This window comes from Cannabis sativa, chromosome 9 (genome assembly GCF_029168945.1).
Source record: "Cannabis sativa cultivar Pink pepper isolate KNU-18-1 chromosome 9, ASM2916894v1, whole genome shotgun sequence".
Classification (NCBI taxonomy): Eukaryota; Viridiplantae; Streptophyta; class Magnoliopsida; order Rosales; family Cannabaceae; genus Cannabis; species Cannabis sativa.
In genome coordinates, this window is record NC_083609.1 from 2968936 (window position 1) to 3037781 (window position 68846).

Consider the following 68846-nt stretch of genomic DNA (forward strand, 5'->3'; position numbering starts at 1 on the left):
ATGAATAACACTAAAGGAAGGTTTTACTCTATTATAATCCAAGTGATAAAATAAATAGAAATTGGATTTAATAGATTAGTGTTCTGAATTTTTTGCTTACAAAATACAAAACCTCTCCTCTCCACTTTTCTTGTGATCCAAAAATAGTGTTTGATTTCCCACCTTAATAGGAAAAGACTACTCAAAATCACATGCATCTTGCTCTTATTGTTGGTTTGGTCCATTTAAAATCCTAATAATAGCTTCATCCCTTAAACACACAAACACTAATTTAATGCATTGCATAAATAAAAACAATAAATTAACCTAAAACCATGTGAGCACATTAAACCAAATTTTTTTGGGCCAAACTTTACTTGTGATTCCTTTCTCCCAACACCATGAAAACCATAAAGACTTGTTTTTTCTGATTTTGAATTTCTTAATCTCAATGCAAAATTTTGCTTTCTTCAAGTTCAACCCTATTTTTTAGTTGACATAATTAGTAATATTATATAATTTTTTTTTTACCAAAAATAATTTTTTATATTAAAAAAAATGATTCTTGTGAGAAGCTCATCAACCCCAATAGAAACTCTTCTCTTCTTATCTTGCTCATCAGAGAGCCCAAATAATAGAGACTTGGATTCCATTCATAATAATTATAATAATAATAACAATAATAATATTAATATTAATAAGAAGAACAAACCCATTATTAAAAATGCAAACTTTATAACCTTCATCCATGGCGGTCATCCCCACAAGTTGAAATCTTTTTCATGTAATTCATCTCCAATCCACAATTCCTCATCTGGGTTCGGACCCTCCGATCGGGAATCGAACGTTTCCGGTCAAAGTTCCTACATTCGTCGAGCTCAGTCCGAGGGGAATTTGGAGAGACTATTGTCGCGACACGAACTCATTGATCAGATTTCGAACGAAATTCGAAGCTCAGAAAAGGAAACGAAATTTGGGTTTCAAAATTTCTGGTCAATGCTTCGTACGGAACCCTCGTTTTCGATTTTCAACGATGAATTTCAGGATTTGGAGGATGTGGGTTCGGATAAAGAAGCGTTGCAGTTGCAGAGGACTGTGACTATTGGAGAAACCATTGAAGATGGAGATTTCAGTTTTGGGAAAACTAAAATGGGTTTGATTAAGGAGGAAGAAGGGGAAGAAGAACCAGAGGTTTTAGGAGAAGAAGAAGAAGTTAATACCAGTCCTTTGTTTATTGCTTCGGGATTGGGTATTAATGGTGAGGGTCTTGGTCTATCATCAATGGTGGATTTTGATGAAACAAGTGATAAAGAAGATTACTACAAGAGAATGGTTGAGCAGTGTCCATTTCACCCTCTTTTTCTTAGGAATTATGCTCAGTTTTTGCAGGTGAGTTTTTTGTTTTTTAATCATCAAAATGGGCTCTCTTTTTCGATTTTCTTTTTTTTGTTTGTGTGATTTGATTAGATCGGTTTCTTTTTTTCATTTTATTTTTTAAAAATTTATTAGCAAAATAACCGTATTTACTCCCTGCTACTGTAAAAATTTTACAATTTTAAGTTGTTAGTTTGGCTAATTTTCACACCAAGCTTAAGCTAAAGTTCCATTAAAGAATGTTTCAACTCTTATTTCTAAGTTTGTTTTATAAAATCCAAGAAAGAATTAACCAAATTTTCGTAGAGGCAATCAAAAAAGCCACCTAAGTGAATATATAACCTATTAGATTTATTTGAATTTATTCCGTTTAGAAAGTTTGTCTCTTTTTTCTATAATATTATTATTGACTCAAACTCAATAAGCTGTGAAGGTTTTAATCCAATTATTCTAACTCTTGACTGAAGCATTTAGTCGTTTCATCTTTATTCATATGTTCTAAGTTTTGGTTTCAAATGCAAATTTCTATTATCAAAGCTGTTCTTTACTGAATAGTTTGTTGTAGATGATACTAAACAATTGGGAATTGTATTAAGTTTCTTTGAAGAACAACAAATATCTTATGAGATTATTAGTTGTTTCGAATACGAATTCCATGAACATGGATTTTTCTTTGTACCATCAAATATATGATGTGTGGTTTTCTTTTGTGATGACAGTCTAAAGGGGATCTTTATGGAGCAGAAGATTACTATTCTCGGGCTTCGGTTGCAGATCCCGAAGATGGTGAAATATGGATGCAGTATGCTAAACTGGTTTGGGATGTTTATCATGACCAAGAAAGAGCCTCTAATTACTTTAAACTTGCAACAAAAGCTGCTCCTCAAGATAGGTTTGTAGTAATTTTCACTATTATCCGAATCTAATAGGAAATGCAGAAATTAATTCAAGTCTCGAAACATAGAAAATGTTTAACTGGGTTTTGATGGGGTTTTTTCTTTTTTGGTTTCAGTAATGTTCTTGCAGCATATGCTAGTTTTCTATGGGGAATAGAGGATGACGGGGAAGAAGATGGAGCGTTCGATAATCAAATTCAGGTACTAATTTTCCTGTTGAAAGAACCATGAATGATGAGAATGCTTCAACTTATGGAGTCATTCTAACTCTTTAATCATCAATGCAGGTTGAACAGAAGGAAGATTCCACCCCGCGCTTGAACACTGCAGTTGACCCTTGTCACACTGGAAATCCAGATGTTTATTATAGGAAGATGATCGAAGAGAATCCCGATAATGCTTTGTTCCTAAGAAATTATGCAATGTTTTTGTATGAGGTGAGTCATGTGTTCTAACTCATCGCTCGATTTTCTACTCAGAAAACCATTCATAGAGAAATGGAGTGAATAATAGATCTCTGTAGTCCTTCCTGATTGTAGATTATCATGTTTATCATTCTGTGAATTAAGTTGGTTTGATTCGCTTGATACAGACTCAAGGAAATCTTCAAGCCGCTGAGGAGTACTACTCGCGAGCCATACTAGCTGACCCCAGTGACGGGGAAATTATGGCACAATATGCTAGGCTGGTGTGGGAACTTCATCATGATGGTCGAAAGACCGAATCTTACTTTGAGCGAGCAGTTCAAGCTTGTCCCGACAATAGGTACAAACAAAATTACTGGTTATGTTGAAACCATCATGAGAAGTTTCCTTTAACTTCCAAAGATTAGTGATTCTATTCTACTGGTTAAGTCATTTTCTAGATATTTAAGTAGTAAAAAGCTAGATTAGAGGAAATAGGTCTGATACATTTTACTAATCTATTTTGCTTCACTCTCTTTGCTTTCAGCTCTATTCTTGCAGCTTACGCGAGTTTCCTTTGGGAAAACGAAGATGAAGAAGAAGAAGAAGAAGAAGAAAAACAAGCTTCGGCGCCTATTTTTCATGGAATGGCGATGACTGCTGCAAGTGTCTGAACTATATATCATCAACAAAACTAATCCACACTCCATAGAATAAGTAGGCAAAAAAAAAGGACTAATGGGGCATGCTTTTGCATGAGGCTAAAAGCTAAATTGATACTATATTGTAGAAACAGGATTTGGAATGTTCTTACACAAGAGAAGTAGAATTTGTGTTAGGGTTTTGGGGCATGGTTATCGATCTAGTTTCGAACTTCGACTGATAAGCAAGCCACTGTCAACATCTAATGTTCTACATTCAAAGTTCAACATCTAATCCATGCATATTTAATAATTTATTTATTCCACTGGATAAACAAGTGGTAACTATATTTAAGTGTCAAGAAAATGAATAAATAAGAATACAACTCAATAAATATCCTGAGCTCAAAATTGCAAGCATATCATTCTTTAATTAAGAATATATGTATGTGAAAAAGCTTAACTTTTTGAAGAGCAAAAAGAATACAAACTAGTTACCCAATATATCTAATAAGTTAAATCGACTGTAGGGAATAATAAATCAGATGCTACTTACTAAGAGGTGTTCTTCTGAGTTGAAATGACTGGAGCAAAAATTTATGTAGTAAAATAATCTTAACTTGTAAAATCTGTCCCATTCCTTGTTGGTTGGTAACCTGAGTTTGCCCTGTAGAAACCATTTCCTCTTGGTCTATTGTTGTAGTCACGGTCGCCTCCGTCATGATTGCCTTCCCGTCCAAAACTGCGGGAAACATATCGACCCCGAGGAGCATCTACTTGGTAGCTTCCCCTTCCTCTACCCCTTCCTAATCACACCAATTCAGTAATTTAAGTTCAATAAATAGAATGTACAACTTTGTAACGGTTAATTTTATTCTCGATAAAAACTAAAGAGGAAATTTTTCGTGTTTTTATTATCGGCATTCATAGATATGTTGAGATTAACCAAAAGGATTAGAATAACATATACATACTTGCTAATCGAGATGGGATGCTGTTTGGTCTGCGTTCTTCAATGTATACTTGTCGTCCAGCAATCTGAACAGTTGCAGCCTACAGTTATGAAGAACAAGCTTAATTAATTGACATTCAGTCAGAAGCAAGCCAGTTCAAAGTTTGAGTTCATCCAAAATGTCAAACATCAAGTAGATAGAAACTGGCTTCATTAAGGTGGTAAAAAGGTACTACAAGATTGTATTAAGCATTTAAGCTCGATAACGAAACAAATAGTATTGAAAAGAAGAAAAACCTGGACTGCATTTTGAACACCGGTAATGTCTTCAAACTCGACAAATGCATAACAAATACCAACATCCTGCACGAACCAAATATGAATCTCTCAGCTTATAAACATGCGCTACGGTATTGTGGAAACGTGAACGGACTCCCAAGCCTAAAAAATGTCTTAAATGTTAAAGGTCAAGGATATAGACCTTGCGACTCCTAATGACCACGCCCTCAGGTTGCTTTAGTTTACCGAAATTCTTAAATTCCTCTTCAATTTCGAAAGGAGACACAGTAGGTGGCAAGTTTCTCACATACACAGATTTGATTTCACCTGGAAAAAAGATATATAAAGAAAATAAGAACCTATGTTGTATATACGTATTCAATCAATAGTTATTAATTCATAATGCATATCAAATGGCATAGAAATTAGCATATAAACTTAATTGATAGTACTACTATACGCGTCAAATTGATTTAAATCTTAAAACAAAATAAAATGATTTTGATAAACCTTCATCTTCCAGTGAGGTAACTTCATATGTGGTCTCTACAACTGATCTTTCAACTGTATTTGATGATCCAATGGGTTGCTGAGCAGTGGATGGTGGAGACTGATCCCATTCTGAAGCCGGTGGAGCATTCTTGTTAACTGAATTCTGAGAAGCTACAGAAGGTGTAGGCTGTCCTTTAGCAACGCGTAACTTCCAGCAAGAATATAGCGGAGAAAATCAGTATGTGTAAATGAAGATTACAAAAGTGAGTCTATATCATTAGGTAATTTGTAGAGGTTTAGAACATACTATAGAAGCATAAGTGTGCTTATGGGTCTCCCCAACTGGTTCCTCAACAGATGAAGGCAGTTGGTCTTGTAAAGAATTCACTGCATTCTGAACCGTACCATTCGAGTGATCTACAGAGTTGTCCTCCATTATGGGTTCAGACTCAACAACTTGCTGTAATTGCTGCTCTGCAAAGCCATAATTGTCGACTGGACCATTTTCATTGATATCAGGAGCCACAAACTCTCTTGTGTGTATTTCTCCACCCAGCATATCATAGGATACTGAAAAATATACATAGAAACCATGGTTTTCTTTTAGGATTGAAGCAGGAACAATAACTATGCTGATACGCAAACTAGGAAGTTAATTTCTCAGTCGAAAAAGAAATTATAAAAGAAAATTCTCTTACCAGACCATAATAAGACATAAAAGTGAAAAAGCATACAATTTGACTGAGGTTGAAATAGAATGAGCTAAACCCAGATTTAAAATTTTCCATTAAATCCTATTCTCATAATCATTCACCTAAAACAATAATATTACCCAATAGTAAAATCACATTTTCTGCTGAATATCAAACTTAGCAAGGTCTGGCAACAAAAGAAATCTTAAAATCTATAATTGGTATAAACCCTATTACCTGGCTCAGGGGCTGTTGTTGAAACAGTTCGGTTGGAATCGAGATTAGCCTGGGCTAACATGACTGTGGGATGATGATTATGATGATGGATTGGTTCTTCATCAATGAACTGAAAAATATCATTAAGTACAAAGTAGCCCTTTTCCTGGGGCGCAAGGAAAAAAGATTGCATAAATTTCCTCCTACTGCTGAAATCCTTTAATTGCACAGAGCCCGAAACCATTACAAGAACTCCAGCATTCCAAGATTCCAGGGCATGTGCTGTCCTAATCTCAATTCCCGTGTAATTAAGGGACATAATAAGAGAATGGATTTGCTGTTTAGCAAAGAACTCAGAATCAAAAACATAATTTAAAGAAAAACAAAAGAAAATATAAAGTGGGAGACATAACATTCCAAAATTAGCATATTCATCTCCAACAATATTGAAAAACTAAATTTAATCACATCAAACAAAGCATTTATCCAATTACTGAAACTCTATCATGTGGCTAAGGCTTTTAATAAATATTAAGTGTAATATAAATCCCAGAAATCACTCACACATGAACAATGTGGGGCAAAACACACAATTTAGCAATTAACAAAAACCACACAATTTCACTTCCAAACAATCAATCAACAAAAAAAGGGACAGAAAGAGAGTTGAAAAATTCATTAATCCTTCACCATTTTTGTTCATATCCCATCATTTTACTAAAGTTCCAAAAAAGAAAAAAATCAATAACTGAGTTTTTAGCACAGACAGTACTTCATTATGGGTCACAAACCTATAAAGTTCCACTTTCGAAAAAAAAAATCATCAAAATGAATACCAAATTAGACATTTACAGAATTAAAAGCTAAAATTTACCAGCATTGCAGAGGCGGTCTCTACAGTAGTACCATCAACACGACGCATGGTACTGGCATCGGAGTAAAACTGGTGAACATACTCCGGTTGTTGCTGAAGCACTTGGTAGTATTGCCCGACAAAGTACGTTCCAACCTGAAACCCATAACCACCATTAGAGACCCAAAAACATATTAACAAAGATACACAGAGAGAGAGAGAGAGGAAGAAGAAGAAGAACCTGAGCAGCGGTGACCGGAATAGGAAACGAAGTAGCCATGGTGGGAATTGGTAAAAAGAAAAACCCTACTAAAACCCTTATACAGAAATTAGAACCCTAGATCTGCCAATGAAATGAGGAAGGAGATAAGATGAAATTATCAAGAAAGAGAAGAAATGGGGTTAGCTCAAACACAGTACGGTGCAGATATAGAGATACAGCTATATATACACATACACAATTAGAGAACACGCGCGCGTGCGTGTGTGTATGTATATACAGAGATCTGGGTAATGGTGAGGAAAGAAGATAAGTGTTTGAGACAACCTTTGAGAATCCCTATATATATATGTGTGTATATATATATATAGATATAGATATGGTGGAGGCTGCTCAACCCAAGTTCAACCTCTTCTTCACTGTTTTTTTTTTTTTTTGGGCAAAAAGAATGGGCTTTTTTGCAATTCAGAATCTTTGATTGTACTTTTTGGTAATTAAAATGGAAAAAGATATCTTTTTCGAAATTGTCTATGTAAAATGAATTAAAAATTGTAAATTACACCATTTCTTAAACCCTTTTCTTTACAAGATGATTATACATTAAGACATTTCTAAGACCTCTGTTAACTTTTTTTTTTTAATTTACTTGTTAAAATATTATTTAATTTGTTGTGAATATTTAGGGTGTGTTTGGAAAGCCACAATGGAATTGGATTTGTGTGTAATTAGAGGTAATTACACAATTTGTCATGTTTGTCTGATCATGTAATTACACTGTAACTGTGTAATTAGAAGTAATTGAGAGGTTTCAATTACACTCTCCAATTCTCATGGCCCCAATAAGAATTGGATGTAATTACTAAAAACTTTCCATATTAAACATTAGCTACTAAAAAATATTATTTTCCCATGTAATTATTAACTATTTTCCCAAACAAGATATTAAGAATTCATAAGTAATTACCACCTCATATCTAAACACACCTTGCATTTTAAAATATAGTGTAATTACTAAACTATGTAATTACCACTCTAATAATTACTCTACCTAGTAATTACACAGTTACTTCCAAATACATGAATTAAATATTTTCTTTTGAGTGAAATTTCGTTTATATGGCTTATTTTTTATTTAGGATTCTTTTTGTGAAAAGTTTAATTAAATTTCCTTTTGCAAGTTGTGTTTTTTTTTTGTTTTTTTTTTTAATTTTGCTATGAATATAGCAGATTGTATAATCTTTATGGTAGGTATTAAAGTCTAAATTGTAATTTTTGACTTATTTGGAAAGTTAAGCCACTAAGGCTAGCTTAGTGGTGAGGGAGGGATGAGAAAAAAGGAGAGGTTATGGGTTCGAACCAAAACCTTTAAGCTATTAAGTTAATATATGATTGTAAAATACCATTATGTTACACTAAAAAAAGACTTATTTGGAAAATTTTCCTATTTGTCACTGCAAAATGTGGTTTAAATCAGTTCTTATTGTGAAAACGTGTTGTGGCTGGTTCTCACATGATGTATTTTTTTAGATATATTATTATTTCTCAGCATTTTTTTTAACCAACTAAACATTTATCATTTTCCTTACAAATGTTTCTTAATACTCTTGTCTTGTACGTAATTAATATTAATAATGAACATTAATTTTAAAATATATAAGAGAATAAAAGATACTCAATTTGATTTATTAATATGCTTCATGAAAAATTGATATTGACATTGTAGACTTTTACACATTCTCACCAGGAAAAAACATATATATATATAATAATAATTAACATGGTAACAATTAGTTAATTCTAAAAATTTAAATTAATTATTGGAAGGAAAAAAAAAAGGCCTGCTGCTGTAATAAAATTAAATTTCTACTGTTAATGATCAACAATATATATTAAATAGAAGATAATATAAGACTATGCAGAATTAGTTGAAAAATGATGATGATGATGAGTTATACACAACAAGAAATAATATGATGAGAAAAAGGCAATCCAATCCAATCCAAGTAAGTAGTTGTTCAATTCTCTCAAGTGATCTATCTAGATGACTATGCATTGCATTCATCCCCATTTTTGTTTTTCTTTCTCCTTTTCTGATTTTTCTCATGAACGTTTTCCTTCGGCTAAGCTCACCCTCATCGACCTTCCTTCTAGTTCCTGAAAACATATCATAAAAGTTATGTACTTAATTAAGAGAATTGCTAAATAGTATTGTTGGTGCCTATTACTTAGTATATTTTTTGGTGTCATATCGCTATTAGTGTAATTATATATCGGTCTCATATAACTTAAAAAAATAGCTCTTAGAAGATATGACTAACTAATAGTAGAACACCACCTACAAAAGGTGTTGGACACTACTAATAACTAATAACAATGCTGGTTAATTAATTACATCTACACAACAATTAATCAATATAATCAACATATGTACTTAATTATTAATTTATTAGAGATATATTAAAAGGTACTAGTAGTATTTAGTATTCTCTTATGTGTTAATATCGATATTGCTGTAATTAAGTATCGGGTTCTATATAGTTTAATGTAATAATTTTTAGAAAGTATTGCTAATCAATCGCAACGAGACACATCTAAAATGTGTTAGACACCACTATTATCCAATAGCAATACTCATATTAATAATTAAAATTTAATGGTAGATACAATAATATCATCCTGAAATTATATAATATATTATTATTGATATAATTTAATATTAAACTCTACATATATTAATTTAAATCACTTAAAAAACGTTGTATTATAATATAGTTGCAACAAAATAATTTTATTAGATTTATTTTATTTCATGATTCCATTTAAAAATTTGTTGATTCCATTATAAAATTGAAGTAAAGCGCGAGAATTTACTGAAAATTAACTATAGAGTCTTTAAGTACTTACCATTCCATTGAGAGATTCTAAGGCAGTGTCCATCTCAGCTTTGGTGGCAAAGCAGACGAAGCCATAACCTCGAGACTTTCCGGTGTCACCGTCGTACAAAACTCGAGCTCCGACCACATTTCCATACTCTTGAAATGCATTAGTCAAGCTCTCTGATGTCACTGACCATGAAAGGTTCCCTACAAAAAGCTTGTACTCTGTTTCGGGATATAAAGGCTCTTTCGGTTTCGGTTTGTCTGAAAAGTTCACTCTCAGCATCCTTCCCATGTATTGCTGCATGTTATATTTAATTTAAATTTTATTACAAATTAAGTAAGATTAGAATTTGTTTTAAATAATTAATAGTGCATTGAATTTTAATTATTAATTAATCAGTTAAAAGGGAAATGAGAGATAGATTAGCTAATGATGCTTGCTTACACTTCCATCAAGATTTTGGATAACTGCATTACAATCTTCAATTGTGCTCATTGTTACAAATGCAAAGCCTCTGCTTCTCCCTGTGTCTCTATCATACAAAACCTACAACACCATTTTTCTAATTTATTATTATAATATATAACAATATTATTAATTTAATAATATTGATGTTTCTTTTCAAAAAAAAAAAATCAAAATTATTAATTATTAAATATTAATTTATGAGTATTGTTATTGAACACCAACAGTAGTACCTTTTAATTAGTTAGTGATTTTCTCTAAAATTAATATTACATTAAATTATATGACACTCAAAGTTAAAAACAAGAATAAATGAAGAAATATTTCTCAGCTCAATTTCTATGAGGCTGAGTATCAAGTATATATAGATATGCATGTTTGTTACAGCAGAGAGGATGAGCAACGGCTCAATTACAGGTGGCACCCAATACCATTCCCTAGAAAGATTACACAGTACAGAATATTCTAACAGAATTGCCTAGGGATCGAATCCAATGATTAGGACCACAGTGACACTTGTCAAACTAGAAAAGGAGAGGATTTGGTGCAGACTGATGCAGGGTAGAACTCTGTATACCAGCAGTAGCAGATGAGGAGAAACTCATTTCTCAACACCTCCCCTCAAACGAAAGGGGGAAGTTCTAACCCCGAGTTTGTCCACAAGAAATGAGAACCTTGAGTTAGACAATCCTTTTGTAAAAAGATCAGCAATCTGATCATGTGATGGAATGTACCTAACTTCCAATTTCTTCTGCAGAACCTTGTCACGAACGTAATGAACATCAATTTCTATGTGTTTAGTTCTAGCGTGAAAAACAGGATTGGAAGCTAAAGCACTGGCACTGATATTGTCACACCAAGTAATTGAAGGCATGAGCAGAGGAAAATTCAGTTCTTTAAGAAGGGATTCAATCCAGGAAATTTCAGCCGAGACATGAGCTAATGATCTGTACTCGGACTCAGTGCTTGATCTAGAGACAACAGCTTGCTTTTTGGATGACCAAGACACAAGTGTTTCTCCTAAGTACACGCAATAACCAGCAACAGAACGTCTGTCATCAGGGCAGCAAGCCCAGTCTGCATCCGAGAAGCCAGTGATGCTTAACTTGTTGCTGCAGCTGATGTGAAGGCCCAAAGTCTTGGTTCCTTTTAAGTATCTAAGGACTCGTTTTACAGCACTCCAGTGAACATTTGTAGGCTTTTGGAGGAATTGACTCAATTTATTTACGGAGTAGGCAATGTCGGGTCTGGTGTGGCATAAGTACTGCAGTGAGCCAATGACACTCCTGTAGGCAGATGGGTTTTTCATTGGTTCTCCATCTTGGATGGAAAGAGGTTTGCCTGCTGAGATTGGGGTAGGACATGGCTTAATATTTTCCATGTTGACTCTTTTTAAAATGTCTTCAACATATCGTGTCTGTGTGAGATACAAACCAGTAGGATCCCTGAAAACTTCGATTCCCAGGAAGAAATGCAGGGGACCGAGGTCTTTCAAGGCAAAGGACCCGTTGAGTTTAGAAATGAATCCTTTGACACTCTCCGGATTGTTTCAAATACTATGATATCGTCAACATAGATCAGCACCAAGATAACAATCTTTTCTGTTTTGTAGAAGAACAAGGAAGTGTCAGTTCTCGAGTTTTTGAATTTCCAAGTGATGAGAGTGTTCTTGAGTCTATCGAACCAAGCTCTAGGAGCTTGTTTCAATCCGTAGAGAGATTTATTGAGTTTGCAAACCCAATTTTCTTTTCCTTTCTCTTCAAAACCTTGAGGTTGAGCCATAAACACCTCCTCTTCTAGAATGCCATTTAGAAAGGCATTATTGATGTCCAATTGCCTTATTTCCCATCCATTTGACACTGCTATAGTGAGGATAATTCTTACAGTTGAAGCTTTTATAACAGGACTAAAGGTCTCACCATAGTCTATCCCCGGTCTTTGATGGAACCCTTTTGCAACGAGTCTTGCCTTTAGTCTTTCAACCGTGCCATCTGCTCTAAGCTTGATTCTGAAAACCCACTTATTGCCCACCAGATTTTGGTCAGTTGTAGGTGGTACCAGCATCCAAGTACCATTCCTTTTTAAAGCTATAACTTCAGTGTCCATGGCACCTTTCCATCCTGGATGTCGAAGAGCTTCATCAACACTTGTTGGTTCAGAGAATGTGTGTATGGATTTGGATGAGCTGAGGTAAGTTTTTGGCTTAAAAATCCCTGCTTTAGCTCTAGTTATCATCTGGTGTGTTGGTCGTAATGCAAAGGGCTAAGGTTGGCGAGGTGAGTCGTTTGCGCAGAGTTCAAGAATATCAACAGTGTCAGATGTTGGTTCAAGGTCAGGGCCAACTGAAAACTGATCAAAACGATCAGCAAAATCATCATTAAAACCAGTATAAAACGGACTATGGATATCCTCCCCTGCTGAACTTGAACCAGACCTGAGGTTGTTTGGTGAGAGAGGCTCATGTTGCTGAGGTGATACTTCAGAGTGTACTGCAGAAGAATTGTTAACAGAACTTGGGATGGACTGGTCTGAGATATCTGGGGCAGAAAATGGTAATTGAGACCATGAAGAGCTGTGTATGATGACAGGTTGAGGAACATGGTAATTATTGAGAAATCCTTGCTTAAAGGGAAACTCAAGTTCATTGAATACAACATTCCTAGAAATGTAGACTCGACCTGTAGGAGTTAGGCACTTATATCCTTTATGGGATAGACTATATCCTAGATTGACACATTTTAGGGAGTGATACTGAAATTTGTGAGATTGGTAGGGTCTTATGCAAGGAAAACAAGCAGTGCCAAAGGTTTTGAGATATGTGTAATCAGGCTTTCGATGATAGAGAACTTCATATGGTGATTTGTTATCAAGAATGGGTGTTGGTAGCCTATTTATGAGGAACACAGCCGTGTGGAAAGCATCAACCCAGTATTTCAGAGGCATTTGAGCTTGAGCAAGCAAGGTAAGGCCCATTTCAACAATGTGCCTGTGCTTGCGCTCAGCTCTGCCATTTTGGGCAGAGGTGTGAGGACAAGAGTGAATAAATTCAATGCCATGAGTTTGAACCAAGGCTGTGAAGGGGTGATATTCACCACCCCAATCGGTTTTGAGGCATTTAATTTTCTTGTCAAATTGGTTTTCAACCAAATTCTTGAACTGTATGAAAGCATCAAGTGCTTCTGATTTGAACTTCAGTGGGTACAGCCATGTGTACCTACTGTAGTCGTCAATGAAGTGTATATAGTATCTATGATTCGAGTTAGAAGCAATGGGAGCAGCCCCCCACAAGTCAGTATGGATCAATTCTAACACAGATTTGGCTCGGTTAGGTGAAAGTTTAAATGGAAGAGCATGAGACTTCCCATATTGACAAGCATCACAAAACGATTGCATTTCATGTTTAGATTTTCTTACATTAGCAGTATTTAAAACAAGATTTAAAACTTTGGATGATGGATGGCCCAAACGCCTATGCCAAACATCCATTCTTGACACAGAATTGACACTAACTTGGGACTGGTTTGCACTAGACTCGACAGAAAAACAAACTGGAAAACATGAAGATTCTGACTGGTTTTTGTTGATGACCTGGGAGTGATTTTGTGTTGTGGATGATAGGTTCTGTGATGGAGTTTCAAGTCTGTACAATCCTTCTTTAAGTACTCCTCGAAGCACCACCTTCCGAGTTGCCTTGTCCTTCACCAAACAAACATCAGAATGAAATTCAATTAGCACATTATTGTCATTAGTGAGTTTTGACACACTAATTAAACTTTTGGCAATTTGAGGGACATGCAACATCTCTTTTAAAAGCAAACGATTTCCACAGTTATCTTTTAAGTAACCACTACCTATGTGTGATATGTTGAGTTTGGTTCCATCACCCACTGTAACTTTTTCCTTACCATTGTAAGTCGTTTTTGGTTTAGAGCCGAGGCATTCGAGGTGATGTGGTTGCCGGCTCCACCGTCGCCAAAACCACACATCACTTTCAAGAATCTCGTGGCTAGCAATGAAGGCATTGTGGCCGGTATGTTGTTGTTTGTTCCTCCAAAGGTGGGATTGTTAGTGGTCCGTACCCATGAAATTCTCATCGAATCGATTATAACATACAAGAAGATAGAATGACCATACTTGCCACGTACTCTGGCAAGTAGTTCAGTTGTGTTGCCACGGCCCCTTCCACGAAAACGTCCATCGCTTCCACGACTTCCAGAAACCTTCCTCCACTTCCGGAAGTAGTGATTCATGTTGTGAGTTCCACGACCACGACCAAGTGTGATTTCCTCCGGGATTGTTTTTAGAAGCAAGATTGGCTTGCGGGGCAGTAGGAGTAGTGGTTTTGCTGCTTATGCTCAGGGTCTGCAACCTTTCAATTTTGCTATCAAAACTCAATAATAAGTCTTGCAATTCTTGCCAAGTAGTGGTAGATCTTGCTTCGATCTGCACAACAATAGATAAATACTCAGCATCTAAACCAGATAAAACATTGGCAACAAGATGTGCCTCGGGGTACGGATCTCCAGCAAGTGCAAGGATGTCTGCCCAGTTTTTCTTTTGACGAAGGTACTCTGTCATGGGAGTTGAGCCTTTTCGAACTGTCTGTATAAGGGTTCTCGTATCATCCATTTTGGATTTGGAGTAGGCTCCATAGAGACTCTCCGCAGCACGCCAGCAGACCAAGAAGCGGTGCTTGAACCCATCACTTCCGTTGCTATTCCTTCACCATCGAGCCGCAGAGCCATCCCATGAGTAGCTGATCGTTGATGATCCACGGTTCGTACTCCGGATTTGTAGTCAGTTCTCCTTCATATTTGGCTTCGCAAAGGATGTGGAATAAACTCTGGTGGACACGTTTTTGTTCCGTTGAGATAACTGTGAAGTCTGTGACCACGGACAATGGTGGAAACCATTGTTTTCCACAGTGTGAAATTGTTTCTATCAAGCTTTAAAGAAAAGGGTTGATTTAGAGTAGTTGGGTGATGAAAAGTGTTTGGGAGCTGAGGTTGAGATGAGGAACCACCATCTCGATTACTGCTGTCAACAAAGCAGTAATTGCTCAGGCCACCCTCTGTTTGAGCTTGATCTTGGGGAGTCGCCATTGACGGGGGTCAAGGTGCTCTGATACCAAGTTAAAAACAAGAATAAATGAAGAAATATTTCTCAGCTCAATTTCTATGAGGCTGAGTATCAAGTATATATAGATATGCATGTTTGTTACAGCAGAGAGGATGAGCAACGGCTCAATTACAGGTGGCACCCAATACCATTCCCTAGAAAGATTACACAGTACAGAATATTCTAACAGAATTGCCTAGGGATCGAATCCAATGATTAGGACCACAGTGACACTTGTCAAACTAGAAAAGGAGAGGATTTGGTGCAGACTGATGCAGGGTAGAACTCTGTATACCAGCAGTAGCAGATGAGGAGAAACTCATTTCTCAACACTCAATACATAATTACACTAATCATATTATACTAGCATTAGGTTTTAGCATTTCTCTTAATTTATAAAGGTTACATTGTAATAAAAGTGTTAGTGTTTTTTTAAAAACGTAAGATACAAGAGCATGGTGTATTGTTTATATTTTAGCTCATTTAAAATAAAAATGAAGCTTTAATGATAGTGTAAAAGGTTTACTAAATTTAGTACATATTATTAAATTTGGTACAAAAGTCAGATTTATTCTACATATTAAATAGTTAATAATTTATGTTAATTAAAACCTTTTTAATATTTTATTTATTCATTTAAATAATTATTTTATGTAGTTTTAATAAAAAAATTGAAGACAATAATGACTTTGGAATAGGGATGCACACAGGGTGGGGAATTAGCGGCGAGTGCTCTTCCCGTCCCCGTCCCCGTCCCCGTCCCCGTTAAGGATTTTAATCCCCATCCCCGCTTATTCTCCATCGGGGACGGGGCGGGGAATCCCCTAATGGGGCGGGGACGGGGCGGGGAATCCTCTATTGTAAAAATAAGTTTATTTTAAAAATTTAATTGTATAAAATTATTAAATTACATAAAAAATAAAATATTACATATTATTTACTATTCAAAATAGTAATTATTATACAAAAATATAACTTTAAAATTGTAAAAATAATATTAATATACTAAAAAAAAATACAAAGGTATATATAAAATATAAAATATTAATAAAAAATAATTAATAAATTAAACGGGTCCCCGTCGGAGCGGGGAGTGTCATCCCCGTCCCCGCCCCGTTTAATATTCGGGGACAAAATTTGATCCCTGTTTCCGCCCCGTTCCCCATTTAGACGGGAAATCCCCGCCCCATTAAGGGCGGGTCCCCGCGGGGCTCCATCCCCATGGGGAAATTGTGCATCCCTACTTTGGAAGTTAATGCATTAAAGAATAATTATAAAATTGAGGCCAAATATAATATAATCATATTTTTTTGAGTTAACTTTGCTATAAAATTTGACGAAGATGGTCTAACTAATGTCATAGAAATGATAATGTAATCGGCTTTAAATAGTATTTATCATTTGTCATTTGTCAATAGTCTAATAAATTCATTTAATTTTCAAAACTATACAATAAAACGTATGTTTTTTTTTAGCATTGCTATTGGATAATAGTATTTCATATTTTTTATAAGTGTCACGCTATATTTAATTAGCGATATTTCTTAAAAATTATTTTTTTTAAACTATTCTTGACTCACTACTTAATATTACCCGAACAATAAAACTTATGTGGTCCAATATTACCATTAGGCAAACCATTGGTGCAGCACCACCAAAATAATATTTTGCCATGAGTTAAAAAATTAGTGTAATTACACTAATGATATGTTTTTTTTTTTAACAAATGATAATAATATGATACTTGTTATTGTGTATCTATCTTTTAACATTTCCTTAATTTTATCAATCCATGTGTCTATGCAGTTAATATTTTCTTGTATTTAATCTAAGAATATAATTAATAATTAAATTAAGTTTAATGGTAGTTAATTAATTAATTAAAAGATAAAAAAGTGTTATTAATTAATCACCTCAATAAGCTCAGGGCTCCCATAATCTTGAATTATACCAGCAAGTTGAGCACTATCCACACTGTACGGAAGATTCCCAAAATAAAGCTTCGTATTCTCACCACTCGCCGCGGCTTCCGGCTCGGCTTCCTCCACAGATTCGGCGGCGTCAGCTCCCTCAACCTCATCGGCTTCATCAGCCACCTCATCGGCGGTCACGGCAGCCACCTCGTCCTGAGCCACGGCGGCGATCACCCTCATAAGTCGCCACTTGTAACCGAAAGAGACGCCGCCGATGGGCGCCGAATCGACGGCGGCGGAGTGGGAATAGGAGAACGCGGCGGCGGAGAAGCGGGAGGAAGGAGAGATGATTTTGAGGTTGAAGAGATTGGAGCGGTGGCATTGGAGAGTGGTGTGGATTGATGGAGAGAAGGAAGAGGCCACGGCAGCGGCGGCGGCGGTGGCGGTGGCGGTGGCTGCAGCCATGTTTTGATTATTTTGGTGAGTTTAATAATTTGGGGATATAATAATAATGGTTCATGGTGGTATAGAAGAGAAAAAGGGAGTATGGGTTTATGGGTGTTGAAGCTGACGTGGCCACTTTTTTGTCCAATCAAAATTCGAGGAGATATGTTATGGGATAAGGTACCTAAATTTAATTATTATATAGTAAGATGACGTAGTAATTTATGAATTCTTTTAGTCTTTTTTTTTTATTATTTTTACGAAATTTAACACAGAAACTCTTATAGCAGTTAAAGAAGTATTTAAAATTTATATAGCAATTTACATAGAAACTATCGAAACAACCCAAACTGTGATTGAAAAAAAAAAATTAAAAATAATATATAGAGTCATTCTCTTTTTTTTTTTGGTGAAAAGAATAATTTATAGTACTTACTACTCACTCCTAAATGTATGTATTTTTTAGTGGAGAATTGTTAAAAGGTGCTATTAATAGCTAATATTTTTCTAGATGTTATATTGTTATTGGTGTAATTAAGTAACAAATCTCGTATAATTTAATATAATAATTTTCTAAAAAATATCAATAACTAATTGTAGGGTGTTATTTCTAAAATATGTTGGACACTACTAATGTTCAATTGCAATGTTCTTTTTAGCCATGAATTTTAATAATAGTATATAATGTAATCTAAATTTTACATGTACTAAAAATTATATTAAATTTTACACAAAATATAATATGAACTAAATTTTTACACCATAATAAATATAATTTTTTATTTATTTTTTTCTACTCATTAATGTAATTAATAATTTTTTATATTTTTATTTATATATTATATATTTTTAATAAAAATTTAATATTTTTGTTAATCTTTTTATACATTTCTATTAAAATAATATTTATTGAACTTTTAATATTAAAGCATAATTATAAAATTTGGGTTTAACGTATTTTTTAACTAAATTTAGCACAAAATTTATATTATCTATTAGAGATGGTCTAAAATCATTTTAATAAATATTGTAAAATTTATATTAAATTTAAATTCAAAAAAAGTGAACCTTGGTCAAATTTTACAATGAAGTTTCAATGCTTAGGTATATAAAATTTAGATTATATGTAGTATATACCATATAATTTTTAATTTTTATTTTCAGTATATAAAATTTAAATTTTTTTCCTTTTTAAAAAAAGAGTTGATCAGATAAACTCGCTAACCCGAACCCGCCAACAAACAACATGTGAATAGGCTGGTACGGGTTCACATTTTTTTTTTCACCCGAAACCCGATCAAACTACCCGAAAAGGATAGGGAAATTTACATGGTATACTAACTTTTACTATTTTTTTACAAAAATACTGTCAGGCATTATTTTTTATTTTTTTACTGTGTTTTTTTATAAGTTTCATTAAGTTTTCACTGGTGTTCTACTGGTGTTTTACTAGTGTTCTACTGTTGTTTTGAGTTATACTGCTTTGTGTTTTACTAGTGTTTTATAAAAACACAGTATTTTTTAAAAAATTTCCGTGTGACAGTATTTTTATAAAAGTTAAACTAAATTTCAGTATTTTTGTAAGTTTCTCGAAGGAAAGCACTACTTGTCGTTCTTGTTGACATATTTAACAGCCATTTCCTTTGCCTACGTCTATTAGTCAAATGGGGGAATGGTCTTCACTTCTGGTCTCGATCATGGCTGCAAGCTCCTCCAAATTCTTTCTCTACGCCTCCTCAAGCCATTTTCTACGCTCACTACACACTTCATTCCACAAAACCATGCCACTCCCACCAAAACTCTTCCCAACTTAAAGCCTCTCAACTCCAAGATCTCTACCTACATGCGTCATGGTTCCGTTGACCAAGCCCAGAACTTGTTTGACAAAATGCCTCAACGAAACACTGTCACTTGGAATGCCATGATCCGCGGTTACTTCTTGAATGGTCATGTTGAGAATGCTGTCAACTTGTTTGATCAAATGCCCGTGAGAGATGTTGTCTCGTATAACACGGTGATCACAGGGTTGATGCAATGTGGGAATGTTGATGGTGCTAAGAGAGTCTTTGATGGGATGGGATTTTGTAAAGATGTTATCACTTGGAATTCGATGGTTTCTGGGTATTTCCGTAATGGGTTTGTTTGTGAAGCTGTTAAAGTGTTTGATGAAATGCCTGTGAAAGATGTTGTTTCTTGGAACTTGGTTGTTGGTGGGCTTGTTAATGGTGGAGAGTTTGAGTTGGCTGAAGAATATTTTAGAAGAATGAGTACTCGGGATGTTGTGTCTTGGACTATAATGATTTCGGGTTTAGCGAGTTTAGGACGGATTGTTGAAGCCCGTGAGCTCTTTGATAAAATGCCTTTGAGAGATGCTCAAGCTTGGAATGCAATGATGGTTGGATATTTAGAAAATGAGCAAATTGAAATGGCTGAGATTTTTTTTCAGAGAATGCCACAGAGAAATTTTGATACTTGGAATGAATTAGTTAATGGGCTGGTGAGAGGTGGAAGATTTAAAGATGCTATGGAACTTTTTGTGCAAATGCCAGAAAAATGTCAGAAAACATGGAATTCAATCTTGTTGGAGTTCATTAGAAATGGGCTCATTAGAGAAGCTCATGCATTGTTGGAGAAAAGACCTTACAGTGATGTTGTGTCAAGAACAAATATCATTGTAGGTTATTTCCAAATTGGAGATGTTGGTACTGCTGTTAGTGTATTTAATCTGATGCCGATTCGAGATGTAACTGCATACAATGTAACGATATTTGGATTAGGAGAAAATGATCATGGTGAAGAAGGACTGAAGCTTTTCATTAGAATGAAAGATTTGGGAATGTTTCCAGATGAAGCTACATACACTAGCGTTTTGACAATCTGTTCAGACTTGCCGGCATTACAACTCGGCATGGAAATTCATGCCATGGTGACAAAAACGGGATTCAATAATTTCATAGCTGTTGGTAACGCCATTGTTACCATGTATGCTAGGTGTGGAAATGTGATTTTTGCTTTGATGGAATTCAATTCCATGCGAAGCCGCGATGTCATCACTTGGAATTCCATAATCTGCGGATTAGCTCTCCACGGAAACGGAGAAAATGCATTGGAGATGTTCCAAAAGATGAGATCAGAACATATTGAACCTAACCATATTACTTTTGTTGGTGTTCTATCTGCTTGTAGCCATGCTGGAATGGTGGATCTTGGTAAGCATTACTTCGAAATAATGAGAAATGAGCATTCCATTCAGCCAACAAGTGAGCATTATACTTGCTTAGTTGATTTACTGGGGAGATTTGGACTGATTGATGAGTCAATGGGTTTTGTGAATCAAATGAGAGCAGAAGGAATCGAAGTTCCCGCAAGCGTTTGGGGAGCATTGCTCGGAGCTTGTAGAATCCACAACAACATTGAGATTGGCAAGCTTGCTGGTGAAAAGATTCTCGAGATAGAGCCAGCAAATTCTGGTGTGTACTTAATTTTATCTGAAATGTACCTGAGTTGTGGAAGAAGAAAAGAGGCCAAAGCATTTTGGATGAGAATGAAAGATACCGGAGTCAAGAAGCAACCCGGGTGCAGTTGGGTCGAGGTAAACAACAGTAGCCATGTTTTTCTTTCAGGAGATTGTTCACACCCAGATTTCAGTAGGATTAGTTCTGTGTTAGAATTACTTCATATGGAGAAAACTAAAAATTCAAAGTCTGTTACTGTTTCTTCTCTGGAAAGAGATTTTTGTCTTTCTCATTATGTGTAAAGCCAAGCCAATTACAATGTGTAACAAAAACATAGCCCATTTCAAGAACTATTGATAACAGTATAGTCACTCATTTATAAACACAGGTCAAATGGAAAATAGAAACAGAAAAAATGACACTCTCAAAATCTCATAGAAGTTGGTTTCCCAGTTCTAATTTGTCTTCTTTGATTTGGACCTGACATTACTTTTCCTTTCTTTCCTTTGCTTTCATTTGGATCTTCACAGGACTTTTTGGAGTTTATAACATCTTCAGTGGTTGTTGGAATTATCTTACATAATGCATGCCTATTTTGAGTCAAGTTACGATTCTTCAGTGCTGGTGTTCTTTCTTTCTTGCATCTATTTTTGTTCCCAATCACCAAATCATTATCTGAATACTCAAAAAAAAAAAAAAAGAAGCCCATAAAGGGTATCATGTCAACCACCAAATGCATATAAATTATTTTGCAAAAGTTACAAATTAGACTCCTTATTTGATTAAATAATAATTTGAGTTTTGTATTTTTTAAATGATACAAAATAGTACCTAAATTTAATTTTTGTCAAATTAAAACTTAATAATAACTAAACCTTGAGGTATATGTACATTTTTCTTGTTGCATCTATTTGTATTAGAAACTAATTTTTAGGTTAGTTATATTTAAAAAAATGATAAAAATTAAGCTCAAAGTATAAATAAAAGGTCCGATTTGTCGAAAAATTCGATTGATACTTTTTGCAAAATACAAGTCTAAAATGATAGTTACTCATAAAACGGCCTAAGAAAGAAAATGAAACGTTGCTTAAAAAAACAAACTTTACCAGGACTAGATAAGACAGCTCTTGGACGAGGTATTGAACTGGCTCTAATATTGTGCTTACAGTCTTCATCAATATTGTTATATTTCTCTTCTCCTATTAATCAAGTAGATTTTGATATGAGAAGATTTATAAGTCCTTAATTAATCAAGTAGATTTTGATGTGAGAAGATTTATGAGAATAAAAGGTGACAAAGTAGAAAAAAACTAACCTTTAAGAACTGAAACCTTTGGCATAGCTATATTAGGTATTATGTCTTCATCAAAAGAAAATGGTATACTACTAGGTATGTAAGACTTTGGGATTTTGGCTATGGAGGGTGGGGAAATATCTTCTTCATACTCCTTCACTGCAAATCATAAGCCATATAATGATAACATAGTCAAACATCAATTTTGCATTTTTGAGTAAAAGATTCGGATGATTAAATACCTAAGTTTAACTTCTAATTATAAATAAATACTTGTTTAATTTTTAACGACAATAATACTTATTATATTTTTGAAACTTTCGTAACTATTTGTCAAGCTCACGAGTCATTTTCTTCTTGTTATATTTGATGAATTTTTAAATAAAAAATAAAATATTAATTACTTTAACCAATTAAGGACTATTATGTGGTCATTCACTAAGTATTTACGAAAATTACGAAAATTTTAGAAATATAAAAATTTATCCTTAACTAAAAATTAAAATTAAGTATTTACGCTGTAAATTATTTTTATTTTTAATATAATAAACAGCTAATTGACCCAAGTTTAATGGCAAAAAGGTTAAAGATCAAGCATATGTATGGTTGCCAAAGACTCAAATAACTCAATCAACTATAATTACTTACCAAAGAGACTGATCCTTTTGGTGATTCTATTTATCTATTATTAATCAATTTAAGGTGGTGAAAATAAACAAACAAAAGAAAAACTGAATCCTTAAAAATTGACAAACGAAGAGATTGATAGTTGTTGAAGATGAAAGACAAAAAAACCTGTTGAGCAAAAATCAACAACCACATGTTGACCATCATCCTGGTCTGTCTGTTCCCTCACCTTCACTTTTGGGTACACTGTAATAAAAAAGATTATAAAAGAAACCCATCAATGAAAAAACCATTCCAGAACAATTGAACAAACCCTTATACTCAAAATTCCATCTTTTTAATTTCTACAACATAAAAATTAATTCTTTTTTTAAAAAAAGAAATAACAAACCCACTTTTTTTTCTTCCTTCACTTTCTGTTTCTGATGCTTGTTCAGCTGCTGTTGATTGAGTTTTGGGTGATGAAACGAAGACCAATTTGAAGAAGAAGAAGAAAACAATAGGGATTAAAAAGGGAAAAACAAAGATTGGATTTTGTTTGATGGGTTTTGTTTTCTGGGGATGATGTGGTGTGATTAGATGAAAAGAAGAACGTGTTAAAGATTCAATTTTTAAAGAGCATAGTGATTATGACACCGTTGACTGGTTAATGGTGAGAGTGTTTGGGCCCGCCTTACCTTCCTTTTTGGCAGCTCCTGGTTTTTGACTCAGTTTCATATGCCTCTTTTCCAAAGTGAAAACTGTCAACTCCTCCACTCTCTCTCTCTCTCTCTCTACATACATTTGGATTATAATAATAAGTGTTTCCAAACTGACACTATAAAATATAAATATTTGAATAAATTGGATTTTGTTACCCAAATTATGAAAGGATTTCTCTTTTGAATTATTATTTTTTGTAAAAAAAATTATCCTTGATTTTGGAAATAATTGTAAATTTATCCATTTAATTGCATTTGGTTTATTTTTACAAAAATTTTGTTCCTCGAACTTTCACTTGTATTAAAATTTATTTCTTGAAATTTGAAGACCGACCGTTAAAAATTTCCTCTCAACTATTAAAATTGTTGAATTTAAGAATTTTTATCTAATTTTAGTAAGATAAGTCTAACATGGATGAAAGTTTAAGGAGCATGATTTGACACATGTCAAAGTTCGAGAGGCATGATTTAGTAAATATCAAAATTCGGGAGCATGATTTAATACATGGATAATTATTGAATTAGTAAAATTGAATGAATTTGGACAAAACTCTTTGAATCCAACAACTTCAATAGTTTAAGATAAATTTTTTACAGCCAAAAAATTTTAGGAGGCATAATTTAATACATGTCAAAGTTAAAATCCTAATTAGCATTTTGACAAAGAGATTCTTTGATATGAGACTCTCTTATAGTTAATTTATGTAATTCAAGAATCTAGACAAAAATAATAGTATAGACAATATCTAACTATTTAACAATAAAATATGAGATTATGTATCTATAATTTAAGAGTTAATGTATGAATGTTTGAGGTCATTATACTTAGTTTTAATTAGCTAAAAATAGTTAAATAAATTTGTTTACTATAATAACACATGTGGTATAGTTTTTCCAAATAAAAATATCTCAAGTCAAGTCTTCATGAAAGTTAGTCATCGTTTGGAAAGAGATTCCCGAAGGCTAGCTTGTCCATCCAGAAGAAGTCTTGTGGAAAGCTGATCGTCCTGTGGAAAGGATTTCAGAAGGCTAGCTGGTTCCTCCAGAAAAGGGTTCCGGAGTCTGTTCTAATAGGCTTTATGCCTATCTGGGACGTCCTTTGTGCTTAATGAGTTTGAGACGCCCGTCCAAGAAGTGGGTTACCTGTACGGAGAGAGCTCAGTGCCAAGAGCTAACTTGGAGATCTCATTGTAAGGAACCCATTAAACCGATTAAGTCTTAATCGAATTAACTACTTAGTTGTTTGAAGCCACTCTTTGGAATTCATATCCCTGTTCTATAAATACAATCATTCTCTTCATTTGAGACATAACAACAACAACACTAAAAACTAGAAGCTGAGTACGCAAGTTCTTTGAGAGGTAGAGAGAGAAAGATACATAGAAAAAAGAGGATGAGGTCTTTGATTTTGTAAAGGAGAAGCTTTTGTAGATGAAGAAGCTTTTCAGGAAAGAGTGTTAGAGAGAAAACACCTCGAGAGAATCCAAACAGAGAACCACTCTTAACTGAATTGTACTTGTGTTAATTTTATTTATTTATTTATTTATTGCATAGTTTATTGGGCTTTTTTCATAAATGTACAACAAAAACAAAATAATTACAAAAAATGTGCAAAAAAAAATTATTTTAAAAATTTATACATTTTGAAAACTTATTACATGAAACCATACATTTTTAATATGTTTATCAAACCTCAAAATAAACAATTTCGTAAAATTAATTAAACAGTTTTATAAAAATAAACAAGTTAAATATTTTTTTTATTAAAAGATAAATGTTTATTATCTATTTTAGTATGAATTATTATAATTTAATAAGATTTTTTTTAATAAATATAATATCAAAATTATAAACATTAATGTATATAAATATAAATCAATACTTAAAATTACTAAAAATAAACATGACACGTAGAGTGATATAATAAACATATGTGAATATTATTATTTTTTTTTATTAAAGTAGTATGTGTTGAGAATCATGGGGTTCCATCTCAAAACCAATTATTCTATGTGGGACAATGTCCACAACATTCCCCCTCAAGATGATGGCTATTTTTTTGCTCATCAATCTTGGAGTGGACATGGTCACTATCTGTATAGGTACGGATCGGATATGATCACTTGCCCGCAAGGGATATGGCTCTGATACCATGTTGAGAATCATGGGGTTCCATCTCAAAACCAATTGGCAATGAGTGGAGTAGTCATGTTCTTATATATGGCTCAATTCTCTACCATTTATTCTATGTGGGACAATGTCCACAACAGTATGTTTAATAAATAGAAAACAAAATAAACATATATATACAAAGTATTTTATATTATTAGTATGTTTATTATAATTGTAAACATAAAAATAGACATAGTCAATTTATACTATACTAAAATAAGTATATTTTCTTTCTATTGTTTCTATACATTGATTATTTTCTAATGAATTAGTAAACAAGTTTTTTATTGAAGTATAATTCTTACATCAAAAAATAAATAAACAAACATAACTTTATAAATTCCAAAAATTATTTAATTAAAAAAAATAAACACGACACAATTAATAAACAAAGAAAAAGATAAAGATAAACAATTTTATATATATATTATTTATTTTCTAAAAAATTACTAAAAAAAATAAACATAATACACGTAGAGTGATATAATAAACTTATGTGAATATTATTATTTTCTTTATTAAATTAGTATGTTTAATTAATAGAAAATAAAATAAATACATATATAAAATATTTTATATTATTAGTATGTTTATTATAATTGTAAACATAAAAATAAACATAGCCAATAAACACATATATAAAATGTTTTATATTAGGGTAAATACCATTTTGGACCCTGTGTTTTGCAAAAGTTACAGATTGGACCCTGTGTTTTGTTAAATGACAAAATGGACCCTGTATTTTCTAAAATAGTAAAAATAGGACCCTGAGCTTAATTTTTGACAATTTTTTTATAATACAACAACTTGAAGACAATGCTTAATACGAACAGATACAAAAAATGTAAACAGTTTTGTCATAGCACTTTTAGATCGGATTATAATTAAACTTTATTTTGACAAAAAATCAATTCAGGGTCCTATTTGTACTATTTTAGAAAATACAGGGTCCATTTTGTCATTTAACAAAACACAGGGTTCAATTGGTAACTTTTGTAAAACAGGGGGTCTAAAATAGTATTTACCCTTTATATTATTAGTATGTTTATTATAATTGTAAACATAAAAATAAACATAACCAATATTACCATATATATACTAATCAATAATTATTATCATATATATATTATAATAAAAATTGAAAAAAAAATTTAATTATATATAAAAGTGTATGAAAAAATAATAATAAGTTTTTTTGCACATATTTTGTAATTAATTAAAATAATGTATACAAAATTGTAAAATGGCCTAGTTTATTTATGATTTTATCGTCTCTATTATACTTTATTATTCTTCCAATTTATGAATTGTGTTTAGTTGATTTTGTCATTGCTAATTATTTGTTGATTCATTTTAAGTTAGTTTGATTCTACATAATAATTAAAATTTCCCACAATATACTTTGATTTATGGTCACATCAATAAATTATGTCAAAAAATAAATGAAATGCAATGAAAAGGAAAAAAAATTACAATTTTCATAGACCGTGAGGATTTTTTGAGGCAAAATCGTAAAATGTGTAGTGTAAAAAAAAAATCTTATTCTTCTTACCACCAAGTCTTAATCGTGATAGAATATTGGTAATTAGATAAATAATATGTTTTGTATGGAAAACCTTATTCTTAAATCTTAATACTATTCGGAGAAAGAATAGAGATATTCCTATTCTACTTTTCTCAACCAAACACTAAAACCCTTGGGTTTAGGGACAAAAACAGAGAGCCCCAGCAACTGGGTTCACTTCACTTCACTTCTCTTCTTCTTTCTCTGTCCTTTGTTCAAAACTTGGAAATTTTGTGCCTTTTTTTAACAAAAACATTTCTGGGTTTTCTTCAAAACTTGGAAATTTTGTGCCTTTCTTTAACAAAAATCATTTCTGGGTTTGTTTGTTGTGATGTTGCGCCGACCTGGGTTGACCTCAGCTTGGAATATCCGGCGGCTTTCGACAGCGGTACGACATCGTATTGAGGACGAAGGTGACTGGTTTTACTCATCTGAGTGGTGGGGAACGGATTCCACCGATGGAGATGGACACACTGTTTTCCGATCAACTTCTGATAAAGGCAATGGGATTGTTTCTGTAGCAGCTTATTCTTCTTCAAAGCCCGTTAGTCTCTCACTCTCTGTATATATATTTCTGTATATGTCTTTGATGTACTTAATGTGTTTTACAAAATGATTCAGAGTGAAGTTTATTGGCCAACAATAGAAAATTGGCTTCAAAAGAGGTATCTTGAAGCAAACCCAGATGTGAAACACAAAGAAAGATTCAATATACTTGGATATCAATGGAGGGTGCTTCGTTTCAATGGTGTTACTCGCCAAAGTACTGTGAAAGTATTGGCTGCTAACCGTGATTCTGAGCCTGGTTCTGTTTTCCTCATGCAACAGCCACATTGCCTTGCTGTTCCATGTAAATTACTTCCACTTTGTTCTAAAAAAAAATTGATGGTTTAAGGTATTTCTTTATAACATTGAATGGTATCATAATGTTATTTTCAGATTTGAAGAGTATGGTATCGGTTGGATTGGCCACCATAGCATCATGTAATTATGATATTAAGAGTGCAGTTGAGGGGAAGAAGCAAATGCGTGTGTTATGCATTGGTCATGGTGGAGGAAGCTTGCCCTTGTTTATAGCTAGTAAAATTCCGGGTAATAGTTTGCATTTCACTAGTTGTGTTTTGCTGTTATTGCTTTCAGATTTACAAGAATCTTATGTGCCATGTTTGAGAGATGTTTTATGTATTTGAATTGGCGTTACAAGAAAAGAAAATGATAGTTTTTGTGTTCCTGACATATTTTTTTGAACTGGATGTTACATGCTTAAGTAAACTTCTATTCAAGTCACTGATAATCCTTCATTTGAGAATTGATGAAGAAATCTTGTTGAGTCAATGAGTGCCATGTTTTTTATAAGCATGTAGATGTGTTTTTTTTTACCATTGCTTTCAGATTTGCAACAATCTTGTGTCCCATGTTTGAGAGTCTGCCTAAAGATTATAACAACCAATGTTTTACTTTTATGTATTCGAATTGGCGTTACAAAAAAAGAAAATGATAGTTTTTGTGTTCCTATCTTGTTATTGTGAACTGAAACTCTAACATGTCACATGTAAAGATTGAGAGCTTAAGTAAACTTCTACACTAGTGATACCCTTCATTTGAAATTTGATGAACAAGTAATGTTCACCCAATGTGTAGTAAATAAGCTATTTTTCTAGCAAATGCTGATGTTTCATTTGGTTGCTTTTGCTGTGTCTTGCTAATTTTATGGCCAGTTGTCTCTTTTCAAAACATGCGATAAGAAATTTTGAGACTAATAACGCTTGTTTGGTTCTTTCAGGTGCTGAGGTTCACATAGTTGAAATTGATCCTCTAGTTATATCAGCATCAATTCAAGCTATGGGGTTTCCAGCTTTCTCAGTCATGACTCCATCAGGGAATCAAGCCTTCTCCAAACCAGATTCGACGGATGAAGTTATGTGGAAAGGCACTCACGAAAGGTTGTACCTTTATGAGTCAGATGCAGAGAAGTTCATACTCAAGAACACCAACTTATATGATATGATTTTCATTGATGCTTATGATGGCGAGGACATCTTCCCTCGCCAATTATGGGACCCGGATTCCCCTTTTCTAAAAGCTCTCAGTAATCAGCTTCATCCCAAACATGGGACTGTTGTGGTGAACCTTCACTCAGACTCTGAGCTCTTAGATCCCGACGGCTCTGTTCCATCTGTTCTCGAGCAAATCTTGCCAATGGGGAAATATGTTTCTCAAGTTGGCCGAGCCTATAAAGATGTATTGGGTGAAAATACAAGCTCCAATGGAGAGAAAAAGTCTGGTTTGGGATTCACTGTGTCAGTTCCTTGGATATGCAATACAACTCTGGTTGTTTGCAAAGGTTTCGGAATGATTGATGGGAATTATGATAGAGATGTTATATTGAATACCCTTATATCCAAATCCATAGAAATGGAACACATTATGAACTTACCATTCTCTTGTTTGCAGTATGTAAAGAGAGGACTTAAGCTTGTTGATTAATACTATGCACTTTTCTTCACTCAATTTCATTGGCCTTCAGTGTTGGCAAACTGATATTTAATATATAGATGCTTGACAACTAAAATTTCTCTTGTTGATCACAATTATTAAAATGCCTCTACAAGTGGTTGAACTCTTGAGACCTATTAAAGATTTGAAATCTTTCAACTATCAACTTTAAGTAATCTAAAGCCAAAAAATGATAATAATAATAAATAACACTTAAATTAAATCTCACAAATGACTGTTTTTCCAAAGGGAACATAATGATACTATAAATTATATTTGGTAAAAAAATGCAATCCTATCCTAATAATTTATTCTTCTTTTCAAAAATAATATATATGTAGAAAAAAGTCTCAATTCTCTTGTTTGTTTTTTTTTTTTTTGAAAAAAATAAATAAATAAAAGGGCCAAGATGCAAAATGGCCCTAAATTTAACAATTAAGTTAATAAATGTTCCTTTTTTAAAAAAATTAACAAAATGTCCTTTTAGTTAAAAATTTGATGATAAAATTACAATTATAACCTTGAATAATTAAGTGTGGTATAGTTATTTTGCATAATAGTATATCAATTTTATGTGCAATAATATATTAAAAAAAACTGAAAGGTAGTATATATATATATTTTAAAATAACTGAAAGGTAGTATATTAGTTTAAGATTATAGTATATTATTTTAATGTGCTATGGTATATAATGAACGAAAGACGGAAATTAAAAAATATGGAATATTAGTTTAAGTTTGAGGTATAGTTATATTTCACTAGGAAATATTGTCTTTATGTTCATTAGTATATCATGAAGGAGAGAAAAAGAAAAAAAAACATGTGGAATATTAAATTAAGTTTTTAGTATATATATATATATATTTTTCACTAAATTGGTGATATATTAATTTTTCACTATAGTATTTCTGCTTATGATTGCAGAATATAGTTTTTATATGCTGTTATATATCGTGGAAAAAAATCATTTAATAGTATATTAGTTTAAGTTTATGGTATATTTATATTGGTCTAAGGTATATCGTTTGTATATGATATGTATATCATGAAGGATATAAAGAAAAAAAAACTATTAATATTAATTTAAGTATGTATGAGGTATAGTTATATTTGATTGAGGTATATTGATTTTATGTTCATTGGTATTTCATGAAGGAAAGAACAAGAAAAAAAAAACTTGTGGAATATTAAATTAAGTTTTTGTATAATTTTTTATTTCACTATGCTAGTGGTATATTAATTTTTGACTATGGTATATCTGCTTATGATTGTGATATAGTTTTTGTATGCTACTGTATATTGTGGAAAACAATTCATTTAATAGTATATTAGTTTAAGTTTGTGATATATGTATATTGGTTTAAGGAATATTGTCTGTATATCATACGATATATTAATAAAAAATTAATTATATGGTTAAATAACATATTAGACAACAACAACAACAACAAAATCTAAAAGAATAAAATATATAATACCTTTTATATTATGAAAAAATAGTTGACAAAAATTCAATAGAGATGTTTTGATTTATTATTTTTCATAATTTCTATTAAAAGAATAAAACATATAATACCTTTTATATAATGAAATGTATTTTAGGTATTAAAAAGTAAAAAAGGACATTTGTTTCATTATTTTAAAAAAATGACATTAACTATCTATAGAGTTAGATAGGGTCGTTTACTTACATTTCTCTAAATAAAATCTTAAACATTTGATAAAAGAAATAAATAATAATGGTACATGAAAAATAAGTTAATACATATCATTTTGATTTGATTCTAAATTTTTTTATTTCTTTCTAAGATTACCGAATCGGATTCATTTTATACCTATATTACATAAAATACATTGATTCATATCTTCTTCATCTTAAACTTACTAAATATATATATTTAGGTTGAAAAAATACAGTTTTAAGAAACCATGTGGTGTGAATTTCTTAAAAATTCTTCTTCTGCTAATTGAATGTTGTTATAAGTGCATTTAACATATTTTTATCTCTTTTAATCTTTTAAATTCTTAGATCATTCACTAGATTGAAATAATAATATACTACCAATATTTTTAACTATTATCAATGACGAATGAGGATAATTAATATATTGAACAAAATCAAATTTAGCGTATATTTTGCAATATACAGTAAACTATCACTAATAAAATAAAGAATCTGATCGGTAATTTATCATTTTATAAATTGGTAAAAATCCAATAACTTTTAATCCAAAAATTTGGAAAATTATATTTATAAAATAATGGGTCTTATATAACTTTGATAAATTCAAAGTGAATATTGACGCTGCTCTTTTTAACGAGTAAGGAAGGCATGACTTTGGCGGGATTATTTAAAATTACGGGGTTATATTGTAGCTAGGATTTTGAGGTTGCGGCATGGGCAAGTTATGCCAGAAATTGTAGAAGTTATGACCCTTAAAGGAGAGCTTTCGTGGCTGAAGCATGACTTTTAGAGAGCTAGTATCATCGAGTCCGATTGTCTAGTGTTGGTGGAAGTCGTTCGTAATTTAAATGTGTTACAATCCGCTTTTGGTGGTGTAGTTGAGGATTGTAAACAATTTCTCTCTTTTTTAATTTTTGTTAAACAATCACCTTATGACTAGAGATTCTCGTTTATATGTTGATTGTATCTTTTTAGATTCTAATCTTTCTTCTGTTGTTGTTGTTGTTGTCATTATTGAGACCGAATTGGTCTAAAATTTTCAGTTCAAAAAATAATAAAAATTACACTCTACACTTATTTTTTATTTTCTATTTTAATTTTTACTTTTATTTTACTACTCTTTAATTTATACCCAATTTTATAAATCATATCTCCATTATGTATATTAGAAACTCTAATTTTAATAAGTTATGTGAGGTTATATTTGTTACTTCGATTATAAAAGAGAATATTCATCAATTAAAATTATTTTAAAGTTATATTTAGTTAACGTTTCAACTTATTCCAAAAATAATAATGGGTCTTATATAACTTTGGGCTCTCAGCCCAACTCTCAAAAGCCCACTTACAAAGAAGGGGAAAATAGAGAGATTAGCCACAGCCTCAAATTCCAACCAAACCAAACATTTCAAGCTTTTCCTCTCTGAACCAAAGCCCCTCAAATTCTTCTCTCGTTCCAACAATGGCGTCTCAGAGGAACAACGGCGGCGGCGGCGAAAGGAGCCTTGTAACAAGAGTCTCTCAATCTACCATCGTTCAGCAAACGAAACGCACCGTTTCAGAGGCGGGTTTCGTGTCGAAGAAGCTTCTGCAGAGTACAGGCAGGGCGGCGTGGATCGCCGGAACCACCTTCCTCATCTTGGTCGTTCCTCTCATCATCGAGATGGACCGCGAGCAACAGTTCGCCGATCTAGAGATGCAGCAAGCTAGTATACTGGGCTCTCCTTCCAAGTAAACTCCACCACCCCTATTCGATCGTATCGGGAAAAATCTGAGAAAGTTCCTTTGTGTAATTTTCTCTTTTTTGAATTGTGATATTCGTCTTTAGATGAATTCTTCTTCCTTAACATTTTGGGGGTCCAGAATTTAGGGTTTTACGAGCGAATTTTAATGATTTATTTATGAGAGTTGCCTTTGAATATTTCATTCTCTTTTGTACTGAAAAAAAGGTTTTTCTTTTGGGGGTTTTAGTCTCCATGGTAGCCATGATTAGGGTTTTATTGAGTTAATTATTTTGTTGTTATATTATGAATGATAGGGTTTATGAAGGGTTTTATTGAATTGATTATCTGTTTGGCTTCATAGAAATATTGGCCATGAAATTGGATTTTATAAACAAAAACAAACATGTTTTTCACAAAATCTCTTTATAACAAAAACTAATTTTTGTTTCTCATAATATTAATAATTCAAAATGGGGCAATTTTCAAAAGACCTAATTAAGTTGTAACCGATCTAGTTACTCCAAAATAATGAAATTAAACTCCTTGCTAATTCAATTATCCAAATTCTTTTCATTATGTCATATTTATGGATCTTGGAATGATTATATGGTTTATTATATAATGAAATCTCTTACCATACACCTCCACAAGTACATGTACCATTAAAAAATCTATGGTATCTGTTTACATCCCTCACAATAATTTCCCTATCCAAAACTTTACTAATGAACTTAAAAGCTTCATGACAATCCCTACAAATCCTCAAATTCTTCACAATCCTTATTGCCTTTCCTGGTGGGAAAGCTCCACTGATGATCCCAAATGCCAATGCCAACTTTTCACTATGAGACCAAAGTGATTTCCTTTTTTCCTCTTCCCCAACTTCATGCAGCATTTCGTCCCAAACCGGTACATACCCGAATTTCTCTATCTCCTCCATCAACTCCGTTAGTTTCTTATAAATATCGTCCCTCATTTCGTGCAAGTGATCGCCGGCCAAGAACTCGTGGACCTTACCGCGCACTTCAATCCAACTACGCCCTACTTCCTTCTTCACCCTCTGGTTTTTCATCATCTTCCTCACTTCTGAAACTTCTTCCCACCTTCCTGCACTTGATAACACATTCGCGACGATCACATAGGCCGAGTCGTCGTTAGGGTTAAGTTCGATCAATCGTTTCGCCATGGTCCAAGCCATGTCGGCCTCACCATGATAAGCACAACCCGAAAGCAATGCTCGCCAAACTGCAGCGTCTGGCACAAATGGCATTGTGTTGGCGATTTTCTCAGCATCGCATAACCGACCAGCTCGGCTGAATGCTCCCACTACACATGTGTAATGCTCTAGCCCTGGCTTCAACTTGTAATCTTCTATCATTCGCGTAAACCATCTCTCTGACTCAATATCCAAACCCGCATTCGAAAGTGATGATAGGATTGCTAGGAAGCTATAATCATCTGGTCTAAGCCCTTGAGCTTCCATTGAAGTAAAAAGCTTGATAATTGAATCATTATCTCCTTGCTGGGCATAAGCAGCCATCATAGCATTCCATCCCACAATGTTAATCCTCAAATTCTCATCGAAAACTCGTCTCGCATCCGAAACAAATCCAGCTTTTCCATAAGCATCAATTAAAGCACTTCCAACAACAGCATTAGTGTCAAGCCCAGTAACCATGGCATGAGCATGAACCATCCTACATTGCTCCAAAGCCGCGAGTTCGGCCGCCGATCGAAGCGCGCCGGACACGCTATACATCGTGGACCTAACCTCACTAGATATCATCTCATAAAAAGCCGCTAAAGCATCAATGGGGCGAGAATTCTGAGCCAAACCAACAACAAGAGCAGCGTAACAAACCTCATCTCTGTCACGAATTTCATCGAACACCTTACGTGCATCGAGTGGCAAACGAGATTTGGAGTAGAAATGAACAAGGGCAGACCCAGAAAATGGCTGCGAAGAAAGCGAAAGCCTTATGGAAAGAGAGTGGAGGGCGAGACCGAAGGAGAGAGAAGACACGGCGGCGCAGGTCCTGAAGAGAGATGCTAACGTGCGCTGGTTGGGCAGTGTCGGGTGGCGGAGCATTGAAATGAAGTGTCGTAGGGAGGGGAATGTGTCGGATTGGGTGGCGATGAGGGCCGTCCAGGAAACGACGTTGGGTTTGGGGATTTGAGTGAAGAGAGGGAGAGAGTAAGAGGAGTGGTTTGATTTTGAGTAGAGGGTAATGAGGTTGTTGTAGAGGGATCGATCGGAGATACCATTGACGATGGCTCGTGCATGAATAGCTCTTGGGTCGGATTCGGGTCCCGTCGCCGGTGAAAGCCGCGGCGGCGGCGGCGGCGGCGGCTCAGTGTTCATGGTTTAAGAGGTGATGATAGAGAAGAAGTGAGAGGTTATTGGGAGGGTAATTTGGATGGTTGAATTCCCAAGTTGGGCTTTTGGATCTTTATTGGGCTTTTTATGAAGAATTATTTCAAAAATACCTAAAAACAATAAAAAATTTTACATTTTTACCCAATACTGTTTTTTTAAATATTTTCACTATTTTTTTAAAGTGACTGTTATTTTTAGGTTGTTCTGAAAAACGTCATTTACACTTTGTTGAAATATAGTATAATCTTGTTTTTCCTCTAAAAAACAGCCGTGAAATTGTAAAAAAAAAATACAATTTTGGGTATTTTGTGTGTAAAAATGAGGAATAGGAAATTTTAAGTGTATGACATGGCATATTAGTAACTTTTAAGTTTTGAATATTAAAGAATTTAAATTATGAGTTTAAATTTTGATAATTTAATATTAATAAAATGATTAAATATAGAATACATGATTATCATATGATTAATCTTGTAGAATTATCAACATAACAATCACAAAACACTAACACTATACTAAAATGAAAAAGTTGGGATTCGGAGACTTGGATTAATGTAACCTTTTGAATTAGAACATAAAGGGTTGACATAATATTAATTGATCGGGGTAAGTTGAAAAATGCCTCTTTTATTCATCAATTAATCAAATTTATCTCTAATTTTATATTTATTTGAAACATACCTCTTTTTATATGTATTGTACCCAAAATACCCTTACATAAGAGAATCACATGGAGAGTATCTTAAAGTGACAGGAATAAAATTGGTACAATGTTTAAAAAAAGAGGTAAAAATGATAGATTTTACAAAAAGAAGGTAAAAATTAAAGAGGACAATATAAAAAAGGTATAGAGTGTAATTTCCTCTAATTGATCTCTACTGGGCTTTTTAAGGCCCAACAATAATGATCCTGAAAAATTTACAATGTAATACAATGGGCAAATTAGTAATTTTATGACGCTTTAAGTACTCTAGTATGTAGTGGTATTGCATGACATTTTTATACATGGAATCTAAGGTTGTATTGTACTAACACATTTATGCTTTAAGTGATTAACAACTCTGATCAATCTTCCTTAATCCAATCATTTATAAAAGTAAGGACGATGCAAAATGAGATATGTATATATATATATATATATATATATATATATATTATATAATATGCATTTCAGCTTTGAAAATGGCTTAATTTGGAATATATCATATATATCGAACGAGATATATATTGTAATTATGTATGTTTTTTATATTATATTTTATGTATATCATAATCATAGAAATATATTAAAAATAGATTTATAAATATGCACCAACAGACAAAGGAAAAGAAAAGTAACATAAGAGTCCAAAGTTATTTAAGGAGTTTCTCAGAGCACAGCTTATATATAACATGTAAATGTAACGTAATGGTGTGCATGCATGTCAAAATTGGGAAACCTATCCATCTGTCTCATCCTATCACAGCTATATATATAAATATATATATATATATAATGTGAACATATAAAATGAATATATACGGTGAGAATACAATAATGAAGTGATTTAAAGAGTGTTATATATATATTGAATGGTGAATAATACATAAGGTTATATGCGGCTTAACCAGGGAAAGGGGCAGGAGCGGAGCCAGAATATAAAGTTAGGGGGGGCCAAACTATTTTCTAAATTTAGGTGATAAATGTTTTCAAAATACTTTATTAACTTTATAATTTAAATTAAAATGTAGAACATCTTTCTTACATATCATAAAAGTTATCTATAAGTGAATCTATACTAAATTTTTTTGATAATTTTTCTTTTTTAATGTATAATACTAGCGAACGACTACTTAAATATTTTTTTTTATCTTGTTGCGAAATGCAGTTTTTACTATATTCATAGCTGAAAATGATTATTTTATAGTAGTTATAAAAGTGTAGTTATAAGAGTTATCACTTTATACACAATTAAAAAAATTTAAAGTGGTACCTCAAAAAAAAATGGTATGTCTTACTAAGAAAATCAATATATATTATTAAAGAATAAATAAATAAAAAAAAGTATGTCTTACTAAGCCAATCAATATTATTAAAAAAGAAATAAATGCTTTAAAGAAAAAAAAAAGAAACAAATAAATTTTTCATATAAAATAAATAAATAAAGTAAATACATATAGATTGAAAGAAGTTAATATTTATAAATTTTAGTTTGACTTTTTCAAAAAATTTCATACAATAATTATCAAAAAAATTTAGTTTGCATATATAAATCTAATTAAGCATATATATTCTAGGGGGGCCATGGCCCTATGTTGTAGTAACTACGTCCGCCCCTGGAAAGGGGGAGACTTTGAATTAGTGGGGGCTAAAGTGTAATTATTGAAAATATTAAATAAAAAATACAGAAAAAATTAAATAAATTTATTGTATTTTTAGAAATTTGGGGGATTGGGCATGCCTACCATTATTGTTATTAGGTATCAGGAATCCTAAATGTAGCACATTGTATTTTTGAAAATGAAAGTCATCATTTTATTTAGCGAATATCTCCGTTATCAAACTAGGTAACAACTTAATTAGGACAGTGTCCAAGTTGAACATGCGATCAGGGTGGGATATGGAGGTCCTCGCAAAGGAGTGAGCCGCTACATTTGTTGATTGTTTTACAAAATGAAAAGAAACATTACGCAAAGTACTTAATAAATTCTTACAATCACTAACAACTTTGCCAAATAAAGAAATCATAACCATAGAGCTACGGACAACTTGAACAACAGAAAGACAATTCGTTTCTAATGTCATATTAAGCCAGGAATGATCTTTGATCCAACTCAATGCCTCCCGGAGTCTAATTGCTTCGGCCACCACATGAGAAATCGAGCCATGAAATAACTTTGTACCGTCTTCAACAAAGAAACTACTGGAATCTCTCGCCACAAAACCAACTCCATAGTTAGAGGAATTATTAAACACAGGCGCATCGACATTAACCTTAATACTATTAACACTTTTTGAGCACTACATTAACCTTAACACTTGTAGCACATTGTATAATTAGCTATATTCTATAATATTTATTAAATAAAATGGAGTGGGATTCAATAATTAATTAGGGACATTCTTTTAGTATTTTTCATATTATAATTATGAATCATTGAGAGAGTGAGAGTAAGTTTTGATATAGATTTGCAAAATTGAAATTCACAAAATAAATAAATAAATAAATAAATAAAATTAATTAAGATTTTTGTCCTTAAACTTTGACATGTAATAAATTATGCTCTTTGAAATTTAAAATTGTTATATTTAAGGACTTTTCGTTCAATTTCATTCAATTTTGTTAATGTAATGATTGTCAAATCATATTCTTCGAACCTCAACATCTATTAAATCATGTCATTTGAACTTAAACATGTACTAAATTGTATTCTTTAAATTTTCATCCATATCATAATTTTTTAGTGAAATTGAATAAAAATTTTTAAATTCAATAATCTTAATAGTTTGGAGAGAATTATTAATGATCTAAAAAATTCAAAAAGTATAATTTAGTACATATCAAAGCTAAGAATTAAAAATCTAAATTTTGTGTATATATATATATGTGCCATGCATGCCATATTATATGGTAGTCGGTGAGGACTATGAGTGTCAGTGTCCATTAGAGTCGTATGCATAAGTTTTGCCATTTAAGATTTTATTTTTATTTTTTAAAAAAAAACAAGATATTTACAATAATAATATGAATAGTTATCCAACCAAGCCATATGTAGTAATGTGACGTTTGGTTGGAGGTAATGAAATGGAATGGAATGGAAAGGAAATAATTTTCATTCCATTCCTTTGTTTGGTTGCATTTTAAAGTATTGGAATGGCATTCCAATGGAATGTTCTTTCCACCATTTTGGTGGAATGGCTATTCCATTTTAAAAAGGAAGGAATGACCATTCCAATGTAACAAGAAAAAAAATTTAATTATTTTTTTATCAATTTTTTTTATCCATTTCAAATTTTATTCCATTCCATTCCTATTCGTTAAATTCATTATTCCTATTCACTATATTTTCAATTCATAAAACATTTCTAAATGTTTTCATTTGGTTAGTACTTAGTAGGTAGTTTTGTGAATTGTGAAAGGAGCCTCATTATAAAGTTGTTCATGCACATCTTGTATATGCAAATATTCATATAATATTTGCCTACTAATTAATTGTACACCTTTCTTTATCTTTGTACTTGTTATTTCAAGAGAGAGAGAGGAATAAATTTTTCTTTAAATGTAATTGAATTATTTCACTTAATAAATTAATGAAGAAGAAGCTTCCCTTATGCTCCAAAACAAAGTACACAAGTATTCAAATTCAAGGTTTTCAAAATGCTTCTATTCTAGCTAACTCTCTTACATCTATAAAGTAAATAATGTAATTTACTTAATTACCCTTCATTTCTTCATTTTTTTTTGTATCCTTATCTTATATTTCATACTTTGGTGAATGTGAATTCTTGAAGGGCCCCTCTTATCTTTTTCTTCTTTTTACATTAATTGGTAGTGAATGAATGAATTTCAACTAAGCAAGCAAAGTCATGTCATTAGTTAGGTTGGGCTTTAAGTCTTGATCTTTTCTTGCTTAGCAAAGTCCTCCCCAAGACATTATTATTATTATTTTAAGGGGATTATTATTATCTTCTTAAATTATAAATTTTAATATAAAGTTGTCATTTTCCAATTAATGAATATGCCATTAATTTACATCTCTAAAATTTATGAAAAGTTTCATTGAGTAACTCATTTGTAATTAAAAATAAAAATTGAATTAATTTTAAGAAACCACTTTATTTGAGTATTATCTTCAAAGTTTAATAGTTTACCCCTACTTTTATCTACGATCTATACATTTTGGTTACCTAGGTAATTCTTTTAAGGATAAATAGTGACATAAGTACTTAAAATTTTAAGTTTATAAATAGTATAATTTTAATAATTTTCTTTAACATCATAATTACTCAATGTTAATAAAAGTATAATTTTTCTCAATACAGAGATTTCGTTAGTGTCTTAAATAAGACACATGTAAAGCTTAATTCTAAATTATTGGGTATAGACGAAAACAAATAATATAAGTTACGTCCAAATCTTAATTTAATAAATTTAAAACGGAGTGTGTATTGACGAAATTGAAAAAAATTATACTTTTACAAACATTGAATATTTGTGCTGCTAAAAAAATTATTAAATTTATGCCAGCTACAAACACAAAATTTTACAACTTATACTGCAATTATCTAATTATATTTATAATTAACATTTAATCACACCAAATTATAATTTTTTATTAGTTATTTATATTTAGTTTGTAACATACATAATTTGGTGTGAAATAAATGATGAATGTATGTACAATACCAATGTAAAACCATGGGAAAGAAAACTAGCATGATCCATGAAAAGAGTTATGACCATAAAAATCTCTCTTTTAAGTTTTAATTAAACCTTTTTTTCTTTTTAAAAAAAAATAGAAGAAGTTAGTACTACTTGTTGGTGAAATTAAAAGATGAAGAAGATGTATATAGATAGATATAGATCTCATTGAACCACTTGAGGTTAGCTCAAGTGGCCATATGAGGGTGCGTGTGTGTTGGAGGTCCTGGGTTCGAGTCCCAGGTTATGCAATGTAATATATAAATGCTTGAATCAAAAAAAAAAAAAAAAAAAAAAAAGATATAGATCTCATTGGCAAACCAGCCCACATGCAGAAGAATTAATTTCACCTCTCTCAATTATTATGAAGCATCTTAAAACAGTCATAAAATGTATGAAACAACTCATAGAAAATTGTCCAATAGCAAAATAGTACAAACCGACTTGAGTGTCTAATCTCAATAGGGGTCCCTCCCTCACCCTATCTACTATAATGCATATTCATTCCTCAAATTCATATCTAAAATCTATTTCATACTGCAAAATCATTCTGCCTTTTTTCATTGCTTCTCATATTTTGTGTCACTCTTTTTGTCTTTTCTAATGGAATGGCTTTGCTTATGAGATTCCCTTTTTTTCTTTTTTGCTTTTTGGGGGGTCATTCCCTTTTATTTTTACCCATATTGCAAAGTCACATAGTTTCAATAGTTGAGAAGATAAATACAAAAATAAGAAACCAATTTTTGTATATGATGGTATAATATTACTTTATTAATTAGTCCTTAAGTTATTGAGTAATTAGGTATGTGGTTTATTTTATTCATTACTAAAATTTTATCATAATTTAGTAATTGTAAGTGTAGTATAAATTTACACTTATAACTACGACTTGGTAACTTTAAGTGTAATATTTTATCAATTCTTTTAAAATTTCAAAAGATGATAGAAAATAGAACATCAAATACAAAATAAAATATATATAAAATATTTCTCAATATTACTTAATATTATAATAGGTTGTGGGGGCTGTAGCAAAAAAAAATTTTTGCTCCATCTTTTAGCTCAAGCAAAAAAAAAAAAAATCATACTAAGAAAATTAAATATTTTTTTATTTAATTTGATAATTATTAAACAAAATTATAAAAAAAGCCCCTACAAATTAAATAAATTATGATCATTTTTATTTAAAGTATATCCAATTCTTTTTACAATTAAACCCTCACATAGAAAAATTTCTCGGTTCGTCATTACTAAAAAAAATAACTATAAATATTAATTTTAAAAATATTAAATTATTATATTTTAATCTACTAGCTAGTAATTAAAGAAATACTTGAGTTTTTATACTTAATTTATCTACTTACTAAAAAGAAAATATTTTTTTACATTATATCAAAAAAAATATCTAACTCAAACTTTTTTTTTTTATCTCTATACACTCACTCATACACACATTTTCAATATAAAAGAGAGATGTTTAGTAATTATTAAGAAAATGTAAGAAATAATATATGGTCCTTGTCTAGAGATATTCAAGATTTGCCATTTCACCTTTTTTGAGTAACCTTAAATTTAGCACTCTAGCAAATTTGTTTTGGAATTGGAAACCATTTTTTTTTTTTTTTTGATACCCTCTTACTCAACACTTCTTTAGTGTATTGCTATTTTCAAAATTTATTTTGGAACAAATAAAAATATAAAAAAAATTATCAAAAATTTAGTATCAAATCTCACATTTTAATTTAAAAATTTATATGACATCAAAGACAAATAATATTATATTTCAAATAAAAATTACTAAAAAATACTATTACTGTCTAACACCTTTTTTCAGTGTCATATAATTATTATTGTAATTAAGTATCGGATCTCATATAATTTAAAAAAATATTTTTTTGAAATATCGTTAATTAATCGTAAAACGTTTCCTATAAAAGGTGTTAGATATTACTAGTACCCAATAACAATACTTCCTTTTTAGTAGGAATCAATTAAAACATAGCAAAAAAATTCTTTAATTGCATTTTCCTTTTTCTTTTTGTCAATTTTTTATTTTTTATGTTCTTAAACTCAGTAGTTTAATAAGTAGATTCCACTAATAATTTAGAATATTATTAAGAAAGTATAAAATTATAAATTAAATGGCCAAATAAATTGAATGGTGGGTTAATAGAAAAATCAAACAAAGTGATGTTTCTTTTTCTTCTTCTAAATATAATTGCTAACTATTCTAGCCTGTCCACCTTTTTTCCAAATCTATATATATACACATGATAATAAACAAATAAACATAAAATCACCGTAGTACTAACAACATTTTTATAATAAGAGATCTTCATAAATATTTTTGTACTTTTATACTATTAATTATTATTATTGACAAATGTTGTAATTTAGACATATGCTACTAAAGTAGCCGAAGTAACAACGTGGTGCCTTGCATGCTCTTCATCATATAATAATTTTTAAAAAATATTGCTAACTAATTATAAAGTGTCATCTTTAAATTGTGTTAAATATTACTAGTATACAATAACAATACTCTTATTATTAGTTACTGTTTCAGTCATTCATCCCAAGTTTGAAAAAAAAAAATGCTAAGAGGCAATTTAAAGTGTCAAGTACCACAAGAGATAGTATATCGTTATTGATACATCTTAATATTAAATCCCGCATAATTTAATTTAATAAATAATATGTAGAACCGTTAATGCAATACATCAATATGAAATACCTAATAACAATACTCAAACAAAATAGATCTCTTTTAATGTATTCTCAATTTTCTTTTCTTTTTCTCTTATGTTTTCTTAATAACAATTAAAACTGTTCAAAAGTCATCAACATTGTTCATTAAATAATAATTAAAGATGATACATTATTGGAATTAAATTGAATTTAAAACCAAATACTAAAAAGAAAAGATCATGTACTTGAGTATGTCTTGTTTTTCTTTTTTTCATTTGAAAAAATGAATGCTCTAGAAAATTAGAAATACTAAAGCCCCCCACCCTATATCAACACCATGATGAATTATTCTATTTATTGATATAGTTAAATATTAAATTTCACATATTTTAATTTAAATAATTTTTACAAAATTAATTATTGGCAAGACGTTACCTTTCTGTAGTACACCCCCTTAAAGGGGAATTTTGGAAATTTCTATAGTACACTCCCTATTTATTTCACCATCTAAAAAAAAATTTAATCTATTTTTTTTATAATTGTCTACGTTGTAGTTATTTAGAACTACTTGTAAATTTTTAAAAAATTTCAAATAATTTACAGTGCTAAAAATAAGATCTAAATAGTTACTTACCACTCTTATAAAAAAAAACAGTTACACATACAACAAAATATTTAAACCTTAATTACAACATTGTAAACTACTCAAAATTTTCTAACCCTTTTGTAATATAGACATATCCTAAATAACTAGTTACCTCAAAGGTGTAATATTGTGATTAGTACAATTTAATATTAAATCCCACTCATTTTATTTTAATAAAAATTATTATAGGACACTTCATAGTACTAGTTATCTTAGTTAACCAATTAACCCTTTATTTTTATTTTGTTAAATACCGATTTAAATTACATGAAGCACCATCTTGTATTATTAATCAACTAATTGAGTTTAACTAATAACAACCTAAACAATTACAGAAATTAAAAATGGTGCATAGAAAGAGTAGAGAGAAAATAGGTCAAAAAGATTAGATCATAGGCTTGTTTGTTGTTGGTATGCGTTTATGGCCCTATCAACCTATCCAAAGATTTGCCTGAAAATAATTATAATGTGTTACAGACTACAGTCATTGTCAACCAAAAACAATAAATCAATAAAACAAAAATAAAAATAAAGTCTTTAGTGAATGAGTGTGATGTGAGCTAATGCGTTACACTCTCTCTCTGGTTTTGAGGAGATTGAGATTTTTACAACTTTCAAAAAAGCATAAACAAAAAAGTTTTGAAGAAAACTAAAAAAATTAAAAAAAAAATATGTAATATAGTATGGAGAATAGGAAAAAAGGACATACACACCCACATGGCCTTATTGGCTGTATATATATATAAGAAAAAAAATTAAAAAATAAAAAACTCAAAAATACCATGGTTTACAACTTACAATACAAGATCCTCCTCATTTTTTTTTTCTTTTTTTCTTTTTTTTTTTTTTAATTCTCAACAATTGAAGTTTTACAAAACATTCATTTCATTCCTACATAAGAATTTTCACCTTTGTGAAAAAAAAATTCTTTAATTTGATGCTTCCCCTAATTACCCATTTCTTCTTATCTTCCCCTAATCCCACCCCCTAATTTTGACAAGTTCTTTTTTTCACCATTTCCTTCTGAGAAAGAAAAAAAAAGAAAAAGAAGGAAAGAAATTCAGAAACTCATGTAGGAAATGTCCACCTCAAAATAGCTATTTTGCCTCTTTTAAGTTTCCTTCCTTTTTCTTTTTCTCTGTCAAAAATCTGCACAAAATAACATATATTCCAATAATGACTGCATTAGAATTATAACCCAAAAACCAAAGTTTTCATCTTTCTTATGAAAAATTCAAAACAAAGAGATGAAAAAGATTCAATCTTTATTTTACATACCATCATGTTTCTTCATCAAATTTCTTGCAAACAACATACAAATGACTAGAAATCCAACTCCAGCTGCTCCTCCTAATATTATAGCCACAGTTTTGCCTGTATTTGCTCCACCAACTGAATCAATCAAAAAAATTCAAACCCCATTACAGATAAACACAAAAAACATCATAAAGCAACAACCTTTATTTCATTTCATCCATGGTTATATATATACATACCTGATGAAGATGAAGAAGATGATGAAGAAGAGGATGATCTTCTTGGAACCCCATTTGGATAATAACTATAACTAATGAAACACTTATGGAGATAAATTTGTCCTGATATAGAACTCCCACACTCAACCTCAGATCTCTGAACAGCAGTCTTAACACACTCACTACAATCTGAGTCACCAACATCACCTTCACACTGAGCCAAAACATATACTTGTTGATAGTTTGTTGTGTAGAAACCATGTCCTGAAACAACACCATTTTCCATGACATTAAAAGCAGTGTCTCTTCTCTCCTCAAAGCCAGTACCAGCCACATTAGTACTCCCACATGTCTTGTAAAGCATTTCCATGCCTGAAATCTGAGCAAAGCCATAAACTTCATAGAGCAAATAGCAACCATAAAGCTGGACTCTTGCAGCTACTGTCTTTCCACAGAGATTGTCAGCCATTGAAGGTAGTTTGCTAACACAGTTGTAACAATCAGCATTGCTTAGATCTCCTCTGCATTGAAATAAACCAGTGAATGAGGTTTGGCCACTCCCAGATGAGGTTTTGAAAAATTTGGTCTTTGATGATTGTTGAACTAGAGAACCCAAAAGAGCTGAAAGGGTTTGGGAGTAAACCCCTGTTGGATCTGAGAAAACTTGCTTTGAACAACCTTTGTAAACCAGAGAAGTGTAATCAGCTGCAGATTCAGTAAGTGGAACAAGCTCAAAAATTGTTAGGATTGGAAGAATGAAGAGGATGAGAAGAGAAAAGGGTCTAGTGGGAAAACCCATTTGGGGTTTGGAGAAAAAAAATGAACTTTTTTTGAAAGATCAAATCATGACAGGTTTTTTGGAGATTTTAGTTGATTTTCAGATGGGTTTTGGTTTGAACAGAGGAAAAAGAAGAACTCAATAGAGATTTTTGTGATCTTATAACCCTATTGTGTTTTACAAAGGGTTTTTGGTCTTTGTGTGGTGGTGAATGTATTTTTTTATTATTTATTATTTTATTTATTTATTTACTTTTTGATTTTTAGTGTGGCCTACCTCTGGAGATGTGCGTGAGGCATCTTTTTATTTATTTATTATTATTTGCATAATTTTAAATAAATAAAAAATTTATTTCTTGAGTAAAGAGAGAGATGAGTAGAGTGTATTATATTGTATGAAAAGTGAATGTGAAAATGTTGATAATTAAAAAAAAATACTAATCCTTTCAAGTATTTGTTAAATGTATAATAATGTTTGTATTTTGTTTTAAATATTTGAAGAGAATGAGAACAAAATGGGGGTTAATGTAAAATAATAATAATAGTGTTGAGAGTAGGAACAATATTCTCTTGGGTAGAGAAGGTTTGTAGAGTTATATGAATTAAAAAGGGGATATGGTTTTGATTGAGGCAGAGAAGAAGTGTATCAAGTTTGACTAAAGTACATCTTTATGATGATACACTTTGAAATTCACAAGTGGGGTAACTCCTTATTTTTCTATTCATTCTTGTTTAGTTTTTCATGTAAACAAAATGTAAGTTAATATTATAATTGCCAACATCATTTGTATTTGGGATTTAGTTAGGCAGAGAACTAATACCCAAAAGGGCTAAATTTTGAAAGATTTAAAATACCCATCTTAAATAATATAGCAAGAGTATAATAAGTATAGTAATAAAAATGAAGAAATTTGGGGTTCAAGAATGCATATTAAATCTACACTAAGCCCTTCTAATCAAGATAATAACTATTTTTGTTTCTTCTCTTTAGTGGCTCTCTTCTATTAAGGTATTTCTTCTTTTATTTACTCGAATTCGACAATGAGACAAAAACAAAGAGAACAGGAATAATTATGGTATTTTTATTTTCATAAAAAATACAATAAAAACTTGTAATAAGGCATTTAAATGTTAGAAAGTATTTATAATTTTCTTTTTGAAATAGTTTATGAAGTTAAAAATAAATTTCAAATAATCAATCTGTACAAATGAATATTTGAATATTATTTTTAGCATCATAAATTAATATCATATATTCTTCAGATAAAAGTGAAAATAGTAAAGAATTCACCTAAATATTAATTTCTGATAAAAAAAATATTTCTTTCATATCATTAAAAATTGATTTATTGCTTAGTGAAAACCTAGAGTGAGCATAACCTTCACAATCCCAAATAAGGAAAGATTTAGTTAAGATCAAGTATTCATAACATATTAAAATAAAATAAAAGGATTGAACTAGTTTAGATTTGGGAAAATATTTAGTTTTAGTAAATCTAATTTAGAAAAAGGCTGAAGCTTTATTTAATTAGATTTGGACAAAGAAAAAGTATTCTTCCCTTTACCAAGTTGCAAATATGTACAGAGCTTTGTATTTTGTTCAAGTGGTGGACCTTATGGTACATACAACAATAGCTGGTTATACTTACTATTATATTTATTCTTTTTTGTATTTTATAATTGAGTACAAAATCATACAACGCATTATAAACAAGCCAAATAAATAATAGTAATAATAGAGTAAATATCACATGGATTCTAATCTTTATATAAATTATCACTTAGGACCTCAATCAAATTTTTTTAGCATTTACATCCAAATTTTTGAGTTTTGTAACCATAAGGTCAAATCTATTTTATAATATACATTTTAAATAATGTAAAATAAAATATATTTTAAATGTTATGACAAAAATAAAACAAAAAAAGCTATAAATTCTTATTAAAGAAAAAATAGATAACTATAGTAGTGCATTGAGCTCCCCAATATGACATTATTATGGGTGATTGAAATTTTAATTAATTGAATTTAACATATTTAACAAATGGTGATGCAATAGGTTATCCCCCAAAATCTAAATAATTTTATACTAAAAAAAAACTCAATAAATTGGGTTGTTCATCCCTATAGGGTATAGCCTACACATATTGACTCATCATCTCTAATTGGTGGAAGCTTTTAAGGAACTTGGTAAGGATATTATCCCTAGCTTAGTCAACCAGCCTTACATTCCTTTATCATCAAAATGGAGAACAGGTTTAAGGTAAAAGACTAGAGGCTACTATAAGCTTTAATAATAAAGCATTTACAAAATTATCTTTACACTTTAAGATATTGAGAAAAAACTAAGAAAATGTATTTTATGGTAGTATTATTATTGGGTATTAGTAGTGTCCAACACTTTTTGTAGGTGACACTCTACGATTGGTTAGCGATATTTCTTAAAAATTATTTTTTAAAATTATATGGAACTTGATACTTAATTACACTAATAGTGATATAACACCAAAGAATATGTTACATACCAATAGTATTTTTTAACAATTCTTTATTGTGGTATTAGTGGCAAAAGAAGTAATGGATTATAAGAGCACCTTTAATGCAAGGTACATTCAATGTTGTTATAGCCTATATACAATCAATTTTTTTTTTTAAGAAGTTGGGCACCGTTGCCCCTACACCTACCACCTTACAACTTTTCTCGTCCACTTCCTCACCTACAAATGACTCCACACTCTCACAAGTCACAAGCCACTTTTGTGGCAACCTCATAGAAGAAGAAGGTATGGCTTTCAACAAGTAGAGTTGATAGAGTTAGAGTAAGAGGGGTTGTGGAGTAAGGCCTACTAACTAAGTACTTGAGAGTTGGGTTGGGACTGCCCATGTGGGGATACCCTTGAAAGATGTTACCTTGGGATTAAAGTTTGCTAGAGGAAGATGAAAGATTTCATTTTTGTCAAGACAAGGTAGATTAACTTTAATTTAGCTAGTTCTTTCACCGTTGCCAATATATTTCCCAAAATCTATTTAAAGATCTAATTGCTATTTGACACCTTAATGTGCCTAACACTACACTGATATGACGTCTTATAAGTTATAATTAATTAATGATTTTCTATATTATTTATTAAGTTAAAATGCGTAAAACCCGATATTAAAATGCACCAATAACTATGATTGTAGCTCAACCACAATGAATCTATTAGGGATGTCCTCTTCCTATAATGAAAAGGTCATTCTATTCAGTATTCACAAATATAATGAAAAGAAAAATACTAGTTGGTTCTGTTATTGATGTCCTCTTCCTTTTCCGAAATTGAACACATCCACATTGCTCTCTTGTCATTGAGAACAAGCCTTGAATTTTTTTTTCAAACTCTCCTTAAAACCGTTGATTCGACCTTCTACTATAAGAAGTGACTTCTGTTGTTCGGTCAGAAGACCTCCAAGGTTGTCGAGTCTGCAGAGATTCGAATCTTGGAACAAATGCCTACCAGCACTTTCCATTTCCAACACCCCTTACCCCTAAGACCACCCATTGATGTTGTCTTAATCAAACAACATAAGTACTTCAACATTGGATAAGGTAAAATCACAGCAATGAGGTATATGAGATATCTGTACCATTGCATTACCAAACTCTGCTTCTATATTCCTCAGGACAACTAAAAACCTGTTCATGTACTGAGAAGAAAATTGAAAACTCAACCACAATGAGCTTTGTTTGCCTCAGTTTTATGAAGAGCAATTACATGGCTTCCAATCCATGTGATGTGCCAACTTTGAAAAGAATACATTTTAATTCTGCTCTTTTTCAATTTTGCCTATTGCAGTTTCGGTGCTACTATTGATTAAATGACATAGAAATGTAAGTACAAGAGCATCAAAACAACCTAAAGTAAAACACTCACATACAAAAGTGGTTAAAGAACCTAGAGAATGAGCTGTGACAAGCTAGCGAAAGAGCCTTGGAACAGATCTCTTTGGTACTTTCCCTTCCATCTTTAACCTTCTATAAGCTTCTCTAATGTGGCAAGGCCTCACTGGTCCAGATTCTTTCCTCTCACTCATAACAATTCTAGCTGTGCATATAAACAAGTACAAAACAAGCAAAGTGCATTACTAAACATAAAGAACTTGTTCACACACAAATTTGCAGAGTTGAAGAGTAAAAGAAAGGAGTACCTGTTTCAACAAGTTCACCAACAAACATCTTTGCAATACCAGATACAACAATGGTCAAAGGCACAGATATTTTCTGGGTTCCAGTGATGCTAGTTAACAACTGCAAATGAAATGAATTGAATTGAATGAAAGAAATGATTTTGATGTATAATTAAGAAGCAAGAAAGAAAAAGAAGAATACCCTTTTCATGTTAGATTTCTGAAATCCAGCTCTGCGGAAGGACTCATAACGACTCATCTGTTCCTCAGAGAATTGGGAAAGAATAGCTTGCATCTTGGCCATTTTATGAGGGTCGGAGGCAGAAGGAAACTTTTCAAGCTCAACCTCCACATTCTCCTCCTCTTCCTCGTCATCATCTTCTCTCTTCTTCCGAGGAATTGGTGGCAGAGCAGCAGTCAATGCCATGGATGAAGAAGATGGTCCTCTGTCTCTGTCTCTGTCTCTATCGCCATCTCTATCCTTGTCATCGTCTTCGCGAGAAACAGCTGTAGAGGGATCAGTAGCACCAGTACCAGCTCCACCAAGGTCTTCTTCATCCTCCTCTTGATTGTGTTCTTGCTCTTCCTCAAAGGCCGCTTCAAAAGGATCCTTGGATTGCTGCTTCGGTAACTTTTTGGGTTCTTCCATTTTTCCTCTTCTTTCTTCCTTAGATCTCTCTTTACTGTCTTCGTTCTTTGATGGAATTTTTGTTGAAAATGTTTCCTGAGAAATTAGAGTAAATGGCTCAAAAATATGTCACCTTGTAACCCAATGTCCCCATTTTATAATTGGCAGAAAAATGACAATTTAATACTATTAATTAATTATTCCTGCCACATAAAATTCTCTTATTTCTCATACTTTTAAATGTCCAATTTTTTTTTTTTTTACTTATCTAGAAACCTATAACTTGAATATTCTTAAAGTTATGGTAATGTTTTGGGGTTTTTTATGGATTTGTTGGTGTATATGTTTTGTTATATGGTATATTAAAAAAAATATTTAGATTTCTATTTTATTAGCTCTTTGCTATATATAAGAAAATGAAATAATTTCATTTGTTCGTGGGGATAAATTTGAAAATTTACCTGCTGAAGAAGCTTTTCCTCTGGGATTATTCTGACCAAGAAGTTTTGCAGATGTTGAGATTCATCAATTGAAAGTACCTTAGCTAGCAGCACACATGTGTCTCAAGAACTACCATACCAAATAGGCCAGCTCTTTAAGAGAAATATTCTCAATAAGCAAGAAACACACCTAATATGACGATCAAAATTAAATATGATAGAATAATCCCATCCTCGTTTTAGTTCTCATTAGGAAAACATAAACAAATCAGGTAATAATTAAGGGGGGAAAAAACTTATTTGATGTTTGATCAGTCAACAGTAAGAATATACTGCAGAAGTATATAGAAGAAAATGATCTGAGAGTACACTGTACAATCAATAAAATGTTAATGGTTAGATAGAAAGATTAACGTTTGTTTGTCTCACTATAATCTAACACTGAAAAATTAAAGATAATAATAATAATAATAACAATGCTGATATATTTAACAACTGATGAAAGTAGAATTTTAGGAAATATCATTCACTTCCTCGAGAAAATTGGAATTCCAGTTGGATTATCCATTCTTGAGGCCAACATATATACCAAACAATGAAAAGGGTCTTTCTCTATTAACCAAATATGTGCATAGAAGGTTTGTTAACTTAATTATAAAGTGAACAAGTTTGTCATTGTCCTCTATAGACCTGAGAGTTATGGGTTTTAGGGTATGAAGAAAAGGAAACCATCCATGAATTAGGAGAACAAGAGTTCTCCATCTCAGCTGAGAAGCTTCACTAATTAAGAGATATTCGTATAAATGGCATACAAGATCAAGAACATAATTTGATTAAGAGAATTCTCAAACAAAAATTTCATTCAATCAAAGAAATCAACAACTACATATAAACAAATCAAAAGAAGACCAACCTTGTAAATTACTTCAGTTTCAAAAAAAAAAAAAAAATCGAAACATAGGGATTATATTTATCAACAAACTAAAGATCTCAGAAATTCAGAATCACATAAATTCATTTATCAACAAACAAGACTAAGACTAAGAGTTGCTGCCATTTTTTGGAGATTCATCACTAGGGGTTCACATCGTATTAAAACCAAAAAAAAAAAAAAAGGCTAAGACTAAGAAACCTTACCGGACGTGGTGAGAAGGAAGAAGAGACGGTGGCTCCTCCCTGGAATTTTCGGCGGCGCTGTTTCACTGAACGAAGGCTTCTTTGAATGATGGGCCGACGACGGAGTGAGACCGGAGATGGCAGAGAGAGAGAAAGAGATACGCTTTTGGGTTGTTTATTTACAAAAATATATTTCTAATTTTTTTATTGAATAAATTCCATTTTTACATGATCTAAATCTAATATAAAGAAATTCTACAATGTACCCCTTAAATTAAATTGGATATATTAATGTACTCTTGTCTTTTTTAGCACCCGAAATAATTTTTTAGTGAAATTTTTTCTCATAGTCATGTACGTTATAGTTATTTAAGACATCCTGCAAAATTTTAAGAAATTTAGAAAAATTTAACACGCTGAAAACTACATTCAAACAGTGTGTTGCGCGCGTGACTATTTTATTTTATACGCGTGTAAAATAGACTGTTTGAACATTGTTTTCTATATTGTAAATTATTCAGAATTTCTCAAAATTTTGTAGGTTATCTTAAATAGCTATAACGTACATGAATATGAAAAAAAAAATTAGACTAAAAAATTTTTCTGGATGTCGAAACAAGTCAAGGGTGTATCAGTACATCCCTTTTAAGGGGGTACATTGTAGAATCACCCTCTAATATAAATCTCACACATAAATAGAATTTGTATCCATTTCCAAAAAATAATAATAATAATAATAATAATAATAATAATAATAATAATAAATAATAGAATTTGTATCACACCATTGCTATCTTTTTTTTGGTTGAACTAAAAATTTTATTTAGTTAGATTAACTTGGTCCTAACAATATTAGCAACATCAAAACAAAATTGCTTTGCCCTTTGCTTCCAAAAAACTTATTTTTGAGTCCGGATCCCATAAACCTTATGTTGCTCTTCCTCATACAACTATTGTGAATCGACATCAATTTTTTGATGAAGATGTCTCAACTGTCTCTTACACTGCATCAACCTCTCCTTAAAATAACAAGTAACATTGTTACCCCAATAACCTAAAAGTGCCCCACACCTAGAAATTTTCTCAAAGAGATCTGCTTCATACTAACATCCCAAACACCCCCTCACCAGTTGCTTACACGTGGGCTCCCGTAACCACGAGTTTTCAAATTTAAATTACTTAACACACTGAGTAATAACCCGAATACATGGTTCCAAGAAAATCGGATAATGATTTGAGGTAGACAACTCAAGATTAACCAGACGAGCTTTCTCTAAAATATCAAGCCAAGATTGCGTAATAATATGCATGCCAAGTCATTTACAATAAAAAGAAAGAAAATCCTAACAACAACCTTAACGAAAGATCCACTAAGCCACTAGTGATCAAGCATAAAAAAGAAGTGTGAAGTAAGCTAGGTTTCCAACTCAAATAAACATATGACAACATCCACCTATCAATGATTATTAGCCAATAATCTTCCACTAAAAATTGAGACATAAGTACCCCATTATTCACACGTGAAATAAGAGAAATAATCAAACGAACAACTATGACGAAGCACCCAAAAATAAGAGAACATGCTACCACAAAAATATAGGGCCAATAGACATATCTGGCCGAGAAAGAGATATATATTACTCCTACTAAAGCAAATTGATCCATACAATGAAACATCGACGCACCAATTAAGAACATGACCTGCTCCAACTGCCATAACAATAAAAAATTCTACTTATCCAGTAGATCGCTGACAAATCACCATCATTATAGAAATAAAATTAACATAAAATAGTATAAAAATTAAAACAAATGAAACTAGGCACAAAATGAGGCAAACCAAGAATGAATCAGACCCAAAACAATCACCAATCTCTACCAAACTCCTAAACTGAGAAGATGATGATGAACTTTTGCCACAAATTCGTGCCCAAAGCCTAACACCACACCCGACATCCCCAGACCCCGACAACCCAAGACCCAATACCAGCTAAACCCCCTACCGGGTTCCAGAACCAGCCCGACCCACAACTACCGCGCCACCTCCACAACACGAAATCGAAGAAAAGACACCTACAACCAAATGACTCCATACGAGATTGAAGATCAAACCCAAGCCACTGGCAAACTAGAGGAAGACTAAGAGAGAAGGAAGATAACAAGAGGAGACTCGATCCGTGAAAAAAGTTCCAATCGAAAAACCCGACCAAAGCCACACTTAAGTTCCTAAGGCCAGCGGGCCTGGCCGAACTAAGAGATCAAAGAAAAGATCCCCTACAACGCTAGGTTTCCATAGGGGAGAGAGAGAGAGAGAGAGAGAGAGAGAGAGAGAGAGAGAGAGAGAGAGAGAGAGAGAGAGAGAGAGAGAGAGAGAGAGAGAGAGAGAGAGAGAGAGAGAGAGAGGCACTAGGGTAAAAATTCATATGATCCCACCTAGCTATATGAAGTAAAAATTCATATGATCCCACCTAGCTAAATTTCATATTTAGCATTAGCAATACATTTTGTTTGTTGGAACATATAAAATCTCCATATAATAATAATTCAAAACAAAACAAAATAAAATAAAATAAAAAACAGAAAAAGTATATATAATGGGTTTTGGATTCCTTTGTGATTGGAGTCACTTTTCCCTCTCACCGACGCATCGTTCACTTTGTTAAGACAAAATATAAATACAGAAAGAAAGGGCCTTTGATGAGAGACCTTCCAAAAGAATTCCATTGAATTAATTGAAGAAATGTATACATTCAAAGACAAAGTAACAGAGAAGCTTTCTCGTTTTCTTCCTCATTCCACAAGCTCACCCATCTCTTCCCCTCCTCCTCAATCTCAAGATCGCCAGGTATCAATTTTTGAGCTTTAATGGATTAGCTTAACAATGTTCATTCCACACTGTATTTTTGAGATCTGACTCTTTTAGTAATCTCTCTATCTCTCTTTTGTTTTTTTAAAATTGGGTTTTGCTTTTTTTCTTTAATTACAATAATAAAGATGGGATTTTTATTGTTAATTTGTTGCATTTTATTTTAATGAGAACTCAATTTGATTCTAAAAGCTATTAAAACTCATGGGTTTTTCAAAATTGAGAGTTATTGATCTGTTCTTAAGCTTAAATTCAGAGCTGTATGAGTCCATGGTTTTATTCAATAGGGTTGTTGTGGTCTCTTAGAGGAGAATATTTTAACTTGTGTATAGTAACATGTTCAAGTTTTAGTGCAATTATGATTTGGGTATGAATAATATGTCTCTATTAACCCCTGCACTATTTGAAAAGCAGCTGAATTTTGATCTCAAAATGAATATTCATGTCTTTCAGCTTAAGTTTCAAGTTTTTTGATGTGGGGTACTGTATTGTATTGTATTGTATTGTAAATGTGTAGGCCAAACAGTCTCCTAAAGTGGGAAAATCATTTTCTTCATACATTTCCAACATTATTCCTTCAGTAGGCTTTAATGGATCAGGATCAGACAAGCATCAACATGAATTCAAGCTAATTCCATCCTTACCTGTTAGATACAATAACCGAAACTTTAAACACCGTGATGAGCCATTGGGTAGTGATGTATCATGTAATGCAGCAAATGACAGAAAGGGAATTCAAAATGATCATGAAAAAGACGAAATCATCGACAGCATTGGCAAGGTGTCCAAGGGTAGCAGCACAAGTAGTTCCGAAGCATTTGAAGAAGCAATGGATGAGCACAGTACCCAGAAGCCTTCACCTTATCTCATGGATGACTCTGTTTTTATTTCTGCAGACTTGTATGAATTCTTGTTTTCATCAATCCCGAACATTGTTAAGGGGTGTCAATGGGTGTTGCTTTACAGGTAAATCTCCTAAGATATTACATGACTGCTGCTAAAGTAGCTTTATTCTTTTGTATTTTGGGCATTTGGCTCTTATTCAGTATTTGATATATTTAAAATGAAGGGCAGTACGTTGAAACATGGCATATCACTTCGTACACTTATCCGCAAAAGTGCTGAACTTCCTGGTCCTTGTTTGCTGGTATGGATACTCTTGAGTTGAGTTGATTCATAAGATTATATCATCAAGAAATTTGAGATAATGTAGGGCAGCTATTTGTGTTCTAGATTGTAGGAGATAAGCAAGGGGCAATTTTCGGTGGCCTTCTAGATTGCCCGTTAAGACCTACTGCAAAGAGAAAATATCAAGTAAGTTGATCCTACTACTTTATGGATATGAACTCCATGTATATGTTTTCACCATCTCCTCACAATTCTGAAAAAAATATGTATCTCTTTCTATGTTTTCAGTTTGAGAATAAGTTTTTCTTTCTCTATTGTTATTAGGGAACGAACCAAACATTTGTTTTTACAACTATATATGGTGAACCGAGACTGTTCAGACCAACCGGTAAGCACTTTTATTTTATGTATACTCTATTTAACATGATTTCCCTATAAAATTCACAAGTTAGCATTATTTCTTGCTCATCAAAAAGGTTACTGCTGGAGTATGTATTTGATAACAAGATCTGAACAGCTCATTTTAACCAGAACTGAATTCTTGTGCATCTGTTGTTCGAATTTTAAAATTCAAATCCAACTATTTGTTTCATTCTTCGTAGTTGTCTAGGGTGGTTTGTTGTTTGTTAAGATACTAATCTATTCAGGTTCCTTTGCGAAATTAACCTTATTAAATTTATATTTAGTAAAGCCACTCATTTTCAAACTCTTAATAGTGTTTTCGAACCACAATCCAATACCATTTCAAATTATAAAAAAAATATATTTTTTTGAAACAATTTTAGGAATGAGCATGTAGGGGCTCAAGGATATTCAAGATTTATATGTGTATGTGTGAATTCAGTGAACAGTTTAGATTTCTGAAGATCAGTATTTATAAATGAGCATTGTTATTGGGCATCAGTGGTGCCCAACACTTTCTATAGGTGGCGGCTTATGATTGATTAGCGTTATTTCCTAAAAGTTATTTTCTTAAGTTATATGAGATTCGATATTTAATTACACCAAAAAAAGTGCTAGATTGTAGTGGTGCCTTTTAGAAATTCTCTATGTAAATACTTGTAAATTTTTTAACAGTCTGATTTGTTGAAATAGGAGCCAACAGATATTATTACATATGCCTAGACAACTTGCTTGCACTTGGAGGTGGTGGTAACTTTGCATTGTATTTGGATGGAGACCTGTAAGTTGCTTTATGAAATTACTCATTCTGATAAAATTAAACTACTTAAAAAAAGAACTTCATTTTTCTCATCATGGTTTTAAACATTGGTTTGAATAGGTTAAATGGAACCAGTGGACCATGTGAAACATTTGGAAACATGTGTTTGGCTCATAACCAAGAGTTTGAGTTAAAGAATGTTGAGGTACTTCACATGTTTGTTACACTTACACCATAATATTTATTAGTCCATAAAACACATTGGCTTAAAATCATATAATTCTCTAATGCTTTTTCTTAACCTTTGCAGCTATGGGGTTTCACGCATGCGTCGCAATACCTTCGTTGACAAGACTCTGAGATCACTCTGTTCATCTCCATTTTTCTAATTTTATGATTAATTCTTTATTCCTTTTCTTTCACCCTTTTTTACCATTTAGATGCTGGAGGGATTTGGTATTACTCTATGGGTGAATGAATTGTTGTTATATATAGTTTTGTTGTAGCTAATTGTATTTATTGTTACATGTTATTCTTATTTATATCCTTAGAAACAAGCTGTTAGTCTTACTTTTCTCCTTGAAAAAATGTATTCAAATTCTCAAATCACATAACTTAAGGCATTCTACTACATATATAGTTTTGTTGCAGCTAATTTTATTGGTGTTATTTTAGTTTAAATTCTGGCATTCTATTCTTTTAAAGCTTGAGATTTACCATTTTCTATAAAACTTCATGCTGTAAATTGCTCTAATATTACTCATAAAAGATGGCAAAATATAAAATTAATTGTAATAATGAGTAATTGAGTGCCATTTCACTAATGTTTTCAACTGATGACCTGATTGTATGAGGCTAAAGTGGGTTGATCAATAATAATAAACAATTTCATAAAAATTACATGCGAGTAGAGTTCTCAATCAATAATCATAACTCCATTTTTTACCATTCAGAAACCACAGTATATTTCAAGAGAAAAAAATCACATGATAAAGAACAAAATAGTACAAGAGAAAGAGAGATGATGTGCCTAAGTTCTAACCACTGGCTATTAAGAATGTCACAACTCAGATGAGAAGAAGATGAAGTTGCCGCATAATGCTCAAATGTAGGAATTGCCTCCAGCTCTCTTCCAGTTCATTGTTTCGGAACTGGGAGCATACACGGCCACATCCAACTAATCATCAGTATTCAGGCCCAACAAAAATGAATCAGCAAGTAGAGGTACAACAGTAATTTTTCTAGCTAGATTGACTTTATGTTGGTTTAAGACTCCATTGCTTCGGTATCCCCTGGTAGGCCAAAAATCCGGAGGTTTCGGTCCATTGATCCAACTGCAAGGTACTTTGCATCCGGGCCAAATTTTACACACGTTGCTTTACCTAGAATGAAGAATTAGTGTGAGAAAACTTAATTTAAATCCAGTTCTGTACCATTGATGGTTATAATGTATGCATACATACCTGTGCCAGACAAATCAGGGAAAGTTTTGATACAATTCCATTCCGATTTAACATTTGCAACCTGGTAAACTCTGCAGAAGTACAATCCTAATCGTTAGTCCTTTGTTTATTTTCATCAAATTTCTTTCGAGGTAGAAGACTGATATAGTAGTACCACCTCAAAATTGAATTACATTAAGCTCTACTTATTCTGGGGTGGTGAGTGGTGCCATCTCATCAGCATAAAAATATAGCAAAATACAAATATAGTTTTCGAAGCACACCTTATATCAGCACCCGCAAGTGCAAGGTAACTTCCACTATGGTCGAATTCAACTGCAACAAGAACATCACACATCATACAAAAGTTGGCCTAGAATAATCTATGTGCATGTGTCACAACCAGATCGTCAACATCATTCATTAAATAAATACATGTATGCCAATGTACATACCAGAGCTTGTTGGCGTCTCTGAACCATAAGGAGCAAATGTCCTGAAGTTCCTCAATTTACGTAAATCCCAGAGCTTCACACCGTCACTTGCTGCAGTCTGTCCATTTCAGACCCAACATCAAAACATGGTACATCTAATAGACAATTCAACTGCATTTTGTTTTTTTTTTTAAAAAAAAAGCACATACCGCAAGGAAGTAACCATTTTCAGAGAAAGATATAGCAGTTACTGCTCCAACATGTCCATCAAATCTGGCAACGTTTGTCTATAAACAAATAAAGTAAACCAAGTCAGATCATTAAGAGAGAGAGAGAGAGAGAGAGAGAGAGAGAGTTATGGTTGAGATTACAAATAACTCTATACCTGACTTTTCACATCCCAAATTTTAACAATAGCCTCTGAGGTTCCCGTTCCAAGGATAAGACCATCAGGATGAAACGCTGCGGATGTGTAGCCACCCTCAGATCCTGTAGGGTCCTCTACCTGTAGGAATGGGAAATTACATTTAGTTTTCTACTCACCCAGAAATAATAAAATACAACTTTATATACAAGTAAAGCTTTACAAACTTCATGCAGAAAACAATTACATACACCAGTCAATTTATGTTCGTAGATACAAATGTGACGACTTTATGAAGATTTATGCAACAACGTGCATCAATTTTGAATGTGTAAACTTTTATAGGATTTTGATAGTCTATAACGTTTGCAATGATCAAAAGAGGATTCAAATTAAGACCTGAGTGAGGCACAATCCAGAAGAAAGCTCATAAAAGCACCATGTGTTGTCAAGAGAAGCAGTGACAAAATAATTATTTGTGGCATGAACTGTAACTGCTTGCACCTGAAATCAAAACACTATTAAACAGGAAAAACAAACGAAACTCCAAATTTTAGCAGGAAAAAAAAAACTAAAGAAAACAAACCAGAGGCATGGAAGCCAGCAAATAAGTAAATATCGGTCACCAATGGCACTAGAAATACCCCATAGAATCGTTAGTTCAACCTAAGTAAAAATCTTTACTGCACTATACGCATTAATAAAGCCAGATTTTTCAGAAAAGCTTAATGCAATTCCATAAGCAATTTCACACACTGAATTTCATAATAGGTAGGGCCCTGTTATTGACAATTTAATTTAATTACTTCCATTACTTGGCCATCCATTAAAAGGGAAAATATTATTGTTGTGTATGTAAGTGCAAAGCGAAAGGTTAGGAGGATCAACTGCTCACTGTTGCTCCATCCCCATTCGAAAATCACCATGTATGAAACCTTTTAGGGGTCACAAGCATTTTCTAAAGATCATTTCTAATACTTCTCTACACAGTGCAACAGACTTGGTAGCCAGGATAGGCCATTTGAGTGTAAATTCAAACTTTCTTGTGTCTGCGTGTGTTGCATAAATTGAAACCAATTTACCTCAGCATTATGATCTTTCAAAACGTGGTTGCAATTATAGTTTCCATCATCCGACCCTTGCCATATCCGTACTGTCTGCAACATCAAGATACGTATAATTTAATGTCAATTTCTACCCAAAATTATAGAAACTATATTTTAAGGAAATGTGAGGAACGTAAAACAGCTTTCAGAGAAAATTGAAGGCTTCTAGGAAACTCCTACAGGAATTGTACGTAAATATTGAAATTATCATTAAGTAATTTTCTTTGTTGAAACCATCTTTTTCTCTTTTAAGATAAATGGTAAAAGTAACAAGAAATCCCGACTTCTAAGTTTGCAAGTCTAAATCCTAATACTTCTGACAAGTGACATCAAAATATCATACTCCAGACCAAATAAGAATTTAAAAAATTGTAAATAACGTAAAGACAGTAGGGACCCACTGACATCCAAAGTTGAGGTGAAAAGGATGAATGTAGCTTACCTTGTCTGCTGAACTACTCAAGAATAAGTCATCACGTCCTACAAATTTTACACTTGTAACCTACCAAAGAAGCAATTAACTATTTATAAGGTTTAATAAAAAAAAGTTAAAACAAAAAGAACATATATAAAAATTATAAGGAGAAAACAACATAAAAAAAAATAAACCTATACATATATATAAAGCATCAAACAATAGAATATACTTAAAATAAAAATAAACCTTCTTTGAGTGACCACTAAGAGTAGATAAGATTTCCCCTGAAGATCGATTGAATATAACAGCATTTGTATCAAAACCCCCAGTTGCAATGATGTCCTGATAGAAAAAGTGCAAAATAAAATTAAAAGCTTTCATCGATCAGAGAACTAAATCAGATTCAAATAACATATATGTACTATCTGCCTCAATTGTCCACGTAAAACAAATTTGCTTGAAACTAACAAATGCAACAAACCCCATACCTTGTTATGATGTATATCAATAGATGCAATGCCTGGTTTACTTGTTTTCTGAAGTGGATGACTAGATATCTGAGTATACCTCTCTAGATCATCAATAGGAGCCAATGTTGATGGTATCTAAGTAAGCCAAATCAAAAACCAACAATTGAAAATTAAAATTAAAAAATATATCTCAAATAATAAATAATGAAAAGGAAAGATTCCATCCGTGAATTGGATCCCATTTAAGACCAAATATAGGAATAAAACTGACGATTTAAGAGAGAGCTTATAAAATCTCAAACCAAAGTAACCTTTAAACATGAGACTGTACCTGCCGCTTTTTCCGTTGCTGCGAGAGAGCAGCATTACATTCTGTAAGCTCATCAAATATGCTAGCTGATATTCCAGGACAGATTTTCTTTCCACCAGGTCCCACTTCGTCAGGAGTAACTATAGACAGAAATTAATGGATTCACGTAAATGCTCAACTATTTTAATCCAAACGTCTAATTACACTAAATGTGTCACAGCAGCATATATAAAACAAAAAGGACCTGTTCTTCCATTGCTAACTGCAGACGCATTTACTGTAATGGGTGTTGATGCGGGGATGTGTCTCTCAGCCTGAGCGAGTAGTGATCTTGCTTCATCTCTTTCTTTCTTTAGTCTTGCAATCACACGGCATGCAGCATCATGCTGCCACCAATGACAAATAAACAACAAATTAGGCATATCAACATTCTAGCCTGGAAAGGTTTTGGGAAGAAAAATTAAATAAGTAAAGTTCAATCAGAAACAAATATTTAAGATTAAAAAATAAATAGAAAAAATATGTAAAGTGACTTATAAAATAGAAACATTAAAGTTAGATCCCTCTTCACAATATCATGATCCATTGACAAATAATTGAAATGATTGGCCAAACCGTAGCATTGAAATATTAGTAGAGAAGATATCCAAACAAAACAAAATAAAACATAAAGAATAAATATGATCTGAATCAAGAAACATAACAGAAAGGAAAAATAAAAGCCCATAGCAAATGAGAATGAAAAATTCAATTGCCTAATCAATTTAACTCAAACAATACCTGGTATAAAGCATGACTCAACTCCTGTCGTGCAGTATGGAGCTGTTGTTCCAATGCAAAATTGGATAGCATCAAACTATCCCATTCCTATTCTCATTGAAAATGGGAGTTATACATTAGGAGCATGAATTTGATACAAGATATACAATAGGAGTGTCGCCTTATTTCCTTAAAAAAATGAAGAAAAAAGAAATGATACGTCAATATCATAGGCTGCATGACAATCATAAAATTACAGGGGCATAGAAAATAATTAACTGGTACGGAAACCGATTGGGGATATGAATTTCAGCCATTACTCGAGATTTATTATCAAAATTTCTAAAAGAAATTTAACTAACTTATTGGAAGTGAACTCAATTTCTTCAGAGTATGACACTGATAATTGAGTTCGGTTCTTCCAGTACTTGCCTATTATCCTATCTAATAGCCTCTTGCTTGGTCATAGAAAGTCTTCAAGAGTAACTAGCCCATCTATAAACCATGCATCTATAATCTATTCATTTATTATGCAAAGCCAAAGTTAATGGACTGTTTAACAATATTTCGCATCTGCCTGCAAAAGCACAAAATCCTATTACCACCCAGAAATTATAGCAAGCCTGTCAATAACTTCCTAGGCCAGCCCCATGATAAAGCTGTTATTTCCCAATCATTGATAAATTGATGAATATTAATAGTAGCTATAACAAAGTGCTGAAACGCATTACCAGTTCAGCTCTATATCACGAGAACTATCAAAATGCCAACTGTGCAATTGCTTCACGAGATGGAACATTAAGTGTGAGAAGCAAAAAAATCTAAATGGCATAGGTTCTCGTTGCACATCATGATCCATGTCCAATCCATAATAACTATCCAGTATAAATATAGAGCAAAATTGTAAAGCCCCCATTTACAAAGATAGAGAAGGTACACAGAACAGAAGTCTGACTTTCCATTTGACTAGAAGCACAGAATATATAGCATATTCCACTATTTATTATACACATAGCAAAACTAAATTAAAAACAAAAATTAATGAAGATTACTCATCCACCAAGTCCAGCAGTTTAGCTAGTATTATTCTACATTAACTGGATTAAAATATAGTAATTCTTATGAGTAAAACCACATACAGTCTGGAACATTCCAAGCATTCCAGGGATACTAGCAGCTTGTACAGGTCTTGGCCGAACTATCTGCATTACAATACAAACCACTAAAGTTAACGCATAAATTATAGCAAAAACAGACTTTTGATACTCTGAACAGTTGAAGCATCATATTATAACGGAAAGCCAAATTCAATGGCTGCGAGAAAGGGATCTCTATCCTCCATTGTCGTGGGTGGTTCCCAACAAGTTATGGCAAGGCCCCACACATTCAAGATGATTCATGAATTAAACAAAAGTTCCAAGAAGAAGAACACTACTAAGACAAAGAAAACAGAAAAAGCGAAAGCAATTTAAGCATACCTTTCCAGTTTTAACAGGAACAATATCGTCCATAGTAAGAGATTCGCCTGTTATTGGGCATTTTCCATATTCCTGGTGGCATGAAAAAGATGTATCAAAGTGTTTTCTTATCTACCATTCATGCGAAATTCATACTGAAACAATGCAATGACAAGTGTAAAAGAGCACACAGTCAATGGCCCCTGCGATACATACAGACATACATACATACATACATATCTATCTATCAATATATATTTATATAAACATCTTGATACACCAAAAACCCCCAAACTTGCTTTGCAAATTTGATTTGGGGCTCTCGTTGAACCCAAAGATTTATGTCGAAACCAAAACTCATTGGAAATAAAACGAGAAACTCAAGCCACGTGAAGTATTAGCATACATTATAGACATAAAAGAAAAGGAAATCCTAGCTTTAAAGTTCATATTATATTTTCTAACTGAGAAGAAATGAACAAGCAAATAACCAAGTTAGGGAAAAACATAATCAAATCTTGCTCAATTCCTATAAACCCTCAGGCATTCAAACTACTACATACTCATCATTTTACTAGTAATACATTTGATTCCAGACAAGATCTAAACATAATTTAAACAGAAAGAACAATACTTTACAACATTCTCATCAAACCAAAGCAGAAAAAAAAAATAAGCAAAAACCCTAAAAATGACAGCGAAAAACATGATATACACCAAGAAACATTAAAAAAAAAACCTACCGATATGTGTCTTTCGATTAAACGCTTCTCGAAGAGCAAGCCAGAGTTCTTCGAAACGACGGGCTCTTCCGGCACCTCGCCGGAGACTGTAGAGAGCAGTGAAAAACAGAGATCAGAGAATTGTGAAAGGGAGAAATGAGGGAAAAGGAAGAAGAAGGTAACTTACTTGCGCAGTTCATTGTGGCAGAGATTTTTGGGGATTTAGGGTTTTGGGTGAGTGGAGTGAAGCTGGCTCTGGTTGGTTTCAGCAAGAAGCAGCAGCGAGCCAAGAGAGGGAGTTTTTGTGTTTTGGTGTAACAAAATATACAAAAATGAAAAAGAAGAAATATTCAAGTTTCCTTACAACCCATTTTTATTGGGCTGGACTCATCTGGGCCCAAGCTCTTATAGGCCCATACTATTTGTTTCGTTTTCGGGTCCAGGTTCTAAAGGCCCTATTTGGTTATAACTACTTTTTCTTTTTTGGGTTTTTACAAAAATACTGTATTTCGGGTAATACTTTTCAATTTTGCTGCCACACGGCAGAAATTACATTTATACTGTCTTTTTTTTTTCTTTTATACTGTAAATACCAAAAAAAATATGAGGCCTCCATCTTCCACATCCACAGACAGAACCACCATAGCAACACTAGGACAATCGGAAAACAACCATTAATTTTGACGAGATTGAGCAAAAGCAGTGAAATCAACATTAAATAAATAATCATGTCAAAACAACTGTAAAATAATACTAAAATAAATCAAACAAAACAAAAGGAAAAAAGGATTAAAAAAAACTAACAATCTTCTGCACAGCCTTAACATCAGATGTAATAGCAGCTATATTTGCAAGTCTAGTCCTAAAAAATCAGAATAAAAAAACTACTAAAACAACACAAAAACAAATGTAAAACAATGAACATATATAACCTCTTAGAAAAACATAAAATAACCACACACCTCAAAACTCTTTTGTCAATGAGCTCGTCGAATATATTTATAGGAGAACCAAAATAAAATAAAAAAAAACTACAAAAATAGCCAAAGAGAACGAAGAAGAAATGTATTTATAGCCTCCATCTTCCACACCCACGAACAGAACTACCACAGCAACACAAGAACACTCAGAAAATAACCATTAATTCTGGTGAGATGGAGCAAGAACAATGAAATCGACGTCAAATAAATAAATGGTGGCAAACAACCGTAAAATAATACTAAAACAAATAAAAAAACAAAGGAAAAATGATTAAAATACACCAACTATCTTATGCACAACCTCAACCACTAGATACAATAGAGACTATATTTACAAGCCCAGGGGTACTCTGGTTTTAGTGTTTTTCAAGATATTTAAGTGTGCGTGTCGTTTACCACAACAAATTTACTAATTAATTTTATTTCAATACTTTCAATTATTTAAGTATAAAAGCAAGTATGGATCGATCTCACGAGGACTATGATCAATTATTATTCACTATCAAACATAAATTAAAGGAAAGTTTTGAGTTGCAATTAAATAACATAAAAAGAAAATAAATAATGAATGCTAATTCGATTTTAAAAGTAGATAAGAATTATTCTCTACCTCCAACAATCAATCAAGAACAACAATAATAAATATTATATTTTATTCTAGAATTGAACTATTAAACTTGCAAAGAATCACTTATCCTAGTCTTCATATTACAATTAATTACGATGAAGCGCTCAATAATTAAATCTTTTTACTAAGCAATAGATCAACGAAGCATGCAATCTATTTAACCTAGAAAAAAATATTAAATTCTATAAAGTCAGGTGAATCTAAGAAACAAATTAATTTAGCATATAATTCATTTAACTTAGGTTATATTTTTCATCACAAATAATGGTACCCGTCACAATACCATTAAAACTAATTTATCACTTAAACCTAGAATCATAAAATATTAGATGAATAACAATTCCAATAATGATGGTAGAATAATGTAAAACCTAATTTAGCGGTCGTTTAAACAAGATTAAAATATTGATCATAAAATTAAGCATGGAATAATATAAACAATTCAACATGAATGAATAAAATAATAATATTTATCAAAACATTTAATAAATCATGTCTTGAGTTTTGAAATAACCCTTAACCTAGAAGAGGACTACTCTATAATCTCAAACATAATCATAAGCATAATTATAAATAAATATTAAAAGAGTTTAAGAAGTAAAATTAGATGTGAATGTAGATTCTTCTCTTCTCTTCTCTTGAGTTCTCTCCTTTAAAAGCGTAATGAAAAACTTTTTGAAAATAAAATCTAAAAGTCTTATGTATAGAACCCTAAAAACAAATCCAATTTAAACTTAAAACTTGATTTTTATGTAAATCGTATGGACTTCGTATGGACCTGAGTGTCTGGGCAGAGTATAAGTTGCGCCTAGTCGCTCATTCCTGGTTTTTCACTGTTGCGTGCTCAAATTAGTATTTCGCTCATAATTTCTTCAATATTTCTTAGAATTGGACAATTTCAGGTATTCTGAAAAAGCTAAGAACGACATCTAAAACTTTTATGTGGAGTTCCAAGTCTAGATCTAGTTTTAAAGGTGTAAAAAATTACAATTACGTTATGCCTTGTAAACCCGAACTCTCCTACCTCCACTATTTACCACCAAAATGTGTTAAAATCATGTCAAACAGTTCCAAATGTATGATTAACCATCAATTCTCTTAACAAAATAAAATCACGTTAATCAACAGTTCAAAGAATCAATTTCAAAATATTAACACATAAAATTTGTCATATTTATAAGACAAATATGGAATTATCATTAGGGTATTGCCACATTATTTATTGATAAGAAAACTTCAGATGAATGATAGTCCCATAAAGTGTTTTAGTGAGACACTTACGTACTAATTTACCACTAATGTGACTTAGGGCCTCTGATCGTTGAACAGATTTCCACTCAAATTTGCCGA

General features: G+C 32.1%; 12 protein-coding genes across 16 annotated transcripts; 5 read left to right on the forward strand and 7 right to left on the reverse strand.

Moving 5' to 3' along the window:
- Positions 1 to 522: 522 nt before the first annotated feature.
- On the forward strand, positions 523 to 3615 carry LOC115723111 (uncharacterized). The gene is made up of 6 exons (XM_030652535.2): positions 523 to 1368; positions 2073 to 2245; positions 2366 to 2450; positions 2537 to 2686; positions 2842 to 3014; positions 3201 to 3615. The coding sequence occupies exons 1-6, from the start codon at positions 538 to 540 to the stop codon at positions 3325 to 3327; spliced, it is 1539 nt and encodes a 512-aa protein (XP_030508395.2). The 5' UTR covers positions 523 to 537; the 3' UTR covers positions 3328 to 3615.
- Positions 3594 to 7475, reverse strand: LOC115723112 (nuclear transport factor 2). The gene is made up of 9 exons (XM_030652536.2): positions 7020 to 7475; positions 6800 to 6934; positions 5947 to 6262; positions 5325 to 5587; positions 5036 to 5225; positions 4728 to 4852; positions 4544 to 4609; positions 4269 to 4347; positions 3594 to 4100 (listed from the first exon to the last, which is right to left on the reverse strand). The coding sequence occupies exons 1-9, from the start codon at positions 7056 to 7058 to the stop codon at positions 3910 to 3912; spliced, it is 1404 nt and encodes a 467-aa protein (XP_030508396.2). The 5' UTR covers positions 7059 to 7475; the 3' UTR covers positions 3594 to 3909.
- A 1340-nt stretch (positions 7476 to 8815) lies between these two features.
- LOC115723113 (29 kDa ribonucleoprotein A, chloroplastic) lies at positions 8816 to 17947 on the reverse strand. Its single transcript, XM_030652538.2, has 4 exons — positions 17375 to 17947; positions 10323 to 10424; positions 9903 to 10175; positions 8816 to 9152 (listed from the first exon to the last, which is right to left on the reverse strand). Exons 1-4 carry the CDS (start codon positions 17837 to 17839, stop codon positions 9099 to 9101), a joined length of 894 nt encoding a protein of 297 aa, XP_030508398.2. The 5' UTR covers positions 17840 to 17947; the 3' UTR covers positions 8816 to 9098.
- Positions 17948 to 19490: 1543 nt separating this feature from the next.
- LOC115723131 (pentatricopeptide repeat-containing protein At4g02750-like) lies at positions 19491 to 21976 on the forward strand. Its single transcript, XM_030652559.2, has one exon. The coding sequence runs from the start codon at positions 19491 to 19493 to the stop codon at positions 21573 to 21575; it is 2085 nt and encodes a 694-aa protein (XP_030508419.2). The 3' UTR covers positions 21576 to 21976.
- Positions 21532 to 23959, reverse strand: LOC115723132 (uncharacterized). Its single transcript, XM_030652561.2, has 5 exons — positions 23590 to 23959; positions 23363 to 23440; positions 22589 to 22726; positions 22380 to 22472; positions 21532 to 21948 (listed from the first exon to the last, which is right to left on the reverse strand). Coding segments are annotated over exons 1-5 (561 nt in total). The 5' UTR covers positions 23591 to 23959; the 3' UTR covers positions 21532 to 21697.
- Positions 23960 to 27750: 3791 nt separating this feature from the next.
- On the forward strand, positions 27751 to 30142 carry LOC115723117 (uncharacterized). The gene is made up of 4 exons (XM_061103792.1): positions 27751 to 28175; positions 28253 to 28481; positions 28571 to 28723; positions 29415 to 30142. Exons 1-4 carry the CDS (start codon positions 27963 to 27965, stop codon positions 30116 to 30118), a joined length of 1299 nt encoding a protein of 432 aa, XP_060959775.1. The 5' UTR covers positions 27751 to 27962; the 3' UTR covers positions 30119 to 30142.
- Positions 30143 to 33182: 3040 nt separating this feature from the next.
- Positions 33183 to 33880, forward strand: LOC115723119 (mitochondrial import receptor subunit TOM9-2). Its single transcript, XM_030652546.2, has one exon. The coding sequence runs from the start codon at positions 33275 to 33277 to the stop codon at positions 33545 to 33547; it is 273 nt and encodes a 90-aa protein (XP_030508406.1). The 5' UTR covers positions 33183 to 33274; the 3' UTR covers positions 33548 to 33880.
- Positions 33881 to 34135: 255 nt separating this feature from the next.
- LOC115721728 (pentatricopeptide repeat-containing protein At3g24000, mitochondrial) lies at positions 34136 to 35979 on the reverse strand. The gene has a single exon (XM_030650799.2). The coding sequence runs from the start codon at positions 35896 to 35898 to the stop codon at positions 34168 to 34170; it is 1731 nt and encodes a 576-aa protein (XP_030506659.2). The 5' UTR covers positions 35899 to 35979; the 3' UTR covers positions 34136 to 34167.
- Positions 35980 to 44620: 8641 nt separating this feature from the next.
- LOC115723144 (plasmodesmata-located protein 2) lies at positions 44621 to 47541 on the reverse strand. 2 transcript variants are annotated; one of them, XR_009684384.1, is made up of 4 exons: positions 46146 to 47539; positions 45928 to 46041; positions 45737 to 45798; positions 44621 to 45100 (listed from the first exon to the last, which is right to left on the reverse strand). XR_009684384.1 is itself a non-coding variant. In XM_030652579.2 (3 exons), exons 1-3 carry the CDS (start codon positions 46921 to 46923, stop codon positions 45791 to 45793), a joined length of 900 nt encoding a protein of 299 aa, XP_030508439.1. In that variant the 5' UTR covers positions 46924 to 47541; the 3' UTR covers positions 45436 to 45790. The 2 variants fall into 2 exon arrangements, 1 of the variants encoding a protein (XP_030508439.1); XM_030652579.2 differs by lacking the exon at positions 44621 to 45100 and having other exon boundaries at positions 45436 to 45798; positions 46146 to 47541.
- A 3057-nt stretch (positions 47542 to 50598) lies between these two features.
- LOC115722931 (transcription initiation factor TFIID subunit 11) lies at positions 50599 to 53514 on the reverse strand. 4 transcript variants are annotated; one of them, XM_030652315.2, is made up of 5 exons: positions 53272 to 53514; positions 52156 to 52324; positions 51269 to 51790; positions 51088 to 51187; positions 50599 to 50984 (listed from the first exon to the last, which is right to left on the reverse strand). In XM_030652315.2, exons 3-5 carry the CDS (start codon positions 51713 to 51715, stop codon positions 50857 to 50859), a joined length of 675 nt encoding a protein of 224 aa, XP_030508175.1. In that variant the 5' UTR covers positions 51716 to 51790; positions 52156 to 52324; positions 53272 to 53514; the 3' UTR covers positions 50599 to 50856. The 4 variants fall into 4 exon arrangements, with proteins under 4 accessions (XP_030508175.1, XP_060959754.1, XP_060959755.1 ...); XM_061103771.1 differs by having other exon boundaries at positions 52156 to 52287; positions 53272 to 53475; XM_061103772.1 differs by having other exon boundaries at positions 52156 to 52264; positions 53272 to 53468.
- Positions 53515 to 55800: 2286 nt separating this feature from the next.
- LOC115721694 (uncharacterized) lies at positions 55801 to 59061 on the forward strand. Its single transcript, XM_030650759.2, has 8 exons — positions 55801 to 56095; positions 56634 to 57082; positions 57191 to 57263; positions 57350 to 57430; positions 57569 to 57632; positions 58340 to 58427; positions 58527 to 58611; positions 58717 to 59061. The coding sequence occupies exons 1-8, from the start codon at positions 55991 to 55993 to the stop codon at positions 58753 to 58755; spliced, it is 984 nt and encodes a 327-aa protein (XP_030506619.2). The 5' UTR covers positions 55801 to 55990; the 3' UTR covers positions 58756 to 59061.
- A 210-nt stretch (positions 59062 to 59271) lies between these two features.
- LOC115721693 (pre-mRNA-processing factor 19) lies at positions 59272 to 66261 on the reverse strand. The gene is made up of 18 exons (XM_030650758.2): positions 66076 to 66261; positions 65910 to 65995; positions 65188 to 65259; positions 64849 to 64911; positions 63731 to 63817; positions 63195 to 63336; positions 62972 to 63090; positions 62659 to 62775; positions 62417 to 62512; positions 62195 to 62254; positions 61729 to 61803; positions 61046 to 61150; positions 60668 to 60787; positions 60492 to 60569; positions 60304 to 60400; positions 60133 to 60184; positions 59870 to 59940; positions 59272 to 59788 (listed from the first exon to the last, which is right to left on the reverse strand). The coding sequence occupies exons 1-18, from the start codon at positions 66086 to 66088 to the stop codon at positions 59673 to 59675; spliced, it is 1569 nt and encodes a 522-aa protein (XP_030506618.2). The 5' UTR covers positions 66089 to 66261; the 3' UTR covers positions 59272 to 59672.
- Between the last annotated feature and the right edge of the window lie 2585 nt (positions 66262 to 68846).

Bases quoted from the DNA above. Each gene is read 5' to 3' on its own strand.
- LOC115723111 (XM_030652535.2), top strand. From the start codon at position 538: ATGATTCTTGTGAGAAGCTCATCAACCCCAATAGAAACTCTTCTCTTC. The intron at 1,369-2,072 runs GTGAGTTTTTTG...TTGTGATGACAG, and splicing joins ATTATGCTCAGTTTTTGCAG to TCTAAAGGGGATCTTTATGG. The intron at 3,015-3,200 runs GTACAAACAAAA...CTTTGCTTTCAG, and splicing joins CAAGCTTGTCCCGACAATAG to CTCTATTCTTGCAGCTTACG.
- LOC115723112 (XM_030652536.2), bottom strand. From the start codon at position 7,058: ATGGCTACTTCGTTTCCTATTCCGGTCACCGCTGCTCAG. The intron at 4,853-5,035 runs GTTTATCAAAAT...TCTTTTTTCCAG, and splicing joins TACCTCACTGGAAGATGAAG to GTGAAATCAAATCTGTGTAT. The intron at 4,101-4,268 runs GTATGTATATGT...TGGTGTGATTAG, and splicing joins CATCCCATCTCGATTAGCAA to GAAGGGGTAGAGGAAGGGGA.
- LOC115723113 (XM_030652538.2), bottom strand. From the start codon at position 17,839: ATGGCTGCAGCCACCGCCACCGCCACCGCCGCCGCCGCTGCCGTGGCC. The intron at 10,425-17,374 runs GTGATTAATTAA...ATGGTGTTGTAG, and splicing joins GGAGCCCTGAGCTTATTGAG to GTTTTGTATGATAGAGACAC. The intron at 9,153-9,902 runs GTAAGTACTTAA...ATATGTTTTCAG, and splicing joins TAGAATCTCTCAATGGAATG to GAACTAGAAGGAAGGTCGAT.
- LOC115723131 (XM_030652559.2), top strand. From the start codon at position 19,491: ATGGTCTTCACTTCTGGTCTCGATCATGGCTGCAAGCTCCTCCAAATT.
- LOC115723132 (XM_030652561.2), bottom strand. The intron at 22,473-22,588 runs GTTAGTTTTTTT...CTTGATTAATAG, and splicing joins AAAGGTTTCAGTTCTTAAAG to GAGAAGAGAAATATAACAAT. The intron at 21,949-22,379 runs GTAAAGTTTGTT...TTGAGTATTCAG, and splicing joins AGCTGTCTTATCTAGTCCTG to ATAATGATTTGGTGATTGGG.
- LOC115723117 (XM_061103792.1), top strand. From the start codon at position 27,963: ATGTTGCGCCGACCTGGGTTGACCTCAGCTTGGAATATCCGGCGGCTT. The intron at 28,176-28,252 runs GTTAGTCTCTCA...AAAATGATTCAG, and splicing joins CTTATTCTTCTTCAAAGCCC to AGTGAAGTTTATTGGCCAAC. The intron at 28,724-29,414 runs GTAATAGTTTGC...TGGTTCTTTCAG, and splicing joins TATAGCTAGTAAAATTCCGG to GTGCTGAGGTTCACATAGTT.
- LOC115723119 (XM_030652546.2), top strand. From the start codon at position 33,275: ATGGCGTCTCAGAGGAACAACGGCGGCGGCGGCGAAAGGAGCCTTGTA.
- LOC115721728 (XM_030650799.2), bottom strand. From the start codon at position 35,898: ATGAACACTGAGCCGCCGCCGCCGCCGCCGCCGCGGCTTTCACCGGCG.
- LOC115723144 (XM_030652579.2), bottom strand. From the start codon at position 46,923: ATGGGTTTTCCCACTAGACCCTTTTCTCTTCTCATCCTCTTCATTCTT. The intron at 46,042-46,145 runs GTATGTATATAT...TGATTGATTCAG, and splicing joins ATCTTCTTCATCTTCATCAG to TTGGTGGAGCAAATACAGGC.
- LOC115722931 (XM_030652315.2), bottom strand. From the start codon at position 51,715: ATGGAAGAACCCAAAAAGTTACCGAAGCAGCAATCCAAGGATCCTTTT. The intron at 51,188-51,268 runs GTATTCTTCTTT...TTTCATTTGCAG, and splicing joins AGAAATCTAACATGAAAAGG to TTGTTAACTAGCATCACTGG. The intron at 50,985-51,087 runs GTACTCCTTTCT...TTATATGCACAG, and splicing joins TGGTGAACTTGTTGAAACAG to CTAGAATTGTTATGAGTGAG.
- LOC115721694 (XM_030650759.2), top strand. From the start codon at position 55,991: ATGTATACATTCAAAGACAAAGTAACAGAGAAGCTTTCTCGTTTTCTT. The intron at 57,264-57,349 runs GTATGGATACTC...TTTGTGTTCTAG, and splicing joins TTCCTGGTCCTTGTTTGCTG to ATTGTAGGAGATAAGCAAGG. The intron at 57,431-57,568 runs GTAAGTTGATCC...TATTGTTATTAG, and splicing joins CTGCAAAGAGAAAATATCAA to GGAACGAACCAAACATTTGT.
- LOC115721693 (XM_030650758.2), bottom strand. The intron at 64,912-65,187 runs GTATGCTTAAAT...ATTGTAATGCAG, and splicing joins TTCCTGTTAAAACTGGAAAG to ATAGTTCGGCCAAGACCTGT. The intron at 62,776-62,971 runs GTACAGTCTCAT...TGGCTTACTTAG, and splicing joins AGCAACGGAAAAAGCGGCAG to ATACCATCAACATTGGCTCC.